The sequence below is a fragment of the Glycine soja genome, chromosome 10 (genome assembly GCF_004193775.1).
Source record: "Glycine soja cultivar W05 chromosome 10, ASM419377v2, whole genome shotgun sequence".
Lineage (NCBI taxonomy): Eukaryota > Viridiplantae > Streptophyta > Magnoliopsida > Fabales > Fabaceae > Glycine > Glycine soja.
In genome coordinates this window covers 26,348,755-26,420,843 of record NC_041011.1, presented here as the reverse complement: position 1 = coordinate 26,420,843, position 72,089 = coordinate 26,348,755, and the positions used below count along the sequence as shown (strand labels likewise).

At 35.0% G+C, this 72,089-nt stretch overlaps 2 protein-coding genes, 2 long non-coding RNA genes and 1 other non-coding gene across 7 annotated transcripts; 3 read left to right on the top strand and 2 right to left on the bottom strand.

The window, feature by feature from the left end:
• Window positions 1-14,392: 14,392 nt before the first annotated feature.
• Window positions 14,393-19,701, top strand: LOC114369740 (cysteine-rich receptor-like protein kinase 25). Of its 3 annotated transcripts, none has more exons than XM_028326987.1 (7): window positions 14,394-15,317; window positions 18,002-18,145; window positions 18,234-18,355; window positions 18,427-18,487; window positions 18,771-19,005; window positions 19,084-19,237; window positions 19,359-19,701. In XM_028326987.1, the coding sequence occupies exons 1-7, from the start codon at window positions 14,537-14,539 to the stop codon at window positions 19,656-19,658; spliced, it is 1,797 nt and encodes a 598-aa protein (XP_028182788.1). In that variant the 5' UTR covers window positions 14,394-14,536; the 3' UTR covers window positions 19,659-19,701. The 3 variants fall into 3 exon arrangements, with proteins under 3 accessions (XP_028182787.1, XP_028182788.1, XP_028182786.1); XM_028326985.1 differs by having other exon boundaries at window positions 14,396-15,317; window positions 18,427-18,637; XM_028326986.1 differs by lacking the exon at window positions 18,002-18,145 and having other exon boundaries at window positions 14,393-15,317; window positions 18,427-18,637.
• Window positions 19,702-20,587: 886 nt separating this feature from the next.
• Window positions 20,588-40,394, top strand: LOC114369585. Its single transcript, XR_003657665.1, has 5 exons — window positions 20,588-20,952; window positions 24,234-24,344; window positions 39,281-39,344; window positions 39,975-40,036; window positions 40,137-40,394. It is a non-coding gene; the product is annotated as an uncharacterized LOC114369585 (long non-coding RNA).
• LOC114369584 lies at window positions 22,323-22,630 on the bottom strand. The gene is made up of 2 exons (XR_003657664.1): window positions 22,508-22,630; window positions 22,323-22,390 (listed from the first exon to the last, which is right to left on the bottom strand). It is a non-coding gene; the product is annotated as an uncharacterized LOC114369584 (long non-coding RNA).
• Window positions 36,521-36,627, top strand: LOC114372747. Its single transcript, XR_003658314.1, has one exon. It is a non-coding gene; the product is annotated as a small nucleolar RNA R71 (small nucleolar RNA).
• A 17,895-nt stretch (window positions 40,395-58,289) lies between the features above and the next one.
• LOC114371570 (DNA damage checkpoint protein rad25-like) lies at window positions 58,290-59,533 on the bottom strand. The gene is made up of 3 exons (XM_028328970.1): window positions 59,230-59,533; window positions 58,699-58,860; window positions 58,290-58,456 (listed from the first exon to the last, which is right to left on the bottom strand). Exons 1-3 carry the CDS (start codon window positions 59,531-59,533, stop codon window positions 58,290-58,292), a joined length of 633 nt encoding a protein of 210 aa, XP_028184771.1.
• Between the last annotated feature and the right edge of the window lie 12,556 nt (window positions 59,534-72,089).

Here is a 72,089-nt window from a genome sequence, read left to right as displayed (position 1 = left end):
AAGATCTCTTGTTTGAAGCAATCAATTCCATCCCTGATCCCCAGGAAAAGAAGGTTTTTCTGGAAAAACTTAAGAAAACATTAGAGGTAAAACCTAGACAAAAGGACTTCATCACAAACAATAAATTTGATGTAAGTAACATACTCAAAAGATTAGAAAACTCTTCAACCAAACCAACGACAATCCGGGATCTCCAAACAGAGATAAACAATCTAAAAAGAGAGGTAAAAGAACTTCGTCAACAACAAGAAATTCATCAGATCATTCTTTCTCAGCTTGAGGAAGAAAGTGATTCTGAAAGCGCCAACAACAATGAAAACAACCAACCAGAAAATTTAGAAGATGAAATGTTTATAGGATTAATCAAAAAGATTAAAATCCAAAAGTTTTACATAAACATAAAAATAATTATTAATGATTTCGTTTTAGAAACAATGGCCTTATTTGACACAGGGGCTGATTCAAACTGCATTTTTGAAGGATTAATTCCTACAAAATTCTTTGAAAAAACCTCAGAAAAATTAAGCACAGCAAACGACTCAAAATTAAAAATTAATTTTAAGCTATCAAATGCAATCATTGAAAACCAAAGTCTTAGGATTAACACAAACTTTCTTCTGGTAAAAAACCTTAAGAACGAAGTAATCCTAGGAACCCCCTCATTAGAGCCTTGTTTCCCATCCAAATATCTAATGAAGGAATAACCACAAATTATTTAGGAAGAAAAATTATATTTAATTTTTCTACTAAACCAATCTCCAAAAACATAAATCTTATAGAAAATAAGATTAATCAAATTAACTTCTTAAAAGAAGAAGTATCTTTTAATAATATTCAGGTACAACTGGAAAAACCCCAAGTAAAAGAAAAAAATCCAATCTTTATTAAGTCATATCGAGTCAACTGTTTGTTCTGATTTGCCACATGCATTTTGGGACAGAAAGAAACATATCGTTGATCTCCCTTACGAGAAAGACTTTAGGGAAAAAAAATTCCCACAAAAGCCAGACCAATCCAAATGAACGAAGAACTCCTTCAATATTGCCAAAAGGAAATCAAGGATTTGCTTGATAAAGGTCTAATCCAGAAAAGCAAAAGCCCATGGTCTTGTGCGGCTTTTCATGTCAACAAACAATCCGAGATTGAGCGGGGAACACCCCGTTTAGTCATAAATTACAAACCACTAAACCAAGCATTACAATGGATTAGGTATCCTATTCCAAACAAAAAAGACTTACTTAACAGATTAAATTCTGTAAAAGTATTTTCAAAATTTGATATGAAATCTGGATTCTGGCAAATCCAAATCCAAGAATCAGATAGGTACAAAACAATGTTTACTGTACCTTTCGGGCAATATGAATGGAACATAATGCCATTCGGATTGAAGAATGCCCCTTCAGAATTTCAAAAGATTATGAATGATATTTTTAATCCCTATTCAAAATTCATCATTGTCTACATTGATGATGTTTTAATCTTTTCCCAAAACATTGATCAACACTTCAAACATCTCCAGACTTTCATCCATATCATTAAACAAAATGGTTTGGCAGTCTCCAAAACAAAAATCAATCTTTTCCAAACTCGTATCCGATTCCTTGGTCACAATATATATCAAAGTACAATCATTCCAATAGAAAGGTTAATAGAGTTTGCCAGCAAATTTCCTAACCAAATCTTAGACAAAACCCAGTTACAACGATTTCTAGGTTGTCTAAATTATGTAGGGGAATTTGTCCCCTATTTAAACAATATTGTCAAGCCATTACATGATAGACTGAAAAAGAATCTGCCTCCTTAGTCTGACCTCCATACTCAAACAGTTAAAGAAATCAAAGTCAAAGTCCAATCCATAAAGTGTTTGTATCTTCCTATTCCACAGGCATTCAAAATTGTCGACACTGATGCATAAGACATAGGTTATGGTGGCATACTCAAACAAAGAATATATGGTCAAGAGCATGTCATTGCATATACTTCAAAACATTGGAATCCTGCATAATTAAAGTATTCAACGGTTAAAAAAGAAGTTTTAGCAATTGTTTTGTGCATTTCCAAATTTCAATCAGATTTGTTAAATAATTTTTTTTTAATCAGAGTTGACTGTAAATCAGCCAGACATTTTACAAAAAGATGTTAAAAACCTTGCCTCAAAACAAATTTTTGCAAGATGGCAAACAATTTTAAGTGTCTTTGATTTTGACATAGAATATATAAAGGGCACCTCAAATTCTCTACTTGACTACCTCACCCATGAATTTTTATAGAAAATTCTCGATGCCTCCTAAGGTGTCCGGCTCCTCCGGGAGAGGAGGAAGAACCAGTAGTAACAGGAAAGATGTTTTATTGGCTCTACCAGAGCCAGTAACTAAGAAAACAACCGCATCATCTTCTGGGTCACCTACCCAGACTGGGTCATCAACCCAGAAAGGAAAATTTGAAGGTTCATTGACCCAAATAGTTACTATCAAACTTGAGTCATCCACTTAGGAATCCCCCAAACCAACAACAAAAAAGCAGACCGTGGCTGACTATGCCTGGTCAATCCAAACTCTCCTGGCCCTAGAAGACATAGGCCTCACCAAGTTACCAAAATTAGCCAAGAAAACCTGGACAGAAATGGCCTCAGAATCAGACGATGATTCTGAAATAGATCTTCAAAAACAAATTCAAAAAACCAAACAGACCAAAACAATCTGTAACCAGAAACAAAGCCAACCGTTGACTTAACAAGACTCAACATCACAACCCGCCAACAGTTATATCTCAAAAAACAAATTCTTTAATGTTTTACAGATGGAGCCAGAATACTGGGATAAGAATCCTTTTAAAGCAACCGCCAAAGTATTCCCCCCAGGATTTCACTATAGGCCATCAGCCCTCAACAAAACCAGAAAATTTTACTAATTCATTCTAATAGATACAAACTCCGTATCTATCAAACATTTCAAGGACCCTAAGGACCCAAACCTAAACACCCACTCCACAATCCAAATCCTAAAGGTAATGCATCCACGACATTATGGCTCCAATTTAAACCAACCCAAGAAGTTTTCTGCACCTTTTGACCCTGCAGGATACAATTATTGGGATTACATTGACGCCTGGACCAATGTGTTCCGGCACCAAAATAGTAAATTCAAGCATTCGTGGTTGATTTACTTCTAAAATAACACTGTCTACAATTTTCCAAATTGGTTCCTCCAATGGTGGAATTACTTCGGATCAATACCACAAATATTTGCAGAAGAAGTCCAATAGGGATTTCAACAGTTCAAAAAACTATTCAACAACAAGGAATCAAGAATTCTAGCCGATTTGAAGTTCTTTTCCAGCTTCGCTTTGTCATGGATCTCTTTATGGCAATACAGGTATGGAAAAACCGAAAACAACAAGCAGTATCCGCCGTTACAAAGACATGCCTTTGTAAAATGGTGGTCACAATTTGATACCTCAAAGGCTACTCCAGATCAAGTCAAGAACTGGTTTCAGAGAAACCCTGAGTTCCTCAAACCTGCTGATCCAGAGACATCCTTGTTTCTGAATCAGAAGTCTCAACTCGCAGCATTCTTGGCAAGCTCAAAGTTCAAAGAAAGTCTTGCCCAGAATCTCAAGGAAGTTCTCCATCTACTTCAACAAGAAGAAGATGAAGAACCCCCAAAAAAGGAGGCCGAATCATCAGAAAATAATGATGATCCATTCTACCAGAATGAGGACGATTGTTTTGGTATATCACTAGATGACGATTAATTAGTTGTAGTAATCAAGCATTATTGTAACTAATGTACCTGGTCAAGAAAATAAATTGTAATTGTTCCGGTAAACATTACCGATACTGTAGAAACAGTAACAAACTTTGGTGTATTTAAAGGAGTCCTCGTTCTCTTTGTGAGGCACCCTTTCAGATAGCCCTATTATCAGTTTTTAGAGTGAGAAGCTCTGCATAGGGAAAAAATCTGTAAGATTTTCTTTCAATTTGAATAAACTCAAAGTTTCATTTACATATCTCTCTTCTCCCTTTACCGATCCTGTGCGGCTCTGCCGCCGCTTCGGTTTCTTTGTTTATGAAAACCTGGGATTTGTAAGTCAGACTCCGGTGTGCCCTTGATACTTGTTTCAAACTTATTTCATTAGATTGTTCATATTCATACTGCATTTTACTTCCTATCTGTCCGTTTGATCATTTTCCGTTGATCTCTGGTGTATATATATATATATATATATATATATATATATATATATATATATATATATATATATATATATATATAAAGAATCACATTTCTTTAAAAAAAAATAATTTCGTTGATTGAAGGAAAAAAGTATTCATTCCATTTCATATAATAAAACAATAATAGCAAACACCAAAGAGACCCCAAAAACCATCAAATTAAAAGAAAGAAAAAAATGTACGTTAATTTGCAGGGAGCCAAAGATGGAAACTTTTTAGTCTTGAAACATCAAGGTAAAAATACAAATGCAAACAATAGCCAAATTCCATCAACAGACTATACAAAATCAATTGTTTTCTTCTTGGTTTCTTAATAAAAAAATTAAGACAACACCAAAAGGAAATGAAAGGAAGGAAGGAAAGAAAAACTTTGCAGATCTGGTTCGTCGAAGGGATTGCGTGTTGTTGTTCGAATCAGAGTTCAACGTCTACGGGGTTGACAGTGCCGATGGGTGCCCCAACAGTGATTTGGTTGGTGACAATTGTGTTTGATGGTGGTGCGTCGAGGTCATGGTGGTTTGGGTCATGGGTAGTTGGTGGTGTTTCTGGGTGGCGCGCTGGTGGCGGGGTGGTGGTTTTGGGTGGCTTGAGCGATGTGGGGTTGATTCAGGCGATGTTGGGTGGCTTGAGCAATGGTTATGGATGTGGGAGGGAGAAAGGCTGCGACGAGAGAAAGAGAAAGAGTGTGATGTGCTTCTCGAGGTTTGCAAGAGTTTTTTTTTTTTTGCAAGCCTTGTTTGCCCCTTTTGTTGAGTTAAGGTTTTTTATTTATTTATTTTTTAAAATTTATGAAAGGAAAATTGAATAAAAAAAAGTCACTTAGGCAATTGTCAAGTAATTTATTTTTATTTGTAGGAATCGAAAATAATATTAAATTATTTATAATAATTCATACACTTTATTTAACCAATTGAGTTAGGTTCACTTTGATAATGGTCAAGTAGTGTATCTGTGGAGTTGTCCAAAAATTGGGACTCTTAAAAATGTGTGTTACCCAAGTTTCAACATTAATATTTCTAAAATCTTAGAACATAAATTAGTCAAAAACATGAGATTTACTCCTATTGATCAAGAACAAATCTAGTCTACACACCCACTCAACACGTCAACTTTACACGCACTCTTGACAACTCATTAAAATTAAAAAAAAAATGAAAGGCATTGTGCAAGGAAACTCACTCGCTCAATCCTTATGAGACTAACTCTCTCCCTTAGCCCTTAGAGTAACTTTAGTGCAGGATCTTGGAGTGGGTTCTTGCACTCAAGATCTATTTTTGTCAAGATCCAGCAGGAGAGAGAGAGAGAGAGAGAGAGAGAGAGAGAGAGAGAGAGAGAGAGAGAGAGAGAGAGAGAGAGAGAGAGAGAGAGAGAGAGAGAGAGAGAGAGAGAGAGAGAGAGAGTTAGGATCTCCATGATATAAGATCTTGCACAAGATCTTGAAAGATGTGACTGGCTTAACGAGTTTGGGAGGGAAGTAACAACAAGAAGATGCAAAGGAAGAATAAAGCACCCGAATGAATCAAAATAAAACAAGACAATAGATTTAATCCACTCAAAAAATAAGATTAGTTCATCCAACAAGATTGAATCAAAATAATAAATCAAACAACAAGAAAAAAATGCTTGAAATGGGTTGCATGCCATAATCTAAGGAAGTACTGGAACAAGAGACCTTCTTCAGTATATGGCTTCATCGTGGTGGTGAAGGTGTGGCGATTTGGCAGCACTGTCACATTGTGCTTCACAGGGAGAGCGGAAAAGGAAAGGGAGGGAAGAGAAAAAAAAAGGAAAAAGAAGAAGGGGAGAGGGAAAAAGGAACATGTAGAGAGGAAGAGAAAAAAGAGGAAGGGGAGAGAGGAAGAGGAACAGTTACCAAGACAGGGGAAGAAAAAGATGAGGAAGAGAATTTTTTTTTTAAAAAAATTAAAATATTTCAAAGTAGGATATGTGTGTTCTATCAAAAAGTTATTTAAGATCCTAAAATGAGATCTACTACTAAATGTTACATTTGACATCCTCCTCCCTCAAAAGAGACATTTATTGTGATTGAAAATATTATTATTTTTGTTCAATTTTTTTAATTTGTGAAATCTTGACATAAATAACAAATCTATGTCCAAACCATATGAATTCAGAACATGATGGCATCCTCATCCCTCAACCCTGCCAACGAAATATTTATTGTGATTAAAAATGTTATTATTTTTGTTCAATTTTTTTTAATTTGTGAAATCTTAACATAAATAACAAATCTATGTCCAACTCAAATCAATTCAGAACATGATGCTAATTTAAATGGATTCCACTTAATATAAATACTATAACTATTAAACCAACATGACAATTTTCTCATAACAACATTAATTCCATGACCATGTTGAGTGGAAACATAGCAATGGGAAGTCAAGGTTTTTTATCTAATATTTCTTCCATTAAAGAACTGAGATGGAGTTTTTTTTTCCCCAAGGATGGTGCCTATGATTCAAGATAAAGTCATGAATGCAAGGTTTTTATCCTCTCTTCCAAAAGGGAATGATTACTTTGGACTCGAAAACAGACCTTTAACTCCAACAACGGTGTTGACGAAACGGTTCCAAAAAGGATTGGGGATTTGAGGGCAAAAGTACCAGTTTAGGCTTCTTTTGCAAACTATTTACCAATAAGGGTCTATTTTCAAACATTTACTGGGAGGTCTATTTTTATTTGCATTGCACCAAAGGCATGGGCACAATACAACGGGAAGCTAACATGTGGCATTGAGCTGTTGTGCCAATAGATATGCGCAATGGGTTGCTATAGTCGCAGTGGCGCAACCACGTTTGGATAGGCTTTTGGCAGCGTGTGTAGTGTTAACTAGCTAAAAAGGTATTGTGCCATGTCAGTTGGAGCAACCCTTTGCTCAAATGCCCTAGGTACAATGTATTGCGCCATTACTACCGGCACAATACATGCCTATATAAACCCCCCCCCTTCCCCCTTCCATTCACACACACTTTCTGGAGCATTATTTCCGCATCTCTCCAAATTTCTTTCTCTCTATATTACAACTTTGTTGATATTTCTTTTGTGGGGTGAAAATCAGTAATATATTTATTAATTTGTATTATTTTTTGATGTTATTATTATTATTAATGAAAATTGTTGATGACATTATTGATTTATTTTGTAGGTTTTATTATAAAAATGAGTTCTTCGATTATTGTTCTGGTTTATTTGAATGGAATAATATTTGAAAGTGACGATGACATCACATTTGAAGGCCCTAAAAAGGCTATTCAAATTAAACATGGTGTAACTTTTGATGGGTTAAAAAACAGAATTTGTGATAAGGTAAAATTAGATAAAAATGAAAGTATATCTATTATGACTTGCCGATTTTTAGTTGCAGGTAAATATATTGCATTGCAAATTTGTGACGATGAAGATGTTGAAACAATGATTGAAAGTTTTCAACAACAAGAAATGGGTTTCATTGAATTGTGCGTTGAAGTAGATGTTGTCGGTGCTTCTGCGTTGAATGTGAAAAATTCACTATTATCATGTGGGAATAATATAGCTGCCAATGAATCAACAGTTCAAAGATTTGTAACAAATTTAGATGAAGATTCTGGCGATGATGATTATATGATATCTAATTCATATGTTGAGGACTCGTTGGATGAGGAGGAAGATATCGATGATATATTTGACACAGATGAAGAAGTTGCCAACATGATCCAACCCCTTACAATCATGCAACCAAGAGAAGGTATATTTAATTAAATAATATTGTAATCTTATAATATTTTAATCTTATAATATTTTTTCATAAATAGTATACAGAAGAGGCCTGTATTGGTATATAGTTTTAAACCATTAATGGACATTAAATAGCACTAAAAGAGACGTTTTCGTAAATACTTTTGAGAAAAAACCGTATATTAAGATTTTTTTGCAGGTGGAAGTGAGACTACATTTTGGGAATCCGCTTCTAATTATAGTAACATTAATTGGAGTCATCCCGATGAAGAAGACATCCGTGGTTTTGATATGGCATCAACCTTCAATATTGGTCAAGAATTATTTTTTGGCATGGAATTTGAAAGCAAAAAAGCAGTGAAAAATGCACTGCAATAGTATGTTATGAAGGTGCACCAAACTTTTAAAGTTCTTGAATCAAAATCACAAAAATATGTCGTTTGCTACCCAAATCGAAGTGATGGCATTCCATGCCCTTTTTATATGAGGGCAATTGTATCTAAAAAACTGATACATGGAAAGTTACGCAGTTAGGGGGGGGGGACCACACACGTGTTTGAATATGAATATAACACAAGACCATGACAAACTTGATTCTGATTTGATTGCTACGTGTGTAGTAGGTATGATTTTAACTATTTTAATTATTCATGTTTGTTTATCATTGATTTGGTTTATGTTGATAATTATTTTTTGTTATAATTATTTCATAGGGATGATTAAAGAAGATCCGTCATTGAAAATTTCTTTGATTCAAGAAAGGATCAGTGATATGTTTAACTATAAAATTTCATACAGAAAGGCCTGGAAGGCTAAACAAAAGGCCATTATGATAGAATATGGTGATTGGGATGAATCTTATGGCCAACTTTTGTCATGGCTGAAGCACATGCAAAATCATTGTCTAAGATCGTATTATCAAATATGTGACGATGATTTTGTAGTTGGCAATACGGTGAGTCGTGAATACCATCAGTTCCATCGAGTATTTTGGACTTTCGGTCAATGTAAAGAGGCTTTCAATTATTGCAAGTCAATCATACAAGTCAACGGTACATTCTTGTATGGAAAATATCGTGGGACATTGTTAATGGCCATGTTCTTCTGCTCGCATTTGCTGTGGTTGAGGGAGAAACATTAACAGCATGGTCACGGTTTTTGGCACACTTGCGTGAACATGTCACAGATAAAGATGGTATATGTCTCATTTTTTATCGTCATGCGAGTATAAAGTCAGTCGTTGCTAATGAAGCACTTGGGTGGCAACCTCCCCAAGCTTATCATGTTTACTGCGTGCGACATATCGCAAGCAAGTTCAACTAGAAGTTTAAGAATGAGAAACAAAAAGAAATGTTGAAAAAATTAGGTAAGATTTGACTTATAATATATCTTATTTTTTTATGATAATTTTACTGAAATTGGTAATTGGTAATGTGTAGGATACACTCCTTGCAAGCATATATTCGATAGGAATTTTGATAAATTTTGTGATTTGAGTCCTGCCATAAAAACATGAATCAACAAGATTTCAAAATAAAAATGGACCATGGCATATGACAGAGGAGGGCGTAGGTATGGTCATATGACAACTAATCTATCTGAATGTGAAATAAAGTTTTCAAAGGTTGTCGCAACATACAAATAACTGCCCTTGTGAAGTCAACATACAATAGATGTCAACAGTATTTTGTAGACCGCGGTCGTAAAGCTCAAAGAGAATTATAAAGCAGTCAGATTTATTGCTCAAAGGTTATGAAAGAGATTCAGAAAAATCAAGAAAAGGCTTGTTCTCACATTGTTCGCATTTATGATATTCAGAGAATAATGTTTGAAGTTGAGGAGGCTTTTGATCCTATCTATCAACGAGGTGGACAAAAGTGATCGGTTAACTTAAACGACCGTTACTTACTATGCGGTCAATTTAGTACTTACCATTATCCATGTTCCTATATTATCACTGTGTGTGGTATTGTTAGCATCAACTTCTATCAATACATAGATGTTGTATACAAAAATGGTCACATCTTACGTGCTTACTCTCTACCGTGGTGGCCCCTGGGGAACGAGGATTCGATTCCTCCATCTGATGAGTCGTGGACACTTGTGCCTGATCCAAGTTTTATACGTATGAAAGGAAGGCCAAGATCAACACGGTTAAGGAATGAGATGGATTGGAGGGAACCTTCTCAAACTCGTCAAAAATGTGGTAGATGTGGTGTACAAGGACACAACCGACGCAATTGTCCACTACAGTCTAATCAGGGCAGTTGTTAACGTCATGGTCTACATGTGATTAGTTATCATTGTCCGATTCAATTCATGATTTTTATTGATGTTGTTTGCTCAATTTTGTTACGCACATCTTCAATTAATTCAAATAATTTAAAATAAAACTAATCAATCATCATCATCATCATCATCATCATGTGTGTGATGGCGGAAGGACGTCCCACATGGTCGCTCCTATCTCCGAGCTTGCTGATCTGGATTCCTTCTCCTATCGCCCCTCCTTTCATCAGCCTTAGCAGAAAATTCATTACCTAAATCTACCCCTAATAAATCAGTAATGTTAGGAATGTTTTCCGACACACTCCATGGAGGGCCCATTGGGGCGTTAGGTGTTGATATCTGACAACCATGTGCAAATGAAGGGGTTCCCGCAGGAGAAGGAGACCCAAATAAGTCAGTCGTAACATATCCTGGTTGTAGCGGAGGTTGCATTCCCATGAAATATGCATCTACATATCACGATATATAAGATAATAAATAAACAATAAATTAAATAAAATACAATATTAATGGACATTATAAATTAAATTAACACAAAAATTGTACCTGATGAAGTTTCGCTTTGATATGGGTACGGATACAGGGGGGACATTTGAGACGACTCTTGGGTGAACTGATCAGGTGTGTAATACATTCCATGTTGCTGCTCTGGCATCGCAGGAATGACATGTGCTTCTGCATCCACACTTTCCCTACGTCGCCCTAAACCTTGGGTCTCCACACTCCTACCCAACATGTCAAATGTTCAAATTGTGGAACCGAAGGAGGAGCTTTTTCACGTGCCTCAATAATTCTATCATCTTCCTCAGCTAAAAGAGTCATCTTATCAAGGCACGACGCCAGATCGTCTAAAGTTGACACCCTTCTCCCATATGGGGACAACATGAATTGCATTGTTTCTATAATTTCACCCTGCATATAAATTATTGTTAAATAATACATATATTTAGAAAATGTATGTAAATAATAACCAATTTTTAGAATATTAAAATAAATAAGTAAGAGCTACAATAATTAATAAATACCATCAGTCCTCTTCTTGCATGTTGTCGGCTGATATACAATTTGGTTTTATGCCTAAACCACTTCATATACTCAAAATTCACACTGAGGGGCCCAACTTGTGATGACATTTCTTGAAACCGTCTTTCATAACGACTATTCCTTTCATTAAGCACTGGCTGCAGTAGTCGCCTCCAATTATGTCCACTTTATCCATTTAGTGTTAAGCCATGTATATTGCTAGGTTGCAATGGAGGACCAGGTATAAGTTGTTGCAGTCCAAATTGCCTCATGACTCTATCTAGCTGATGTCATTCAACAACATTGAAACAAATCATCGGCACTACACATCTCCACATTACAAGGCAATTTAAAAATTTGTTAAATAATTACAAATAATAACATTGTTCATTTGAAAAATGTATACTTAGTTACCTCGCCCCTTTTCATGGTTTCTAATTTAAAACGATAGTGTTCCACACTATCACTGGCCATATGAGGATTTCTATTTTGTAACCATTTGTATAACAATTATGCAACAATAAATAATAATGTGTTACATACAATAATAATTAAAATTATAAATGAAGACCATAATTTAAAAATTATGTACCTATAGCCAAGTGGACTGTTTCGTTGTTGTGGAGGCACAATCAATAGGACTAATTTAGGGCATTGTTCCCATGCCCACAATTGAATTAAGAGAACGGTAACCGCCAATAGATTGCATATTATAATATGTTGCATTACACATCTCTTTGTATAAATAACTCAATGCAGCAGCTCCCCACGCATAACTATTGCACTCTTCAAAATCTACCAGAAATTGCAAATATCTCATGAGGACTCTTTTACTACTTTTATCCACCAACAAGACACCTCCAATAAATCTCAAAATCCAAGCATGTGCAAACATTTTGAGGTTCTCTTCGTCGTCCACATAGTCCTGGATATTTGTAAACTCTGAAGCCAATCAGCTTAATTTCAATGTGTTTCCGTCAGACAATGCATTAGCATTTGGCCTGACTCCAAGGTATTGTTCACACATATCAATCCCATCAATATTTGTGCTGCCAATTAAAGGATTGCCATCCACAGGAAGACCTAGCAACACAGACACATCTTGTAGTGTGATGGTGGCCTCCCCATACATCAAATGAAAGGTGTGTGTCTCTGGCCTCCACCTTTCAAAAAATGCATTTACAATTCCTCCATTGATTTTGATTCTACACAATTTTATTGTTGTGTATAATCCAGACTGCTGTAACAGAGGAATAATTTCTGCCAGTGGTTGTTCTATACCCTGATAAGTTGGAATCACTCGCCTCATTCTTAATTTTCTATCCACATCCGCGTTCCAAATATGTTGGGACACATGTTGATTTTGCATCCACAACACTTCATATTTAAATATTTTAAATATAAACACAATATCACATATTTTAAAACATGTAAGTGTCATTTAATGTCATTAGCAACAATAAAGAACATGAAATAAAAATATTATGAGAGAGAGAGAAAACTAGAAGAGAGAGAGAGAGCAAGTTGGGAGGGAAGGGAGCAACAAAATGCTTATTGGAAAGAAGGAAGCTGCTGGAAGAGGGGGGTGTTTGTTGCAAGTGAGGGAGCATGCATGTGTTTTTTCAATTTATAAGCGAAGAAGGATTGTGGGAGGGGGGTATTGCGCCAACCCCCTTGGTGCAACATGTTCACGTGCCTACGTACCTGTACCTACCTACCTACGCCTATACCGACAAAAAGTGATTGCGCCACTGTAACGGTAGCAATCGATTGTGCATATTTGTTGGCACAACAGCTCAATGCCACATGTCAGCTCCCCATTGTATTGCGCCCCTGCCTTCACGTGCCTACGTACCTATGCCTACCTGCGCCTATACTGACAAAAGTGGTTGCGCCACTGCAATTGTAGCAACCCATTGCGCATATCTATTGGCACAACACAACTCAATGCCACATGTTAGCTCCCGGTTGTATTGCGCTCCTGCCTTTGGCGTAATATAAATAAAAACAAACCGGCTGGTAAAATATTTGAAAATAGACCCTATTGATAAATAGTTTACAAAAGGAGCCTAACCTGATACTTTTACCGGGATTTGAGACTATCGAGGGGTATTGATTCTCTGGCTTAAGCGGGAATGTTACCGTGACGTTCCTATTATTTGGACAATTAGATTAACACTTTATATAAGATTTTGACATGTGTATTGGAAGTTTCATTTTAATTTTAAAATAAAAAATTAAATTCATTTTTAGAGTAAGATGCATTGATTACTTAAAAATAAAAAATATAAATTTAATTTCAAATACATAAAAATAATGTAATAAATTAATAAAAAATTAGTCTTTAAACATTAGAGCTTAATATCAAATTAATTTTTAAAAATATAATTCATTATTAAATTAATTTTTAAATATTATAATTTAATAAAAAATAATCTTACAAATTTAATAATAAAATTTATTTACAATACTTTTTTTTTTATCTTTTTAAGATTAATTTGTTAGTATATGTATATGAATTTACTTTTAACTTTTGTTTCCTCCTTTAACCCAGCACACTAAAATGAACTTCTTTGTTAAAAAAATCCAAACACTGACGACCTCAAAACGATCCGGCGTCGCGCGCCGCCTCCGCAAGAACCTCGTCCCCGACATGGCGGAGCTGCTGCTAGATCCGAAAGTCGGATCCGAACACGGCATCAACCTGCTGGTGCATCCAAAAAGCCTCTGCCGCTGCAAACCCTGACACTATGTCGCTGCTGCCGGATTTGAAGGCCTGACCCGACATGGCGGTGGCCTGCTGCTGGTGGATGCGAAAACCCAACCCCACAATTTATTCCCACTGTTAATTCCCAAAGTTAGAAAGTTAAATGGTTAAACTAAAATTTTCCAATACACGTGTCAAAATCCAACACAAAACATTCATCAAATGGTCCAACTCGCTGGAACGGCACTCTAAGTGCTGATGAAATTTCCAATTTGAATGAGTTGTCAATGTTTTAGTGGATATATGTAAAGCTAACGCGTTAGGTGGGTGTGTATACAAGATTTGTTCGTTGATCAACTAGTCAAACTATTGGCTCTCTGTTCAAGGTGCAAACTAAAGAACCTGCCCTATCTTTTAAATTCCTTGTGGGACAGGTAAACCATTAACGTAGGCAAGTCTTGTTCATTCATTGACAATTCAATGGCCTGAGGTGAACCTTATCTTCTTGTGTATTCACCAAATGAGTGAATGAACGGGTCGTCGACATGTTGTTACTCTTACTCAACTACCTTTTCTTTCTGTTCAATTTTTCTATAACAAAAACCGAAGCCATTGATAACCTTCAGTATCTGAATCACAGCTGTTCAAGCAACAAAACCTTCACTCCAAACAGCACCTACCAATCCAACCTCCAAACCCTCCTCACCTCCCTATCTTCCCATGCCACCACTGCACAATTCTTCAACACCACAACGGGTGGCGGAGACGCCGCCGGCGAAAACATTTACGGCTCCTTCATGTGCCGTGGCGATGTCAGCAACCACACGTGCCAAGAATGTATTAAAACTGCAACCCAACAAATAACCGTACGGTGTCTCAACTCCAAAGAGGCCTTAATTTGGTACCACGAATGTATGGTTCGTTATTCCAACCGTTGTTTTTTCTCCGCCGTGGAAGAATGGCCTAGGTTCAACTTCGTGGATTTCAACGTGAATACGAATTCAACAGAAGGAATCTATGGGTATTGGTTGCTATCCAAAACGTTGAGTGATGCAGTGGGTGAGGCTGTGAAAGCTGGCACCAAGAAGTTTGCAACGAAAAACGCTACCGTTTTTGGGTCTCAAAGAGTGCATACTCTTGTTCAGTGCACGCCAGATCTATCAAGCGAAGATTGCAGTAAGTGTTTGGGTGATATTATGAGAGATATTCCTTTGTGTTGTCTCGGAAGGAGAGGTGGAATGGTTCTATTTCCAAGCTGCACTTTGATGTTTGGGATAGGACAGTTCTACAGAGACTTTCCTCATGGTACACCAGAATCAAAATCAGGTAAGAGTTTAATCTCTATCTAAAATAATAATTTTATAATATCAATTCAATCATAATTAAATTATTTTAAAAATGAATAAATTTATCATTTATAATTGAATTATATAAATATGTGTATAATTTTTTTTCTCATAAGCTAATACTTCACATGTTTAGTTGTCTCAGCATAATTAGGACTGAAGATAAGAAAAACACTCAATCTCGGCCATTAACTAATTTAAGTGCTAGTTAGGTGAATATTTAAAATATTTTTTAAATGTTTTATGGTTAAATTAGTAGTTTAAAGATTTAAATTAAGTATTATTATATTTTTACAAATAATTAAAATAGATTACAATAAATATTGCAAATAAATCCTTGAGTGATTGATTTAGTAACAAATTATATAAAGAAAAAAAACAGATTGATAAAAAAAATAAGGTACTAATTTGCTGCTTAAAAGTTTTAAGAACTAAGGTAATTTATGGAGGACTGGATTTTCATTAACTGAGAAAAAGAGATGAAATAAATATTTTCACTTGTTTGGTAAAAAGAGTGAGAGATTTACGTAAAATTCTTCTTGCTCCTCAATGGATAGAAATATGAGAGACAAAATAATTTTGAATGAAATTATATATCCATTCATTTATTTGCTATCAATTCCTGAAACCATAGAAAATGAGAGTAGTACGTACTACATTTAGTATTTTCTTTTATTTTTTAGTTTAAATATTAAATTGATGAGAAATATAAATGTCAACTTTTCTCATTTATTTTTTCCAATCATCTGTTAACACTATTCTTATGATCCAGTGTGGGATCTTGTTCACTAGGTGATTATCTAACACGCGCGCGTCAATATTTTTGGTTAGGCATCGCCATCAATCGAGAATACTGTTAATTTTGATCATTTTTTTTATTTTACTTCTTTTTGCATAACAATTTTGATCGTCTTTAAAAAATTAAGATAATTAGATCTAGACTGTATAAATATAAATAAAAGATTGAGTTTTAATGTTAAAAAATTAGATGATTCTCTGAAAAATTTACTTTTTAAGTAGTTATATAAAAATTTTGACAGTTGATGTTTAATTATCCAGTTTATAATTTGACTTTGGAAGATCAACATTTTCCTCTTGAGTTTGCCCTAGTAATATAACATGTTGCGTGTGAGACTAAGGTAGATATATACATTTAATTCATTTCTCTTATTCTAACTAACGTATTAAAGTAAGTGCACATTTTCATATACAGAATTAAAAAACCCATCAATTAACGATTTAGTATGAATTTACCTTCGTTAATTAATTAGTATAATTTTTTCTAATGAAAATTAAATTTAGTATAGACATTGCAAGATTATATTAACAAATAATTTCGTTAGTATAAAATATGAGAGAATACCATAGGCTAAATATGTTTTTTCCAAAAGTATAACAGATTTGAATTTAATTTACCCTTTGAACAAAAATTGTTTTGCATTTTTTTATAAATAAATGTTAATGGTTAATTCTTGTTAGAATGTAACTCAAAGATATTCAAACTCACGACTTATCTCCCTTCCCTTCTTCCTTCAATTATTTAGTTAATTTTATAGTTCTCATTTTTTTTTTTGCATTTGATCCCGAGAATTTAAGAAATTTCATTTTAGTTTTTTCTTAACTTTGTTTGTTTTTACAGTTAAATGTGACCATAGTCATCCCAGTCGGTGATTTAAAAATAATTTGACATGTCATTAACTAATTAAATAAATAAAAAATTAGCTGATTAAAAATTAAAAAACAAGTAAAAAGTAATAAAAATAGAAGGTTAGAGAAGCCAATATTCCTCTGATAGATCTATTCTGTTTGGAGCTTATACAATTGATTTAACTCATCATCCCTATCTAATTCCCCTATCTAATTCGCTCACCAAATTATCTCCAACATCTTAATAGCGTTAAGTAAAGAACTAAAATATAAGGGTGTGTTTGGTTTATATTTTTTATTTTCTTGTTTCTATTTCTTATTTTTATTTTCTTAAAAATGTTTTTATTTTTAAAAGATTAGAATTCTGAAAATATGTTTGGTTTGACTTTTTGTTTTCTGTTTTTGAAAAATAAAAATAATAAAAATGCTTTTTCGACAGGAAATATATTCTTAGATTTGCTTAAAATTACATTCTTTATCACTACTTTTCATTTTACCAAAAATGAGGTTCCTGGTTTCAATTGAAAACACTCAAAATGAGATTTTATTGTTTTCAGTTTTTGGTTCGTTTGGAAAAATATTTTCACTAAAAATGAAAACAGAAATCCAACCAAATAAATTTTTATCACCATTTTCTATTTTCAGTAAAAATGAAAACAGAAAATAATTAAACCAAACACTCCCTAATATTTCTAGAATTCTGGAATGAAAAGGAAAGAAAAAAATTCAAAGAACTAAAATCAAATTCAATGTATTTTAGAGGACAAAAAAATATTTTTAATCCAATACCATATATCAATGTACCAAATGTTAATAGTATACATCGTATCATACGTACCATATTGATACATATCTTTAAAAGCTATAGTGCTATACAAATGATAATTTATTTTTTTAGACAATAACTTAAAAGCAGTGTTCCATACTTTTGTAAGTTAGTAAATAACATTTTTTTAATAATTGTCAATATTTAACAATTGTCAACGGTTTCTGAAAAGTATGTTAATTCTTATGTAGAAAATGAAAAGGGTTCACTACGAACAATTGTTATAATTGTCCTCCTTGTTGTTGTTGTTCCGGTGATGCTAAGCTTCTTTAGCTATCATTTGATACGAAGAAAAGCAAGAAAGAGAAATTACAAGATTCTTCTAAGAGAAAATTGTACGTATTCTTATTGTAATAAAAAATTCTTTAATCCATGTAAGTTTAAATTTGCAAACTTATTTTAACAATTCAAACATTTGTTTAGTTGGTCAGGAAAGTGTCACTATAGAGGGTTTGCAATTTGATTTGGATATAATTGCAGCTGCAACAAATAACTTTTCACATGAAAATAAGATTGGTAAAGGTGGATTTGGAGAAGTTTACAAGGTTAGAACATGTGATAATTTATTTATTTTATGGTTATGCTTTTCCATTTTAATAATCATTTATATTCTTAGGGAATTCTTCCTAATGGACGACGTATAGCTGTGAAAAGATTATCGACAAATTCATCACAAGGTTCGGTTGAATTCAAAAATGAGATTTTATCAATAGCAAAACTACAGCATAGAAATCTTGTGGAGTTAATAGGTTTTTGTCTAGAAGTGCAAGAGAAGATTCTTATTTATGAGTACATGTCCAACGGGAGCCTTGATAACTTTTTATTTGGTTTGATTCTTGACTTTAAACTCTTGAATAATATCAAATTGATGATTAATGTATTTTGCATTCTTTTCAATACATTATATCTTTACAAATATATGTTTCGTTCTATCTTAATTCATTTAACCTAATATTGCAGATCCTCAACAAAAGAAGTTGAGCTGGTCACAGCGTTATAAAATTATAGAAGGAACTGCACGAGGAATTCTTTATTTACATGAACATTCTCGCCTTAAAGTTATACATCGTGATCTTAAACCAAGTAATATTCTATTAGATGAAAATATGAATCCTAAGATATCAGATTTTGGTATGGCTAGAATTATTGAACTAAATCAGGATCTTGGGAAAACTCAAAGAATCGTTGGAACATTGTAAGTTTTAAAAAAAAATCTTTCTTATTAGTTCTTCACATTATATGTTTTAACTAATTAATATTTTTTTTCTTACAGTGGTTATATGTCTCCAGAATATGCAATATTTGGACAATTTTCTGAAAAATCTGATGTTTTTAGTTTCGGAGTTATGATTATAGAGATTATCACGGGGAGAAAGAATATAAATTCTCACCAATTGCCCGATATTGTAGATAGCCTCATGAGTTATGTAAGTATAATATTTCTTAAAAAAATTCGCTCTTACACAAAATGTAAACCAAATTAAATTGATTTAAATGCTGTGAAACATAAAATTAAAATATTTAATTTTGATCCTTATGTTGTTACAGGTTTGGCGACAATGGAAGGATCAAGCACCACTGAGCATATTGGACCCAAATTTGGAAGAAAATTATTCTCAATTTGAAGTCATTAAGTGCATTCATATTGGTTTACTATGCGTTCAAGAAAATAAAAATATTAGGCCTACTATGACAAAAGTTATTTTTTATCTCGATGGTCACACACTTGATGAGTTGCCATCTCCACAAGAACCACCATTTTTCTTTCGAGATATAAAGGATAAAAAAATACCTATGCAACATTTTTCTGTAAATAAGATGTCTACAAGTATATTTTATCCTCGATAATAAGTTAATTCTATTTTATAGCATTATTTACTTGTGTTTCTAATGATTGAACTCTCATTTATAGTTATGCTTATGGTTATCAAACTCTTGAGTTAATTTGCTAACTCTTAAAGTTTACAAGTCCATTTATTTTTTATGAGTTGACTATTGTGTAAACTATTTTTTTAGTAGACTTTGAGTAGATTCTATAAATTCTAAGTAAATTCGGTAGACTCTCAAGTTTACTACCGAGTCAACAAGTTAAAAAAGTTAGACCAAAATATAAGTTATTTTAGGTTGTTCTTTATCTGTTTAGTGTTCAACATACCTTTATTTAGTGTACTATTCTTGAATATAAAAAATCTCAACTTTGATAACATCAAACATTTGTTCTCTAAGTACATCAAACCCTCGATGTGAATGATCTACCACTATTATAACAACCACAAGTTATTATCTAGTAGTGATGCATTACTAAGTATTGTGTAATTTATGATTTATTATTTTGCTTTATTATATTGTTGAAATGTTTAATTGGTATGTTATTTATATATATTTTGTTATTATTTTTATATGAAGTGGATTCTTGTGAGTCTACGAGTTGAGTTCACGAGTCGAGTCTATGAAATTCTCACGAGTTTAGGTAAACTCTCGAGTTTGATGACCTTGATTATGCTCATCTTTAATTCAAAAAGAAAATTAAAAAAATGAAAAAAAATAATAAAATGACACTACTACAATTTTTAGATTTAACATCGCACGATTAACATCGGTTATTCATAAAACCAATGTTAACAAAAGCTCGGTGACATTTTTGTAAATAAGTAGAGTTAGTTAACATCGATTTTTCCAAAACCGATGTTAACTACTCGAGATTAACATCGGTTATTCAAAACCGATGTTAACGAGTTGATGTTGACATCGGTTTTCTTAAAACCGATGTTACCTAGTTGAGGTTTACATCGATTATACTTAAAAAATCGATGTTGTTTTGATTATAAATTAAAAACCTGAAATTGCACATCCCGCGTGCTTGAACCCTATCGTTCTTCTTCTTTCTCATTCTGCCTGAGTTCGTCTTTGCCGCAAATTGCCCTGCGCTTCCATCACTGCAACCACGTTGTGGAGTTCGTCTCTACCACTTATCGATTGAGGTACGTTCTTTCATTTTAACATTATGCGTTCCTCGTTTTAACATTTGGTCACTTTCACAGCTCGAAGAAAGCTAGGAAAGGAAAGAGTCCCGGAAAGGGTGGGAATCGATTTTGGAAGTCCATTGTGGTTGGCTTTAAGACTCCCAGGGAAGCCATCGAAGGTATGTCTCTGTTCTCTGTTAATGATGAAAATCCATTGTTCAGTGGTCTGTCTCTGTTGTCATGTTTCAAAAGCTTAGTTAGACTAACTAATATTATTGATATTTGACTAAGCTGAGACTAGGCAATATCATTATTTTTCCAAACAATAGGTTTTGTTACCCGTTCGTGTTACTGTCAATTTGGAGGTTTAAATTAGACTAAGACGATACTAAGTCGTTATAGTTAATTTTGTTTCAAAACCAGTTAGTTTTTCTTACCCATTCGTGTTATTATGATTCAACTAGCGTTTGAGACTTGTTAATACTAAAACAAACACACATAGCTGGATTTGTAGTCTGCATAACAAGTTGCAAAGTAGGAAAAACCCTCAGCCTAAAATATTTTCTATAGTAAAGTGAAATGCCTAGACTGTTAGGAGAAAAGAAAGGGATAAGATCTATCTCTTCCAAGACAAATAGCCATATAAAGTCTATCAATGTGCAACAAGTATGACAGATGTTTAGGGTTCATAAAGATTCGAGCACCGAGGGATCGTTAAGAAAGTTTAAGAATTGCAAATATTTTAATTTGTGGCAGAGTACATATATTTTCTCCACCTTGAAATTTATCAATCAACTTCCAGCATTGAAAAATCACTTTTCACGGGTGATTGAGATAGCCTAACGGGAATTAATTTTCAAACAGGAGCATCCATGCATCCTTTGGCAATGACCAGGTGATATCTCAATCACACACCACAATTGTCCTTAAAAGTAGAAGTGTGATAACATCCCAAATTTGTTTATATTTATGAACATATAAGTGATAAAGAATTTGGAGTTGCAAGGTTCAAACATGAAAATAGGATAGTTGGACCACTGTGATTTTGAAAATGATACATAATATTAAAGAAACCATACCTTGTTGTACCGGGTAGAAGTAGATCCACCTCCTCATCCCCAGCAGCCGAAGCTCGCAATCTGCTACCCCTAATGTGTGACCCTACAACAACACTATCATCATCAGTACCTCGAGGTACCAGAACAAGGTCTTGTGGATAGTTGGATCCTTCATCCTCTAGAGGGTCTGCAGTTGGTCATTAGTGAAATTTTGAAACTAATCAGCTCCATGATTATAATTCTAGTATAAAAAGCAATAATATAAATCATGCTGAAACTTGAAAGCATAATGATAGACAAACAGATAAGCCTTTTAGGCTTTCTAAAACGGTGTGGTGCCTAACCATTATCATAGTTGTGAGTAAAACTCTGATTAGATGTCAACCAAATTAAGCACCTAGATAAAACAAGAAAAAAACTCAGGAAAAAAGAAAGGAAAAGTAAGCCACTAGGTTTTTACAACACTGCCCCGAATAATGGCTACTAACATAGTCAGTTGAGATGTTTTGGTGAACCAAAACGGGCTTGTTTGCTTTGTATGCATGCAAATATGCCATACCTGATCAACAAAAAAATGGTTTAGTATATAAACCTCAAATAGAAAGCATAAGTAAGTACTTTTAATTACATTATAAGAAGGTAATTTAATAAGGATAGGATAGAACAAAATGGTAACCTTTAGCAATCCCTTTCACAATAGAAACTCTAGTTGACCATTCAAGGACTTCTCCATCTCCTTCCTTAACATCAAGGAAGCGTGAAAGGTTTCCATTAGGAACAATATCATAAATCAGAAAGCATTCTCCATCTCAACCTCACTACATTATCACTCCTCAGTGAGGTCAACATGTGCAATCCCTTCATAAACTCGCCTTCATCCGACTTGCAACCAGTTTTGCTGATGCTCTTCACACACACACACACACACACACACACACACACACACACACACACACACACACACACACACACAGTACCATAATCATTAATAAAATTGGTTTTATTTATGTTGGTTAGAACATTTTAAATTGTGTACCAGTAGGTCATTTTCAATTATAACATTATCTAAGTCTACTAAGAAAACATAAATCGTGTGGTAGCTAGAGTTTTTTCAATTAAATTGAGTAACATGGCTCGAATTCCCTCGTACATGCTAGAAAATTCTTAGCCTGCATCATAAACACAAGTCATTCTGTACTCTAGTCTATACATCCAGCTAACTAGGTAGACATAGATATTCTGATACTTTTTGGAAATAGAGATTAATTTCATACACAATTGGGACCTTATACAGTTATGCAAAGCCACATATATCCAGAAAGTAACCCCCCTAGACCACTTTGTTAATTTCATACTCAATTGGGACCTTATACAGTTGCTAGCATATCCCTAATTGCCCCTATCTCAAGACACTCACTCCAATCAGTGAGTCCTGTAGTGAGTGGTGATATCACCCCTTGACCTCTCCCAACTATGAAAAGGTCATGAATGTCATCCATTGTTCTTATTGCTGCCACTGTGTCCTCACCATTGCTGACCACCTTCTCAACATAATCAACTGCATCATCATCCCCACACCTCATCCTAAACTCATGTATAAGCTTCTCATGATGCTGCTTCTGAATATTCCTAACTATTTGCACTGTCAACACCCTTGGTTCATCCAAATCAATACCATCATGTTGGTGTCTCAATGGCTCTACTTGTACTTGATCACTTTGGACAAAACGCATTACGGTAAGGCTAATCTTGTGATGTTCCACCATTCTCCATCCATAGCACAATGCTTCTCTCTCATCTGGTCCTCCAAAGAACATCACTGCTACATTATGAGATACTTGATTTCCCGCCAGACGGTTAGAGCCACTTAAGCCTTTATCCACTAGAATTCCGACCAAGCAAGGTGCATTTGCTAGCACATTCTGGTTGATGGATCTATATGCCATGTTTGTTGCTTCCATTCTACATAAATAAAATAGTTAGATTGGTGGTAAAAGGTTAATTTTAGCAACATGGTGTTGATTTTTTTTTATAAATTTGGTCTATTTGCAAGACATGATACAATCAAATTGCTTGTAGCCTTGGCAGCCATTTGATTGCTTTCTGCTCTGCCCGCTAAGAAACTTTTATAGCCTTTGTATTTAAACTCTCATTGTAACACTTTAAATATGATGCATAACTGAAATACAACAAATCAGTTTTTGCTCCATCTTTGTATGTGCGTGGTTGCTTAGTTTTAGCTATCTAACAAAATGATAGGGTAGGTCTCGAGAGATAAAAAAGATTCTAAAAATTAAGTGGCTTAAAAGTTATATTGGTGGAATTCAGAATATTATTTATAATGTCATTTAGCATTTTTTTAATTTTCTAAACACTAAATTATGTTGCCATACTATTTTCAGATTCCATTAGGAGTAATTTTAGCCATTGTTGATCCTGTGGTCATTGCTGTTTCAAAAAGTGGTCCTACGGTCATTGCTGGAAAGTCAATTGTGCTGAAGCCTCGAACTCAGGTATTTATATCTTTGATTCGAAAACTACTTTGAAATTGTTTTTGTATGCATTACTTGTATAGTTGTTGAACTGTTTGATTTTTAAGCACCACTTGTTCCTGAGTACAGGATAGCTTGCAATGCCATGAAAGTAGTTTTTATTGAATAATTTGAAAAGTAAGTAAGAAATAATCAATTGCAAGCTCAATACCATTCTTTGTTACATAAATTCCTGTATTTGTTTGACTAACTTATCTAACATCTAATGAGTATCTGTCAATACTCCTCCCTTAAAGTTTCATTTCGTCGTAATGATGAATAGCTTGGGGCTACTGACATAAAGTTCCAATAGTGTTTCAAGTAATTGAAGCATGGTGACCAACCTTCCTTTTGTCTTCCAAACTAATAGGCTCTGTTCCTGTTAGGTTGAAAGTGTATCTCTCTGGGTCTACTGACCTGTTATCATTGAAATCCACCTTGTTCTCTTCACACACACACACAAACACACACACACACACACACACAACCACACACACACACACACACAGATATTCCATAAATAAAGAAAGAAGGCCCTTACAGTAAAGTCACATGTGAATCTCCACATGGATTCCATGAGCTGTCCAAGGTTCACTCTCTCTCCATAGATTCCATAAATGAAGAGAAACCCAAAAGGTGTACAAAGTGAGTCACTACTACTCACCCATATTTTGAGACAAGGGAAAACATTCTCTCTTGCATGATTTAAGGTTGTAAGAAGAAACCTTAGTAGTTGACAGTTTCTAATTAGGGTTTTAAAGTTAGACTTGTAGTTGTATTACAAATAGCAATGAAGAACAATTGTTGATGAACATTTAGTTATTTTAGTCTAATTAAGTTTATAGAAACCTTAAAAATTATAATATTGCATCTGCAATTGCGGTTGCGAACCAAATTTAAAACCATGTTTGCAATCTTATGCTTCAAGTCAATTTCCAAATTTATGTCCTCCCCTAAATTGAAATTGCGTACTTGGGATTAAGATACAATGAAGCATCATGAAGATTGCTATGTAATTGCAAATCCCAATGAGTATCAATTATCTTCCACACTTTCTTATATCGTGACTCTTGATTCTTGCAATTTGCAGCTATTTCTTCTTTACCTCTATACACAACTTCATAGATATATAGCATGACAGGTTTGGAGTGTCACACTTAAAGCAATAGTGGATAGATTTCCAAAATCTTGAATCACACAAAACAACACTGATCACTAGTTTGCCCTCAATTTTTACTAGCATCACTACTAGTTGCCTACTGCTGAAGCAAACCTAGATCGAAGAGCATTCTTTTGCTATGATATACATTGTAGAGTGAGAAAAACAGTTGCAAACCTTGTGATTACTGGTCTAGCTAACTCCCTTCGTTTGGAATGTTTTATATACAAGTTTAGCACCCATGGATATTGAATTTTTTTCATCCATAATAAACTTGTCCATAGTTTCCACCATGAAACATCGTGGGAACTTGTGCAAAAGCAGATCCCAAAAAAATTAGATCCCAAGATAGAATCTGCATCATTTTAGTAAAGGAATCTGGTTTTTGTACATCTAGGGATCTAACTTGTCTACCATTAAAAACGTGTTAACATTCAATCACATACTGCCATGTATCAACCCTCTTCTACATTACCCCATCAACTGCATCTCTTACAAGTTGTGATTAATATGTCTCCTCATCACACACAAAGACACACACACACACACACACACACACCCTCATGATACACACACACACACACACACACACACACACATACCCAACTACAATAATAAAGCATAAGCACCCTCCAAACCCAGAATTTGAAATTAGTTACATAAAGAACTGTTGATGTTGATATTTGTCTATAATTGAAATTTAGCTTTTGTATGTTCTTGTACGTCATCAATGCAATTTTCTATATAAACAACTGTTGTTCATGCTGAGTGAACCTTAGATTCCCGTTTGAGACTGGATGCAATGATTCTTGCAGCTAGTTTGCATTAGTCATTGTATTTAGTCTTGAGTTGTCCGTTTGGACAGTTTGGGGAGACTGGTATTTTTATGTTAGATTCATTCGTTAGGCTATTATTATTTTGATTAATTTGATGAAATTTTGGTACAATGCATTTCAAGTTGTTCTCTGAGTGCATACTTGATTATCAGGAAATTAATTTCATCGATGTCATGTCATGTACTTGAAGACCAATGCGAAATGCTATCGAAATTTAGTCAAATTGTTCAAAATAATGCTAACCCTGACGTTTGAAGCTAACATAAAAGACAGTCTTCCTAAATGGGATAGGGCCACACCTATAAATAAAAAAGTGAGATTTTCATGCATGGAATTGCTTAGATGGATCGAAGTTGGATGAGTCAAAGTTGCATGAGCCCAGAATATGAGGATGGCGTTGAGCAGTTCTTGCAATTTGCTTCAGAAAGAGGTCGACTGAATGAAGAAGGAAAATATTATTGTCCTTGCATCAATTGTTTGAACGGAAGACGAAAACTACTGGATGACATACAAGAGCATCTATTGTGTGATGGGATCAAGAAGAATTACACGACGTGGATATGGCATGGTGAAGTGACTGACATGCAGAGTGGGTCCCAATCTGAACCGTTTGACGTAGAAATGGGAGATCGCTTGGAGGACATGATTTGTGACCTTGGACAAGAGTCTTTTCAGCAAGCACACGCCCCTGTATATTAAGGATTGCAGAGTGATTCAAAGAAGCCTTTGTATACAGGGTGCAAGAATTCCTTAACCCTGTTGTCTGCGATGTTAAGTCTGGTTAATGTGAAGGCCAGGTATGGGTGGAGTGACAAAAGTTTCACCTCACTGCTTGAGGTAGTGCACAATCTGCTTCTAGAGGACAACATGCTGCCTAAAACTTACTATAAGGCGAAAAAGATACTGTGTCCGATGGGTATGAAGTATTAGAAGATTCATGCTTGCACCAATGATTGCATACTGTACATGCATGAATTCCAAGAAATCTCCAAATGCCCTATCTGTGGGACTTCACAGTACAAAGTGAAGGATGGAGAGGAAAGCAGTTTTGATGAAAACTCAAACAAGGGCCCGCCAGCGAAGGTTTTGTGGTATCTTCCAATCATTCCAAGGTTTAAGCGTCTTTTTGCTAACGAGGACGACGCAAAAGACCTTACATGGCATGCAAATGGAAGGATTTCTGATGGAATGGTCCGTCATCCGGTTGATTGCTCGTAGTGGAAGAAGATTGATGGTTTGTATCCGGATTTCGGGAAAGAGCCAAGAAATCTTAGACTTGGACTAGCCAGTGATGGAATGAATCCATATGGCACCTTAAGCACACAACACAGTTCATGGCCAGTTCTGCTAGTAATTTACAATTTGCCTCCTTGGTTGTGCATGAAGTGAAAATACATGATGTTGTCTATGATGATATGGGGCCCAAGACAACCAGGAAATGACATTGATGTTTATCTAAGTCTGTTGGTTGAAGACCTGAGAAAGTTGTGGGACGAGGGGGTTTTAGTGTTTGATGCATTTGGCAAGGAGACGTTTGAAATGCGTGCAATGCTTTTTTGTACCATTAATGACTTTCCAGCATATGGGAATCTCAGCGGTTACAGTGTTAAGGGTCATCATACATGCCCCATCTGTGAAGAAAAAACAAGCTACATACAACTAAAACATGGAAGAAAAACAGTCTACAGTAGGCATCACCATTTTCTACCACCCAATAATCCTTACAGACGACTGAAAAAAGCTTTTAATGGAAGTCAAGAGCACGATATTGCACCGATACCATTGACTGGTGAGCAGGTATACCAGCGGGTTCAACACTTGAATACTGTATTTGAAAAGACCCAAAAGAAGGATAAAAGTCATACTTGCATATGGAAGAAGAGGTCCATTTTCTTTGATCTTTCGTACTGATTTGATCTAGACGTTAGACATTGTATTGATGTTATGCATGTCGAGAAAAATGCATGTGACAGTGTGATTGGGACGCTCCTTAACATTCAGGGCAAGACGAAGGATGGCTTGAATACCCATCAGGATCTAGCTGAGATGGGGATACAATCACAGTTGCATCCAAGGTCTGATGGGAAGAAAATTTACTTGCCCCCAGCTTGTCATACTTTGTCCAAAAAGGAGAAGATAAGTTTTTGTCAGTGTCTTCGTCGGGTGAAGGTTCCACAAGGATACTCTTCAAATATTAAGAGCCTTGTGCAGTTGAAAGAGCTTAAGCTTGTAGGGTTAAAGTATTACGATTGTCACGTGTTGATGCAACAATTGTTAGCCGTGGCTATACGAGACATCTTGCCAAACAAAGTCAGGTTAGCCATAACTTGCCTGTGCTTTTTCTTCCATGCCATATGTAGCAAAGTCGTTGATCCTATCAAGTTTGATGAGCTGGAAAATCAGGCCGCAATTATACTGTGCCAGTTGGAGATGTATTTTCCCCCTGCCTTCTTTGACATCATGATTCACTTGATTGTGCATCTGGTCAGAGAAATCAAATGTTGTGGTCCTGTTTATTTGCGGTGGATGTACCCGGTTGAGCGATACATGAAGATCTTAAAAGGATACACAAAGAATCTATATCGTCCAGAAGCATCTATTGTTGAGAGGTACATTGCAGAAGAAGCCATTGAATTTTTCTCAGAATACATTGAGAAGGCTAAACCTATTGGCCTTCCTGAGTCTCAGCATGATGAAAGAGTGGGTGGTAAGGGTTCAAGAGGACTGCATGTCATCACTCCAAGTCTAGAAAATTTGTTACAAGCTCACTTGTATGTCTTGAACAACAATAATGAAGTTTTGCCATGCATACTTAAGCATGAAGCTTATGTCAAACAGAATAATCCAAAAATGTCAAAGAATTGGGTGTTGAAAAAGCATAACAAGACTTTCTGCGATTAGTTTAAAGATACAATCTTTGCAGATGAAAATGCTTCAGAAACTTTAAGAAAGCTAGTAGATGGGCCTAACAGCAATGTTATAACTTGGCAAGCATACGACATAAACATGTATTCATTTTACACAAAAGCACAAGATGACAAAAGTACAATGCAAAACAACGGGGTCACCCTAAGAGCTGAATCTCAATACTTTGCAAGTGTGCATGATTCCAATCCCTGTGTAGCTTCCATCCCTTACTTTGGGTTCATTGATGAAATTTGGGAGCTTAACTATGTGAAATTTACTGTTTGTGTTTTCAAATGTAAATGGGTTGATAGCAACACTGGTGTGCGCACCGATGATATAGGATTTATGTTGGTAGACCTACAGAAACTTGGTTACCACAATGACCCTTTCATCATGGCAGAACAAGCTAGACAAGTATTTTACATGCAAGACCCTTGTGATGAAAGGTGGTCTGTGGTTCTACAGGGAAAAACAATTGGTGTTAATGTAGAAGATGATGATTCATACATGGACACCTATGTTAGTCCTTTGTCCACACAAATCACTCCTAACATTGTCGGAGAAGAAGAAGTTGACGACGTTCATGCTAATCGTATGATCGAGGTTGTACCCAAATCAAATAAACATTAGAATGCAGTAACTAGGAAGTGATCCTAGGTCGTTTCCCAACGAGCAATGACTAACCAAATGTTCATAATATGCTTCGTATTAACAGTAACAATTGGGGGAGGGGGGGGGTTGTTTGTTTTGTGAATTAAAGAACAAGCAAACTGGAATACGAAATTAATAGTATTAAAAACGTGTTGTTTCCTCTTATTCAGAAGTCATTCTCTTGTCCTAGGTTATGAAGAATTCGTCCCTAACAGTTAACCACTTAATCCAACCCTATTTTAATTTGCTAAGCAAAAATCAATTTAGGGTTGTCAATATGTGATTAAGCAACACATACACCAATTAACCCTTCGTTCATTCAGCATGAACGTAAGTTAAGCTCAGAGGAAATTAATCGAACACGAAGCGTGCATAGATTAACATTAACGAATGTGAGTTAATTGGTGAAGGGAAAACTGCCAGGAGGCTACATTATAAACAGAACCTCGAAGAGAGTTTAGCTTTGTCCATAGAAGGAAACAACATCAGAAATTTAGCCTTCCATAATTTCAACAAAAGCAGAAAATGTAAATGAAACTAAAAGCATAAAACGTAAATGAAAGTAGAAGAAGGAACAAAAAAAATGAAATTGCAATTGAAAGCAGAAAAATGCAAAATGTCTTAACATGAACAGTAATCCAAAGCTAAAAACGTAAAACCCTAAAACCCTATGCTCTGAATAATGGAATTCCCCTTACACGAATTCCAAGGCTGCTATTTATAAGGGTCACTCAGAGTCACTAGGCCCTATTACATTATTCTGGCCCAAAACGAAATAAACACTGAACATCATAAAAATAAAATTGCAATCTCCTAATTAGAAATTAACTAAGGTAAACGTTGTTTTATTTGTCCTCTTTAAGTCCACAACCAAAATCCGGATTAAGCTCAATGCTTCATTAATTCCTGAAATTAGATTAAAAACATCAAATTAGCTGAATGAGCCCAAATAATAAAACTGCCTAATTAATTTGACAATTAAGACTAATCAGTAATTAAAATAGTGCATAAAGGTTTAAGAAATAGGAGAAAATAATGGCACATCAAAATCCCCCATACTTAGCCTTTTGCACTCCTGGGCAAAATGAAACAAAGAACAAAATCAAAGGATATCAAAGAGAGACAAACAAAAACATTTACATATTTCTCAATGAACATCAAGGAATGGGTAACATCTAACATCTAACATGAAGAGATCCAAAGAGTCAAAACATTCATGAAAATCATCCAAGCAACCCAATCATGGCAAAATAGTTAATCAGCTCAAGAATGAAAAGTGATAAAGCCTCACAAGATATACACTCTATCTCTCAAGTGTCTAGGCTACTATTTACCCTCAAAGCACCCATGAAAACCAACACCACATAAACTTGGCAAGATTCTAAAATTGACAATCAACCCATAAACACAAGCACATGAGGATCAAAAGGTCTTTTAAGGTTGTAATGGGGCCAAGGACAAGGTAGGGAAAAATATGGAATAAGTAGCTAAATCCCAAAGGAATAGAGGAGCAATGAGGAATAAGTGCATATTAAGAAAAAAATAAGAAAACCTAAAGATAAAATTTAAACATAAAGAGTAGAACCAAGAGTCTCATTATTCTTCTTTCTTTTTTTTTTCTTTTTTTTGTTTCTCTATAGCATTTGAGAAATAGCATATCATTCAGCATGTCCAACATTTAACCAGTATACAATGTACATCAAGTATGGCCCAAAATACATCATGAAGCATACCCAACAAAACATGTTATCCAATGAAACAAAACCCCCCACACTTATTCCCAAAACAATTCTAAAGCTCCAAAATTCCTTAAGGTTAAGGTGAGATCATGGTTTTTCACTTAAGGCTTGTAATGAGCTTCAAAACAAAGAAAGGGAACATAGGCTCAAAGGGCTATCAAAGGGATTAATTCAAGGTAAGTCCATTTGGCTAGAGGCTAATAAGAACAAAAATTGCCTAAATCATTTCCAAATATGCATGTGAATTAGGAAGCATCAACAAGAATCAAGCCAAGGCTATTGTGCAAGAAATTAATGGGGCAAAACACACAAAATGATTATGATGATGGATGGCTCAAATTCTCACAAAGGTAAACTTATCACTTTCAAATTAAGCTTTCAAAACTATCATGACATGTAGAGGAAAAACAAGGATTTCAAATCACAAAATGTCAAGAGACTTTTATTTTCGAAATAATTACCCATTACTTGAACATATCCTATAATTCAAAGAAAAATATGCAAAGTTGTACATGCAAACAGAATTGACCTAAAATATTAAACTAGAAACCCAACAAAACTAACAAAATTAACAAATTTAACATAACTTAACAAAATTAACAAAACCAACAAAAACTAGCAAAACCAAAGAACACTCCCCCCATACTTAAACAACACATTGACCTTGAAGCTCTTGTTTGTGGAGTCGCTTTTGATCTCAACTGTACCATAAGGAAAAACATTAGTAACAACAAAAGGACCAATCCACTTAGACCTCAACTTACCACTCATGAGTCCAAGCCTAGAATTATACAATAACACTTTTTGCCCAACCATGAAGTCCTTCTTAATTATCATGCTATCATGGAACTTCTTGGTCTTTTCTTTGTAGAACTTGGCATTCTTGTAGGCTTCTAGGAGGATCTAATCTAACTCACTCAGTTGCAACTTTCTTTCCTCACCAGCTTGATCCATAGAGAAGTTGCAAGTCTTCACTGCCCAGTATGCTTTGTGCTCAATCTCCACTGGAAGATGACATGTCTTTCCAAAGACAACCCGATAAGGAGACATTCCTATGGGTGCTTTGTAGGCAGTCTGATGTGCCCAAAAAGCATCATCAAGCCTGGTACTCCAATCTTTCCTGCTTGGCTGCACAATCTTCTCTAAAATTCTCTTGATCTCCCTGTTAGAAATTTCTGCCTGTCCATTGGTTTGGGGGTGGTATGGTGTGGATACCCTGTGTACAAACCCGTACTTTTTAACAAGGCATGCATTGATTTGTTGCAAAAATGGGTTCCTTGATCACTAACGATTGCTTTAGGTACTCTAAACCTGCAAAACAGATTAGATCTGACAAAATCTACAACAACCTTAACATCATTAGTTCTAGTGGGCTTGGCTTCCACCCATTTTGAAACATAATCAACTGCAAGGAGAATGTAAACATAACCAAAAGAGATAGGAAAAGGGCCCATGAAATCTATGCCCCAGACATCAAACACCTCACAGAATAGCATAGGTTGCTGAGACATTTGTTGTCACCATGTAAGTGCACTTCTTGCTCTCTGACACTGCTCACAAGTGCTACAGATCTTCCACGCATCTTTAAAGATGGTGGGCCAATAAAATCCATAGTCAAGCACTTTGTGAGTTGTCCTTTGAACACCCAGATGACCTCCTGGTGCGGAAGAATAATAGAACCGCAAGACTGAGTCAGTCTCATGATCTGGAATGCATCATCTAATGACCTGATCACTGCACAATTTTCACAAGTAGGGGTCATCCCAAATAAAATGCTTAGCATAACTTTTAATTTGATCTTTTTGAGCTTTAGATGCTAAGGGAGGAAAAACAGAAGCAACTAAATAATTGACAATGTTAGCAAACCAGGGAGTAGAAAGAGAATCAGAAATACTATACAGTATATACAAATGATCATCTGGGAAATCATCCCGAATGGGTGAATCCTCATCAGACACACGTTCGGTTTGACTCAAATGATCAGCAACTAAATTTTGTGCTCCGCTCCTATCATGGATCTCCAAGTCAAACTCTTGGAGCCAGAGCATCCATCGGATCAACATAGGCTTTGAATCAGCCTTCTTCAACAATACTTTAGAGCTGCATGGCCAGTATAAACAATAATGCGAGTACCAAGCAAATAAGAACGAAATTTTTCAAGAGCAAAAACTATGGCTAGTAGCTCTTTCTCAGTAGTAGTATAATTCGCTTGGGCAGCATCTAAAGTCCTAGAAGCATAATATATCACCCTGGGCAATTTATCAATTTTCTGAGCAAGGACATCCCCCAATGCATAATTTGATGCATCACACATAAGCTCTAAAGGGGCTGTCCAGTCGGGTGCCTGGATGATGGGGGTGGTAGTCAGTGTTCTTTTGAGGCAATCAAAAGCCTTTTTGCATTTATCATTAAAGTCAAACTCCACCTCCTTTTGTAACAAGTTAGATAGTGGAAGGGCTACTTTGCTAAAATCTCTTATAAAGCGCTTGTAGAATCCTGCATGACCAAGAAAAGATCGCACTTCTCGCACGCAAGAGGGGTAAGGTAATTGTGAAATAACAGAAATTTTTGCAGGATCTACTTCAATGCCCTTATTGGAAATAATGTGGCCTAAAACTATACCTTGCTCAACCATAAAATGACATTTTTAAAAATTTAGAACAAGATTAGTTTCAATGCATCTATTCAAAACCTTTTCCAGACTATCCAAACAAACATAAAAAAAGGATCCATATACGGTGAAATCATCCATAAACACCTCTATGCAATTTTCTAAAAAATCACTGAAAATACTGATCATGCACCGTTGGAAGGTACCAGGGGCATTGCACAGGCTGAAAGGCATCCTCCTATAGGCAAAAGTGCCGAAGGGGCAGGTGAATGTGATCTTTTCCTGATCCTTAGGAGCAATAGTGATTTTCATATAACTAGAAAAACCATCAAGGAAATAGTAGTGAGATTTACCTGCCAGGCGTTCAAGCATCTGGTCAATGAATGGCAGGGGAAAATGGTCCTTTTTGGTAACCTGGTTCAGTCTCCTATAGTCGATGCAGACTCTCCAACTGTTCTGCACTCGAGTAAGAATCAACTCCTCCTTCTCATTTTTTATCACAGTGAGGCCGATTTTCTTCAGGACTACCTGGACGGGACTCACCCATTGGCTGTCGGAGATAGGATAAATGATTACAGCTTGCAAAAGCTTGGTTACCTCCTTCTTCACTACATCAAGAATCACCGGGTTGAGTCTTCTCTGTGGCTGTCTTACTGGTTTAGCCCCATCCTCTAAATTTATCTGATGTATACATGTGGATGGGCTAATACCAGGAATGTCCGCCAGGGTCCAGCCTATAGCCTTCTTATGCTTCTTGAGAACTGATAACAACTTCTCTTCTTGCTCATCAGCAAGGGAGGCAGATATAATTACTGGAAAACTTTTGCTATAATCCAAGTAAGCATATTTTAAATTTGATGGTAGAGGCTTCAATTCTGGTGTGGGCGGCTAGATAATGGTAGAAAGAGATGGTTTCTCAGCCTGTACCTCATAAAGAAAGTCAGAGGTATGTGTACTTCCTGAAACATGGTTAGTTCTATCTGACTCTAGAAAATCAATTTCAAGAGGTAAAACATCACCAGACATGTAATCAATATCAAATTCAGATTCACTCTCAGCATCAAATTCAGACATATGATCAAATATAATTTCAGATTCAATGCATGAAGAGTGACAGGCATGCAGATTAGAATGAAGATCAGTCATGTATTCATCAACAATATGGTCAATTATTTCAGCACGGAATACAGAAAGATCGTTAGATGGGTGTTTCATAGTATCGAGTGGAAGATTCACCTGCATAGAAATTGTTAGGTAACTTACTCTTTAAATTTTTGTCATCATCTTTTTCTGGAGTAGAGTGAAGTTGGGCAGGTTCATTTGCGGATGAGGAAGATGTTGCTGGTTGAGGTCCTTGACACTGCTTTCCCGACCTCAATGTAATGACACTCATATTTTTGGGATTCTGGACATATTGAGAAGGTAACCTGTCAGAATTCTGGGACTGTTGTTGATTTAACTGTGTAGCCAATTGTCCCATCTGATTAGTTAAGCTCTGAATGGAGACTCTGGTCTCTTGTTGAAACTGCATGTTTTGCATAGTCATTTGCCTCACAAGTTCTTCAAGGGAAGGTTGCGGAGGAGCCTCAACTGTTTGCTGTTTCTGGGGCTGTTGGTTTTGTTGTTGTTGTTACTACTGGATTGGTGGAGGAACGTATGGTCTCCTTGGGCCAGCAGCATTCGGAAAATAAGGCTGTTGTTGTTGTTGCTGCTGTTGTGAAGGATTCGACCATCTAAGGTTGGGATGATTCCTCCACCTGGGATTGTACCTGTTGCTGGAGAGGTCATAATTGTTCTGTTATGGCTGATTTTGTTGCTGAGGTTGAGGAGGTCTATTGTAGATGTTTGCAGCATAAGCTTCAGGCTGTTCAATTGCTTCAGATTGCTGCACAGAAGGGCAAAGGTCTGTGTGGTGGTCGGCAGAGGAGCATAAACCACAAAGTCTGGCGACAGGTGCAGATTTTTGATTCATGGCCAGTTGGGTTACCAGGTTAACCAAGACATCTAGTTTACCTTCAAGCTTCTTAGTTTCAAATGATGCAGATGAGTTTGTGGCTACTTCATGCACTCCTCTAATGACTATGGCATCATTTCTGGCTCTAAACTGTTGGGAGTTGGAAACCATATTCTCAACTAAATTTCTGGCTTCAGCAGGGGTCATGTCTCCAAGGGCTCCACCACTGGCAGCATCTATCATACTTCTCTCCATGTTACTGAGTCCTTCATAAAAATATTCGAGAAGAAGCTGCTTAGAAATCTAGTGGTGAGGGCAACTGGCGCATAGTTTTTTAAATCTCTCCCAGTATTCATATAGGCTCTCTCCACTAAGTTGCCTAATGCCTAAAATATCCTTTCTAATGGTCGTGGTCCTGGAAGTAGGGAAAATTTTTTTCTAAGAATACTCTCTTGAGGTCATCCCAGCTCGTGATGGACCTTGGAGCAAGGTAATATAGCCAGTCCTTTGGCACTCCCTCTAAAGAATGAGGAAAAGCCTTTAGAAATATGTGATCCTCCTGGACATCTGGGGGTTTCAAGGTGGAGCAGACAATATGGAATTCTTTCAGATGTTTGTGTGGGTCTTCACTTGCAAGGCCATGAAACTTTGGAAGCAAATGGATCAGTCCAGTTTTAAGAACATATGGGACATCCTCATCAGGGTATTGGATGCACAAGCTTTCGTAGGTGAAATCAGGTGCAGCCATTTCCCTTAGAGTCCTCTCACGGGGTGGAGGTTGTGCCATGTTCTCAGAATGTTCAAAATCAGAATGTTCAAAATTATAATGCTCAAAATCAGGATATTCAAAATCACCAATAACAGAATGCATAGACTCACTAGTAACATAATGCTTAGGATGCTCAAAAGGTATAAAATGATGCCTAACTAATCTATGAAATGTCCTATCTAACTTAGGATCAAAGGGTTGTAAGTCAGATGGATTGCCTCTAGTCATACACTACATTCAGCATACACAAATAGTTGCCTTCTTATGCAAGAAACATTGTAGGTTTGAACTATAGCTACCATCAAATGATATCCAAATGACTTGAAATTTTGTGAGCAACACCCTAAAATCATGAAAAGATAGCACACAAATTTTCAAAAAAAAAAAAATTCAAAGTCTAACTATGGAAACTACCTAAGGAAAGTTTAGAAAAATAAAACAATAAAACTTGAAAAATAAAAAAAAACTAGTAAATAGGCGATTGTGGCTAGCTAGAGACCTCAGCCAGCCTATGGCGGGCTGCCATGGTTTGGGAAATTTTTTTTTACCCCAAATACATATATAATAATAGTCATTCTGATACCCGGAGCAAAAGTTATGGCCGTTTGAAGTTTTGATAAACAAAAGTTCTCAAATTTTTTTGAATCTCTCAAATCTGGCCACACCAAGTGTTCCTGGTATTTTTCACACAAAATATGAGTCAAAAGAACCTACCACACCAAAATTCAGCCAAAAATAACAACTCTAACTATCAAAACAAAAATCGCCAATTAAATTGTCAGCAGTAGTCACTAATTCAGTCGCTAAGGGATTTGCACTACTACTCTATTTTCCAGGTCAACAAAAGTGGTCGCTAAATCCATCGCAAAACACTATTCACAACAAAACACAAAAACTGAAACAGGGGAAGCGTTGAACAGAAAAACTAAAACAAAACACCACACTAAACAAAATAACACGACACTAAACAACACTAACATGAAAGAATTAAACGTAAAACAACTAAACATAAAACACGAATCACTAGCTATTATGAACCTTTGGACACTGCTCCTCAGCAACGGCGCCAAATTTGATCGAGGCCGTATCTGAATCAGATAAACATTAGAATGCAGTAACTAGGAAGTGATCCTAGGTCGTTTCCCAACGAGCAATGGCTAACCAAATGTTCATAATATGCTTCATAATAATAGTAACAATTGGGGGGGGGGGTTGTTTGTTTTGTAACTGGAATACAAAATTAATAGTATTAAAAAAGTGTTGTTTCCTCTGATTCAGAAACCATTCTCTTGTCCTAGGTTATGAAGAATTTGTCCCTAACAGTTAACCACTTAATCCAACCCTATTTTAATTTATTAAGCGAAAATCAATTTAGGGTTGTCAATATGTGATTAAGCAACACATACACCAATTAACCCTTCGTTCATTAAGCATGAATGTAAGTTAAGCTCAGAGGCAATTAATCGAACACGAAGCGTGCATAGATTAACATTAACGAATGTGAGTTAATTGGTGAAGGGAAAACTGCCAGTAAGCTACATTATAAACAGAACCTCGAAGAGAGTTTAGCTTCATCCTCAGAAGGAAACAACATTAGAAATTTAGCCTTCCATAATTTCAACAAAAGCAGAAAACATAAATGAAACTAAAAGCATAAAACGTAAATGAAAGCAGAAGAAGGAACAAAAAAAAAACGAAATTGCAATTGAAAGCCGAAAAATGCAAAATGCCTTAACGTGAACTATAATCCAAAGCTAAAAACATAAAACCCTAAAACCCTATGCTCTGAATAATGGAATCCCCCTTACACGAATCCCAAGGCTGCTATTTATAAGGGTCACTCAGAGTAACTGCCCTATTACATTATTTTGGCCCAAAACGAAATAAACACTGAACATCATAATAAGAAAATTGCAATCTCCTAATTAGAAATTAACTAAGGTAAACATTGCTTTATTTGCCCTCTTTAAGTTCACAACCAAAATCCGGATTAAGCTCAATGCTTCATTAATTCCTGAAATTAGATTAAAAACATCAAATTAGCTAAATGAGCCCAAATAATAAAACTGCCTAATTAAATTGACAATTAAGACTATTCAGTAATTAAAATTGTGCACAAAGGTTTAAGAAATAGGAGAAAATAATGGCACATCAATGATCATGATGAAGGAGAATTAATTAACATTGTCTAATGTAATTTTTTATTTATATATTTGATTTTTGATAGATTCATTTACATAAGTCATACAATTGTTTTTTGTAAGGTTTATTAATCTGTGTTGTTTGTTGCAGGAAGTAGTTGCAGAAGTGGTTCAAAATTCAATATCCACGCGAAGCATCAGCTTTGTTTATTGAGGTGAAATCTGAAGACCAATGTATTTATCCCATTTTATAGTGTTATACATAGCATGTGCAAACAAATCAATCAAATTTCAAATACACACTATACAGAATCAACATTTATATATATATATATATATATATATATATATATATATATATATATATATATATATATATATATATATATGCCTCACTGCATCATTTGAAGTTAGGAAGGAAGATCTTACCAAAATTACAACTTCTATTTCACCATCACACACCCCATCTTACAATTGACAATGCACTTACCTACAAATTGGTTTCTGTATGGTTTGTTCTTCAACATCACACACCCCTTCTTACAAATTGACAATGAACTTACCTACATCACACACACTATCTTCAACATCTTTGTTCTTGACATTATTCTCTGAACCATCCTCGGTTTTCATTTTTGAATTCTGTATGGTTTCTTCTTTTTCCTTATCTTCAAATTTACTGACTTCATTATAGTTGCTTTTCATGCTATTCTCTGCATTACCCTCATTTGTGGCACTAACTTCTTCATTTCATAATTTTTCCTTGTGTGTTTCAGTTCTCCCTTCGTTGCCCTTATCTGTGGCACTAACTTCTTCATTTGATAATTTTTCCTTCTATGTTTCAGTGCTCTCTCCTTACTGTTGATTTATAATTCACTAGCTGCATCATCTTTGATCTCATCATTTGGTAGGCCAACTTCAGTTTTATGTTTCTAAATTTGCCATATTTTAAGTTTGTGCAATCTCTTGACAGCCTTTATTTTCAACTGGAACAAATTCCCTATCAGATAAAGGATCATGGCTTCTCCACCAGCCTCGCCTCCTCCTCCTTCCGACACTTCAGCTTCGCAGTCTGGCATGAAGCAGACACAAAAAGCCTCACGTCTACGCTCCTTGTCTACTAGACCAGCTAGTGCTGAGAGACTAGTGGTCCACGTTGATCTTGTTACTGGCAAGACCGACGGTCCCCACAAGAAGAAATTAAGAACATATTTGGGGATTGTGGTGCGTGATAAGGTGGACGTGACGTTTGAGAACTGGAAGGAGGTCCCTACTGCTCAGAAGGACTTGATTTGGGAGGATATTCAGGATTTTTCTTTTCTTATTTGATGTTCTTTAATTAATAGCCAAAAAACACATTATTGTAACAAATAAACCTTATTTTTTATTATCAGGCGGATTTTGAAATCCTAGAGGCTTCTGACAGTAGGACGAAAAAAAAGTTACTTAAGACTGTTGGCGAGAGATGGAGGCAGTTTAAATCAGACCTCACGAGGAAATGGGCCATTGCAGCCGATCAGGACGGTGTAGATGACACTGTCTGTGAAAAATATGGCATAAGCAAGGAAAAATGGGTCCAATTCTGCCAGACTCGCAGAGACCCTTCTTGGGAGGTATGTACCTTGCCATTTAAGGTGTTTTTCAGAAAACATTAACTTATTATAATTCATTCTAGCAATTTGAAAGATTATTGTTTTATTTTTGCAGGATGTGCGGAAAAAGGCACAGGCCATCCAGAAACAGAACACCGCCCCCCACGTTTTGTCTCATGGGGGTTATGAATATTTAGAGCAGAAGCTCCTCGCTGAGAAGACGAAGAAAAAGCTGGAGGAAGCTGCACATTCAGGAAGCATTGATGACGTCATCGACCCTCCATCCCCCATTAGACGCCACGTGAAGTGGAAGATGGCCCGTACCAAGAAAACAGGGGAGATGACGACTGAGGCCGCAAAGGAAATCGCTGAGAAGATCGTAAGTCATTTTAAACCAACCATTAGAATTATATTTCAATATTTTCTAAATGCCATGTACAACCGTGTCTTTTCTATGCAGGATTCCTTTGAGGAGCAGGCAACACAGGGATCCTTCGTCCCCCATGGATGTTAGGATGTTCTCACCACTGCTATTGGACGTCTAGAGCACCCTGGACGTGTTCGTGCTGCTGGAGCCGGGGTCACCATCAAGCAATACTTCGGATCGGCTCCACGAACGTCTCACAGCTCATCCTCCTTGCCTCCTGAAGAATTGCAACAACTGACCCAGCAAATCAGGGACCAGTTAGAGGAGTCGATCACAGAAAAAGTGACTCGACAACTCATGGCATCGTTCAGTCAGATGCAGTCCCAGATTCAGTCTCATATGCAATCTCAGGGACTTGCACTACCTCCTAAGCCTCTGGTTGGTCCCTCAGGTCCTCATGTAAGCACAAAGGGGAGTTGTGTTGATCCCTTAGGAAACGATCCTGAGACAGGTGACTCAAATAGGTGCGGCTTGTACATCAAAGCAAATCCTAGCTGCCTGATTGCCTTGGGGAGAGTTTATGAGGGATCCACTATTGTTCATAACACTCCTTTGTTGCCTGGCCAAGTAAAGGTGGGTGTGGAGGAGGTTAAAGATGCAGATGCTCCAGTTCCTGTACCCACTGATGAGGTTTCCTTAGTGGGGTAGGCAATTCATACCTTCCTTGCTTGGCCGACACATCTGGTCAAGTCTTTATCACAACAGGTACTTTACTTTTACTATATGTTTCTTCTTTTTGAATTAATTCATTCAGCGTGCCTCAAATTAGGCCATTTAACTTTGTTTCATGAACAGGCAGTTGTGTCTCCGACAAAACCACCTCAAAAGCCGGATCCGGAGGTAGATGATCCACTTTATCTGATGACATTGACCATCCCATAGCTTTTCTTGAGGCCTTACCATGTTACATGGGATGCCACCGTGTTCGGGGTCTTTAATTCAGACTTCCCACTCTACATAAAGCACGAAGGCCTCTCCGAAATCACACACGGTGGTCAATGTCTCAACATATTAGTGTTACAGTTATGAATTCTATAAGTCATTTTAGATTACTTTTAATTACCTAAGTTATTGCTTTCAATTCATAAATATTTAACTTTGACTTAACATAAATAGGCATCTGATTGAAACAAGTATGCGAGCGGGGAATTCGGATATCTATGGATTCCTCGAGCCATAGTCCATTCAGAGGTCTGGGCAATCACAGTTTGAGACTGAAAGTTACATAAAGAGTTGGATGCAGAGTTCAAAATGCGATGTCTATCTTGGGGCCTACCTGAATGGGTAAGTCACACAAAATAACTGAATTTAATTAATGTTTACTAATATACTGGCCCATATTCATCCCTACTACAGCGAACACTGGCAGATGGTGGTCATTGTGCCCAAGGAACACCTAGTTGTCTGGTTTTGTTCATTGCATAATAGGCTAGACAACTACCTTAAGGGAATAATTAACAAGCCAGTGTTCTTTTCAATGCATTTGCATTCAAATACCTCAACAACACCACTTTTTAATTGTTACTCGTCTGGAATAGTGCTTTAAAAGGTCTTGATGATGCTCCACAGACTAAATCAAAGGCTCCTGCTAGGTGGATTGTCGTCAAGGTACGTCATTTACATATATAAAACTTCCACTTATATATACTTCTTATGTGTCTGTACACTAATTGTTTAATTAATATCCAAATTTCATTATGTATTTAGTTTAATAGACAAAAAGGAAGTATTGAGTGTGACTATTATGTCATGCACTGGATGTCCACCATCATTTTAGAAAGTTTCAGGAATAACTGGGAAGTGGTACGTTTATTTCAAACAAATTCGATTTTTTTTTATAATTTGTATTACATTATTAACTTATTATCATTTATTTTATCATGCAGTATTTTAACGATGCTTGACCATTGGAGCCAGAGAGATTAAAGGCGCTGCGGATCCGGTGGGCACAGTATTATCTCTGAGTTAGAGATCAGAGCTAGCATTTAGGGACATTAAGTTTAGCTTAGTTTACTTTGGTTTAACATTTTTGACATTTCCTATGTAATTTGAACATTGAATTCATTTGTTGATAGTTGTTTATGATAAATCAATAATTTAATGTTTATTGTGTGATTAAAACTGCTTGAAAGCAGAATAAAATGTTTATTTGCTGTGAATTGGGTCTGAAATTGCATTTTACAGGTACAATTTTGGGTTTATTGTAAAAACATAAAGCTTATATAAAAAAAAAACTTGAAAACAACATCGGTTATTAACAAAAACCAATGTTAATAAAGCAAATAACATTGGCTATTTACAAAAACCGATGTCAACATGCACCTTAACATCGATTATTTATAAATAACCGATGTTAATGTACATAGGTTAACATTGGTTATTTATAAATAACCGATGTTATATATAACTAACTACAACAAAATATGTGTATGCATGATGAACATTGACATCGGTTTTCTTTAAAAACCGATGTCAACGTTCATCATGCATACACTTATTTTGTTGTACTTCTTTGTATATAACATCGATTATTTAGAAAACCGATGTTATTGTTTTTTTGTTAACATTGGTTTTGAAAAGTTGATGTTAACAATAATACATTCAATATCGGTACTTTCAACATCGATTTTAAAATCGATGTAGAATGCCGTAAATAACCGATGTTGAAAGTGTATTTTCTAATAGTGTGAGTGAAATAAAATAAATGTGGTGTGTTTAATTAAAAAAAGATCTAATGTGATTAGGTGTATAGTTTAACTGTTATATTACCCAATAAGTTGTTCACTGCAAATTGCAGATGATCTATACACTGTGAAAGTGAAAGGGGAGGAGGGAAAGTCAAAAGAGATTGAAAGTGAGAATAAAATATGTATGATAGATATGAAAGTGGAGTGAGTGAAATTTTTTAAAAACAAGTGAGGCCACAAAATAATATTTCATCTTTAAAATGAGATAAAAGTGGTGGGAAAGCTATTAAAGGGTATGTGCCTTTGAATTTTCCCAACGCCGTCACTTTGCTACTGTTGGGAAGCAAAGGCTACTCTATTTTACTCATAACATTCTACCACTAAAAGAGTTAAAAAAGATAAATATAAAATTGATATTCTTCATTGATGGATCATAATAGATAAAAGGAAATACATTTATATAGTCCTAGATAATATTAATCCATAAATAATATTTATCTAAGTTTCAACATTATGCTATTCTAAAGATAAATAAAATAAAACTATAATTTATAAATATCTAACTTCATCCTATATATTCTTTGAGTCACTTAATCATCTTCTTTTGAGCCTCTTTGGACTCATCTTATCATTACCCATGGGTCCACATTTAACTTTGTTCTCAAGATTGGAAAATAATTGAAGATTCACACGGGATATGTTCATAATGGTGTGGATAATAAAATTTCTTTGTTGGATGGAAGTAGAAAATGAATAACGTGGAGGTGTAGTAGTTTTGGAAAATAAAATTGGTTTGTTAGCGAGTGGTTGCAGGACCTGTCGAACAAAAAGTGATGTCTAAAGTAAAAATTGAAAAATATATATTTCAAAGAATAAAGTGATATGTGAGACCTTTTAATTAATATTTGTGGTCTTTTATACTTTAAAAAACTAATAACAAATATTGATAGGCCTAAAGCTTAACCTTTAGTTATTTTATCCTTGGGTGTTGCTAGGTTCACCCAACACTATTGCTGGTGTACCCAACAATTAACTGAATGGGCAAAATTGCCCTTGTCTTAAATTTAAAATAAAAAATGTGCACCCACCCAGCCTTTTGTCTTCTTCTATCGTTTTCGATTTCTGGTCTCCTTCTTCTCCGCGCATCTTCTTCTTCAGTGGTGCCATTTTTGTGTCGTTTTCGAGCTCCATTGCTACCTTTCTGTCATCGAGGTTAGTACGACATATCTCCCCTCCCCTTTAATGGCCTTTGATGTTGTAGGTTAGACGAAGATGGTTGTAGGTAAGACGATTTAGCTCTTGCGTAGTAGGGAAAAATGGAATAGGAATGGTTTTTTGTGCATATGAAACAACTTCTTCCGTATGCGTTACTGAATGTGTAAAGTTCTTACGGAAGAAGTTCTTCCGTAAGAAAGAACTTCTTCTTACGGATGAAGTTCTTCTGTTAGAGTCATGTTATTTTTTTAAAATTGAGTTGTATTTGTTGGTTTTATATTAATGTTGTGTTTTTTAAACAAAAAAAATGTATGATTGCATGGTGCTATGAAATTTTTTTAAAGTTTAATAGTATATATTAGGTCACATTTTTGTTGTTGATGTTTTAATATATTTTCATCAAAATAGTTATTAGGTTTAGTGGCTAGGGTTTAGTTAAGGGCCAAGGGCTAACTGTATGTGGTTAAGGCATAGGGCTTAGGGGGTAGAGGTTACGGTTGATGCTAGTGCCTAGGGTTGAGCTTTGGATTTAGTTTAGTTTTTAGGATTTAATATTTACGATCATATGTAGTTAGGGTTGGTGGTTAGAGTTTAGTTTAGGGCTTAGGGGTGACATTAGGGTTTGGTGTGGGTTTAGGGTTTAATATATGTTGTGTTATGTTGTTGGTAGGTAGTTTTAGAAATTGTAGATATGTAAAGGGGTATGGTTAGTGGTTAGGGTTTATTCTAGTGCCCATGGGTTGAGGCTGGGGTTTGGTTTAGGGTTTAGGGTTTGTTTTAGTGGTTATGGTTAGGCTAATAGTTTAGTTTAGTCGTTAGGGTTTAATATATATGTTGGTATATTATTGAGAGTTTTAGAAATAGTAGATATGTATAGGTAGGGTTAGTGGTTAGGGTGTATTGTATTTGTTAGGATATAGGTTATGGTTTAGTTTACTTGTTAGGTTCTAATATATATATATATATATATATATATATATATATATATATATATATATATATATATATATATATATATATATATACGGTGGTATGCTATTGAGTTTTAAAAATGGTACATATGTATTGGTTAGGGTTGAGGCTTGGGGTCAGTTTAGTTGGGTTGGATTTTTTTAGTTGTCAGGGTTGAGCTTAGGGTTAGTTTACTGATTAGGGTTTAGGTTAGGGGATAGTTTAGATGTTAGGGTTTAATATATATGTGTGTTTGATATTGGTTGGTTTGGAAACTATAGATATGTAGTGCTTAGGGTTTAGTATCTTGTGTTTAGTTTATGTAGTGCGTAGGTGGTAGTGTTTAGGGTAATGGAATTAGGGTTTATAATGTAGGGCTGAAGTGTTTAGTGTCTAAGCTTCTTATGGAAGAAGTTCTTCCGTACGAACCTTACGGAAGAACTTCTTCCGTAAACTATTTACGAAAGAACTTCTTCCGTAAATGTAAATTATTAAATACGGAAGAAGTTCTTCCGTAAATGTAAATTACTAAATACGAAATAAGTTCTTCCGTAAAAAGCTTGCGGAAGAAGTTCTTCCGTAAAATTTTTATGGAAGAACTTCTTCCATAAATGTAAAATACCAAATACGAAAGAAGTTCTTTCGTAAGCAGCTTACAGAAGAACTTATTCCATATGTAACAATTTACGAATTTAACAGATCTACTAGAATACCATATACCCAGAAAAGCCATAAAATGTGTACCTCCGCCAAAATAAAAACACCACCGGTAAGAGTTTCACCTTCATCGAACCGCTACCTCTTGCAACACTTGCAAAAACCACCACTAACGATAGAAACCGGACCACAATGAAAGAAACAAAGCTTGAAACATAAAAGAAAACCCAAAGCGCTGCCAATTTAAAGAGAAAAAATGAAGGGGCAAAATTTGCATTTTCTAAAAGTGTCGGGTGCACCAGCAATGTTGCTGGGTGCACTTAGAAACACCCTTTATCCTTGGGTCATCCCTAAGTGGCTGGAATGGTTTTGCACTTGAAAAAGAAAAGGAATATTGATGGTTTGAAGTTTGGATGGTTGTGATTGGTTGGCAAAGAAAATCCTAGGTGTAGGTGAAAAGAAAGAAGGTTGTGTTGCAAAAGGCGTGGTGCTTGAAGAAGCATGTGGTTCGTGTATAATGAGTGCTTCGTGATGAAAACAATTGGACGGTTGAGATATTTTGGTAACAGAGGAAATGTAAGGAATGAAGGATGGGTTGGTGGGGCTAGTAGGAACATGTAACCTTGGATCCCATTCATTTGAAAAGAAAGAGGTGAAAAGAAAAAAAAGCATTAAATTAATATGGGACCCACACATTTACACTTTACTTTAATTCAAATTTTTTATTTCAATTCATTTTCTTTTCCTCTATAAATGGACCCTTGAGAAAAAAGTGTGATATTCTTTTTAAATGGAGGATGGAGATTGCTCTGAGGAAAGTGGTTAGATGGCAGCAGGTGACAAGACACTATTAGAGAGACAAAGGGTAGTATGGAGAAGTGGGAATGGATTAATCAAGATGGTACGAGGCTAACAGGGAATTGTTGGGCTCAGGTATCCATATTGTGTTGTAGGAAAATAGTGCTTTGGATTTGAATGGATGGTGGAGATCCAAGGGAAAATGATAAAGGAGGATCGAAGGGTGCATGGGTAGTTTGGAAATCATTGGATAAACGATATTGGAAATGGGAGGAGAACCATAAGGCTTGCAGAGGTGGCGATGGTATCGAGTGAAGTTGGTGGAGATCCACCGTGAGCGACAATTGCAGTTTCTGTTGTTGCTGCTGGCACTGAAGTGGGTAGGTTCCATTTTGTCTTGTTTTTATTTTATTTTGTTTGTAGAGCTCATATGGGTATGTGCTAAGTGTGAAAAATTAAGCACGAAAGTCAACAAAGAGACAAGATCACAAAAAGAGATAAGAAAATGGAAATTTTGAGCATTTTTTATTGAGCATGATCCATGCAAATCCAGCACGCCCAATATTGAACTTGCGACCATGTTGATCTAGCGTGGCCCCTATTGAATCAGTGCCCTATATCCTCGTAGAAGGTAATGCTCACCTAGCACGACTCATGCTGACCCAACATAGCTGATGTTGACCTTTATACTACAACATGTTTTAAACATTATAAATAGAAGTGTAAAAGGTCTTTTAGGTTATGCTTTATTTATTTAAGAACAATAAGAGCTTTTGAGAGGAGAACTGCACTAGAAACAATTGGGGTTTGAATCTATAAGGATTTTCGATATCTTTTATTTCTAATGCAATATTGTATTACTACTGCAAAAATAGGTTTTTAGCATCTCCCTGTTAACATCGATTTTAATGAAAACTGATGTTACAAAATGCACAGTGACATTTTTGTAAATAAAATGTCATCGTTAACATCAGTTTTAGAAAAACCGATTTTAATAGGGTGTATTTAACATCAATTTTTATAAAACAATGTTGTGAATACTCATTTAACATTGGTTTTTTAAAAATCGATGTTAAGATTCTCATTTCAACATCAGTTTTTTAAAAATCAATGTTGTGAGTGCTCAGTCAACATCACTTTTATTAGAAACTGATGTTGAGATTTTGATTTTTAAAACCCCCCTATCTCTGTCTCTTGAGCCCACTTGAAGTTCTGTTAACCTTCACTCTCTCAAAATCGTCTCTCGAATCCATGTGCCTGTGCCTCGATTCCCTGTGTCGTTGCGACTTCACTGCCCACTTTCCATTGCTTCATCGCTTGCTGTCCACCACCGTGTTGCCGGTGTTGTTTGCTTCGCGTGGCCCCTCTTTCACAATGGCCGTCTGAGGCTTCCATTGTTGTTGGAGCATATTTGAAGTGCTTAGTTAAAGGTAAACATATAATTAGTAAAAAAATGCACTATGTTAGGACTTAACATAAAGAGTATCGCATATAGAGTATCGGTATGAGGACATAGAAAAAAGAGTAATTCTAGGATTCTTTATTTTTAAATAAGTTGTTGAAAGTTATATAGTGATATACTTATCAAAAGCAAAAACTAACCATCATACGAGTTTGCATGATTTCATTTGAATATAACTAGTAGTAAAATACATCATTTGCTTGTCAAGCCTGGATTTCTATACCTCTACATTAATGGAGTATCAAGTATTAAGATTAATGCTCAAGTTGATCAATCAAGTTATACTCGATACTCAATATTAGTAAAATTGGATTATTTTTAAGTGCCCAAGAAGAAGTGGTGATGTCAATAATGTAGTTGTTAAGAGGGAACCATTGATTTGGGCTTATGATTATTAATATATCATTACTTTAAACTTTCCTTTTGTGACTATTTGATGTAAGCTCCATTGGAGCTTGTAGGCCTAGGATCTTCTTCATCAATGGATTCATTTGCTTCTTGGAAGATGAATGGCAGCAGAATGGAGAAGGAAGAGAGAGAGAAGACGCCACTTCAAGGAGAAGATGAGTCTAGAAGAAACTCACCACCATAGGAGGCCATGGATAAGAGCTTAGAGGAAGAAGGAGATGAATGAAGGGAGAGGAAGAGAAGAGCACGAAATTTTGTGCTCTAAAAGAGCTCTGAAATATGAAGTTTAATTTTCAAATGATCAAAGTTGAAAAAATGCACACACATAACCTCTATTTATAGCCTAAGTGTCACACAAAATTAGAGGAAAATTTGAATTTCTATTCAAATTTCACTTGAATTTGAAATTGAATTTGTGGAGCCAAATTTTGGAGCCAAAATTTCACTAATTATGATTAGTGAATTTTAGCTATGGTTCAGTCCACTAATCCAAGATCAAGTCCAAGATTCTCCACTAAGTGTGCTTAGGTGTCATGAGGCATGTAAAGCATGAAGGACATGCACAAAGTGTGACTATATGATATGGCAATGAGGTGTAGCAAGCAAATGCTCACCTTCCCCTCTAAAATTTAATTGGATTGGGCTTCTCCCAATTCAATTAAATTTATTTCTCAACACACACATCAAATATTCACTTAATCATATGAAATTACAAAACTATCCCTAATACAAAAACTAGTCTAGGTGCCCTAAAATACAAGGGCTGAAAAATCCTACATTTCTAGGGTACCCTACCTACATTATGGAGCCCTAAATACAAGGCCCAAAAATAATGAAATCCTAATCTAATATGTACAACGATAAGTAGGCTCATACTTAGCCCATGGGCCCAAAATCTACCCTAAGGCTTATGAGAACCTTAGGGCTTTCTCTTGCATCTCTAGCCCAATATTCTTGGAGTCTTCTATCCAATGCCCTTGGGGAGTAGGATTGCATCACTATTGATATGTTGGAATTTTATGATGTCTGATTAAGGTAGAGTTCATTTTAGACATAAAATCTAAATCTGTCTAAGACATATGCTAAATATGCTAGATAGAAAGGAAAAATGGATTACAATATATACATACTTGGATTCAATCTTTAGACACAAAAATGTTGTATATTAAATCCATACTAATTTAAGTTTTATTACCATTGAATTCTAGTTAATTGATTATTTCATATTGTTAAGTCTGGTTGCCTCTAAGTCATATTGGACTATACCAAATAATTAAATTCCTAAGGTTTTGATGTTAACAAAGTATAAATTTTATATGTTAACCTTTCATGCTTAAGCTACAAGTTTATCTATCTCTATGGGATACAATAAAAAAAACATGAGTAAAAAGGCTCTAAATGTAGCTAAACTGTCAGTTATTTTATGATACTACCTTAGTGTCCAGTCCTAAGAAGACAAGTGCTTCAGCACTTGGCTCACAATAAAAAGGTAATGGAGTAGTTACTCAATCCTCAAGTACTGAAAGTAATCATCAAAAAGTAATGTCCATAGGTCTAGTAAGCAATTCATGTATAGCAAACAAAAGGGAAGATTTGAATTGTCTTTTGCTGCAATTCTTAATTCCCTTTGTCTTATGTTGTTAACATTATATTTGATTTGTATGTTGAAAGTCAGCTCTGAGCACAACGCGATATTGACAAGTTGTACTTCTCTAAAGATATGTTGCAGAAAGTGTTTGTGACCCTCACACTATCTCTGCATAGTAATGATCTCGTGTAAAGCGCCCAATCTATTAGACAATGACAAGCTGGGATCTCTCAATGGATCAAAGCTCTGAAGTCAATATAAAGATTGAAGTTGTTCGTGTTAAAATTGTTGAATCACAAAAGAATAATCTAAGTTAAACGGACAAAGTGTTGTAATGCTGTCAGTTTTATTAGGTTAAATAAATTTAAGTGAACAGTCTTTGAGTGATTAGAATACATTTTCTATCAAACATCCATTGTTTGTTAAAGCCAAGAGTGGCTTAGTGACAAAGAATTCTTGGGTCTTAATCTCAGGGGGAGATTAAGGGTAGTGCCAAGAGTGGCCTAGAGAGTAGTCGTTGTAGCCAGAAATGGCATAGAGAATACTTGGTTGTAATCAAAGATTTGATTAGTGGATGATAACTGCTAATTATGAGTATATTTTAGGGGTTAAATTATAGAGGAATTTGTAATTTTTCTCTTATAATTTTTCCTTTTTGAGCAAATAATTGTTAAATTAACATCATTTAAGTTTTTGTATAGAGAATATTAAAAGTGATGTATTTATGAAGCTTAGTGAATAAAATAAAGCCCATAAAAGCAGGAATAATTAAGGAAATCAGAGCTAATTGAGGAAAGAAAGACTAATTGAGGAAAGCAGGGCTAATTAAGGAAATAAGACTAATTATTGAAAACATAATAATTAAGGAAAGCATGATTAATTGAGGAAAGTAAAGGCAGACTTAGTGTAAGAAACCAACTAACTACACCTATAAAAGAAGAAGGAAAAGACACACAAAAATTCCAATAGAATACAATTCCTTATAGAAGGAAAAAGCTAGAAGAAGGAGAAGTAAACAATGAAAGTCATTCATTCCCTCCATTCCCTTTCTTATCTTATCCCCTTTACTAAATATTTTCCTCTTGCAATTGTAAAGCCTCCATGAAAATGAGATGCTAAACCCCCTTTATTGGGAACTTGGCAACCAACTACTCTTGATGTAATTTCTCTTCCTATCTATTTATAATATTACATTTGCATTATCCTTTCTTGTGCTTAATATTATTACTTTTGGCTTGATCACCCATTTGCATGGTAAGTTTTAGGGGTAGCGTTGGGAAATATTATTTTCTAATAGAATTGAGAAATAGTATCTAAATAAAATTATCACTAGGGATAAGTTGATATTTGTTTAGCCTGTTATACATCTCTATTCTTAATGTAATTTACTATTTTAGCTCTGCAAAGGGATTTAGGAGAGAAATAGATAAATTAGACTCTTTCGTGTGGAGGACCAAAGTTAGAATATACTAGTAGAGGCAGGTGTAAATTGAAATAATTATAAATAGAGAAAACTAATTAACATTACATCAAAGAGTAGCTCTGGTAGGCTAAGTTTCCTACATTCTCATCTTCTGAATTTCCTTCTACAATATTATTGGATTTTCTCATATTTTTTTGTCTTTAATTAATTAATTAATTTAAATTCATGTTTAATTCTTTTTCTTATTTGATTTAATTTTCAGCAATTTAATTTACTGTTTGTTACAACCTTTTCAAGTCTTTTTATTAATCAAATATTCATCTACCTAAGTACAAACAACGTCCCTATGGATACGATACTCGAGCTTTCATTTTAACTTTACTACTTGGGATGCATTGGTACACTTGTCAATCCATTAACAGTGAAACCCTTCAAGTTTTCTTTACTGCTTCTATATAACTATTTTCTTTGTATAAGTTACGTCTACACTACTATGTCCAAGCTTTGTGAACTGGTTTTTAAACACAAAGTGATTTTGAACCCCTTGGACGAACCTCATCATCCATTGATATCTGTTTGAGAAAAACTTTCAAAATTTTCGAAAGACTAAGTTTTATCCATCACACTATTCAACCCCCCCCCCCCTTCTAGTGTGTTTCAGGTAATTCAATTGGTATCAAAGCTTAGCCTTTAGGTTGAGCTCTTGACAATGTAGAGGAAACAAAATTCCTGAAAATGATGGAAGAAGGATTTGTTGTGAACAAGTCTCCCATGTTCAAGGGAGCCAACTATGAATACGGGAAGGAAATAATGATTGCCTTCTTTGAATCTTCTCACATTGATATGTGGGATGTTGAAGAAAAGGGTAATCACATTCCTTTATGTTAGACAAGTGGCCTCAGATATCTTAAGAAGGGGGGTTGAATTAAGATATTGCAAATTATTTTCCCAATTAAAATTCTATTACAATTTCAATGCAAGTTACAAGTTCCCAAAAAAATGAACTCTTAAATAATGATTCAAATAGAACAATCTGAATATAAATGTAAAGCAATAATAAATAAACGAGTTTAAGGAAAGAGAAAGTGCAAACTCAGATTTATACTGGTTCGGCTACACCCTTGTGCCTACGTCCAGTCCCCAAGCAACCCGCTTGAGAGTTTCACTATCTTGTAAAATCACTTTACAAGTTCTGAACACACAAGGACAATCCTTTCTTTGTGTTCAGATTTCTTTACAACAAGAGACCCTCGGTCTCTCAATCCCCTTTGAGAATTTAGATAGAAGAGAAGAATAAATCTCTCTTGAAAGAGATAGATTGTACAATCTGAGCACTCAATTAATTCCTTATCGAATTGCAAGTGTATTGGCCAAGAAATTCTTAAGAGGATAAAATGTTTTTGCTCTTTGAGAGAATAAGACATTTTGTTATGAAAAACTCTGAGCAAATTCGTGTTCCAAGTCACATATAAATAGACCTTTTGTGGCCATGTAAAAACCATTTGAAAAGATGTGACTCTTAGAAATAATTTTCTGAAAATCTCCTCTGGTAATCGATTACAGGATTTGTGTAATCGATTACATGTTTTAAAATTTGAATTAAAACGTTTATTAACTGCTGGTAATCGATTACCAATATTGTGTAATCGATTACACAGTCTAAAATTTGAATTCAAATTTTAATAGCTGTTGTAAACCATTTTTGGCCACTGGTAATCGATTACCAGAGAGTAAATCTCTTGAAAAAAACTTTTTAACTTAAATTTCTTGGACAAACCTTTTGCTATTTCAATTAGGAATTCCCTTCCTAAAATACTAGAGATCTTCTTGATGTTGTATCTTGTATTCTTGAATCATTGTCTTGAATTAAACTTGAGAAGCGCATTTTCATCAAATCATCACGATCATCATCAAAACATCAAAGACAAAGGCTTTGCTTCTACACTTTAGATTCTCAAAAGAATGAGATCCCTAGGAAAAAATGGATGGATGATCATAACTCCAGATTTCTTATCAATTCACGTGCAAGGAATGCTTTATTATGCTCTCTATCACAAGATGAACATTCCTAAGTAAATAGCTTCAGAAGTGCTAAACAAATATGAGACATCTTAGCCATTACCTACGAAGCATCCTTTGAGGTAAAACGTAACAAGTTGAGCCTCCTAACATGTAAGTATGAACTCTTTAGTATGAAAGAGGGAGATTTATATTAGTAGCATAGTCAAACATGAACAAAGAGGAAGACATATGAGCAACGGAGTAGGAGAGAAACAGAAACACAAATTGAAGCCAAGAAAGTTGGGCTTGGATGTACCATGCAAGTTTAAGATTTATTATAATTTTTTTTCTTGTTTGTATAGGGACAAGGACAACATTTTGATACTAGAATTTTCATGTGCAACCTGATAATTTACATATCTCAAAGTTCTTGTCACCTAAACCATTTCACCGGCTATATACTTGGTGAGAAGGAAGTAATTGAATGAAATATACTGCCAAGTTTGTAGTTTAGTTGATCTTAATTTTAATGGTGTTGTATTGGTACCACTACTACAAAAAGGTGATTCTACATCGGTTCTTAGGCACTTTTCGTGACGGTTTTGAATCGTCTTTGTAGCCGATGTCTTAGAATTTTCTACGACGGTTTTTTAGAAACTGTCTTAGAAAAACTATATATTCTAAGACGGTTTTCAGGAAAAATAATCATTTTATAATATATAGCTTTTTTAAGACGGTTTCTCAAGAACCGTCTTAGAATATAATTTTTTTAAAAAATAAAATAAAAAAGAAATTATGATTCTAAGATGGTTTTTAAAGAACCGTCTTAGAATGTTAGATTGTAGACTGTATTTCTTTTTTTTTTAAAAAAATAAAATAAATTAAAATTATGATTCAAAGACGGTTTTTAGAAAATCGTCTTAGAATATAGACATTTTAAGACGGTTTTCCAAAGAATCTTAGAATGTATTTTTTTTAATATATATATATATATATATATATATATATATATTTAATAATATATTTTTTAAAAATTATGCTTATATTTTTTTCTAATAAAAGCAAGCAGCAAAATTTTCTTCAACCACAGAATAAGCATAAGTTTTTCAAGTAGAGTAAATTCAATTCTTATCAAGATGAACAAGCTTGGAAGAAAGACTAACATCTTTGCAACTGGACTCAATGAACATGGTATATAAACACACTTCTAATCACATTTAGAGATAAATTAATTTAATCTTTTAAATCATAATTAGTCACAAAATAAAGTTGCATGCAGTAAAACTTGGGCAAAAAATAACTGATACAATGAAAGGAAAATTAAGCCTAGGAGCTAGAATTCTTCATGTTGGAGGAGTGAAAAAAGTTTTCATGCAACTATTCCGTGTAAAAGATGGAGAGAAGTTACTAAAAGCGTCTTAGTGCTACCTATCAACCACACTTCGGGAAGCATACCTCATGCATGTGCCACAACGAAGCATGCCAAAGAGCTCCATGAGCCCATCTTGCCTAAAATTCAATAGCCACCTAAAAATTAGACATACCCAATTGAATTCAAGAGGTAGAATTAAATTGAAATATTTCATCGGATGAAAATTTTATATACTTTCAAAATTTAATTCCTAGAAATATGAAACCAATATAATCACTTATTGCTTATTAAAAATAATATATATAATGATTTGAAATTAAAAATTGAGGTGTACTTTGATATTATTATTTATGTTTTTTTTATACGTTTAGTGACAACAACGAAATTTTAATTTAAGATAATTTTGGTACAAATAATTTAAACTTCCATGGCCAATTAAGTCGACCTTAGTATATTATATTCATGTTTTAGTTGATTATGTTATGATTGGAACCAAGATTCCATCTCACAAATAATATGTTAACTAACTAAAATTTAAGCATGTTTGAAGAAAGATAGCTATATAACTTGCCTTAATATAATTATCTCGGTGTCATCATCATTAGAATGAAGTTCTGGAAGTGGCGGGTAATCATTTGGATTGTAAGGCAGCATATTATCATAAAGAAGAGAAGCAGTGTAATGTTTTTAATTATACAACCACTCTATATAACAGAACTCTACTGAAATGAATTTAATTGTATACTAGTATTATCGCTAACCGTGAAAATAAAAAAAAGGCAAAAAATTATTTCACCCAATATTAAATATAGCCCTTCATGGTTAGATTGAAACAGCCACCCCTAGCACCTAATATTAAATATAGTGAAAGATGAAAATTAAAAAAATATATATACATAACTTTAAAACTTATTATGTGATTCTTAATTAAATTTTAATCTTTATCATTCATATGTTGTTTGAGAAAAAAGATTAAAAAAAAAGTACAAACAACAAGAAAAGGATAGAAACTAAATACTTACTGCAAGTATGAGTTGGGATTGTACAAACTCATGCATGTCATGAAGGCAAGTAACTGCAAAAAAGGAAACACGCTTTCTTGACTACAAACAAAATAGTAAGAGTTTTTCTATCAGATTTATCATGATCAATTTCGTGAAGTATATATATAATGTGAAAATAATAAATCAAATAATAAATGAATAGCTGGTAATTGAAAACTTTATAAGAAATATACTTCTAATTCACAACATATATCTTAAATATTTCTTTTTAAATTTAATTTAAAATTAAAATATGTTTTTTTGTTTTTATTCTAAGAACAAAAATAAATGAAAAAAATATGAAAATGCATAATGTTTGGGGCCGAACATCCGATTTCATAATATCCACTTATAATAATACTTATAATCAAAACAAAACTTTGTAATAATACTAATAATCAAAACACCTTTGGGGCCCAACATCCGATTTCATAATATCCACTTGTCCTCAAAGTATGAAAATGCATAATGTTTTTTCTACTTCCACTCTTTTATTGCATATTTGCATGTATTTTTTACTATGGTATATAAACTAAGTCAGTATTTTTTTACTTTATAGTATAGGTTCTAGGAATTATATATAATTAAAACGTAAGAGAATAATTTAATACTAAAATTTCACAATTATATGAAGCTTTTAAGTACAAAAAAAGTAAAATTGGCAGAAACAATGATAACATTTATGCAGATAGAAAAAGAAAATTTGCAGGATGTGAAGTGATCCTTTTCTGAATATATTCCAAAAACCCCTCCTTCCGCAAAAGAAGAATAAAAATTTACTTTAAATTATATAATTCAAGCTAGTTGTGCCAACTAGAAAAGAAAGGAAAAAGAGAAGAAACTTAGCCCATAATAATAGCAGGGTAAAAGCACATAATACACAATACAAAGCATTTCCAGCCTGAATACTAGGTGGATGCACACTAAGCACTATAGACAAATCTAGCTAAGTTTTCATTCCCATCCTTCCAGGTCCTTAACACATAAACCCACCAATCAAAAAAGATGAACAAGTAGGACAAGATAACCATGTATAAACTAAGAGAGGTGTTATTTAGTAAGAAATGTAGCGGTGCAAATTTTATCAAATTTAATATTAACAAATCAAAGTGATGGATAACAATTCAAGCGAGAGAGAGAGAGAGAGAGTATTAGCTGAATTCAATAAACTTACCTTATTTAAAATTCATATGGATTCGTACATACATCTTCCGTACTAATTATCATTTTCCATAAACTAAATGGATGAAAATTAACAGTGTGCTACTATGCAAGCAACCGGATACTTAAATGACATCATAAACTAGTGGATATGACATAATTTGCACACTTTCCCTTAAGAGCCAAAACCTAGACCTTGCTTTGAAGGTCAGGTTGCTTAGAAAAAAATTAAAATATGATCATATTGGTAAAATGAGAACTCCATTTGTATGATGTTTTCATAAATTTAACAAAGATCCATCTCATTCCAGAACCAAAATGGATTAAATTTTTTGTACAATTATTATGTATTGATTTTGATCTTTTTCGTAGGCATTATGCACATTTTGATCTTACCCCAATAAGCTTTCCTGCATTCTCAGGCCTCTTTCCAACCTTCAAAGCAGCCGCAGTAGCAGCTTCTGAAGAAATTCCCGCCTGTTTTCCAATTGAAGTTAGCAGAGCAGATAAGAGGCAGAGTATATAGTTTGGTGAGGGAGCTTCTGAAAGATTTTCCCCAATGTTTAAGCTAATAACAATATAACAACTAATTACAGCTCAATCGGATCACCTAAGCTGTAAATAATATAAAAAAATTGAGAATTCAACAAAAAAAGAATATACAAATATAACTTAATAAGCCAACAAGTTTATTGCAATGCCGTTTTAGTGTACTTTCAATGAGAACAAGAGTTGCATGAAGATTGTAAATGGCGTTCTACAAAGTAAGATTAATAAGCCATACCACAATTCTCAAAAGCTGTGTCCGAAAATCCAATCCCTAACGGAACAATAGATTCTTCATCATCCACATTACTCGCGCATTCCACGTTTTCGGACTTTGGAGAATCGCCAACATCTTCCAAGAACAAATCCTTTCTTACCACTAACAGCCTTCTCACAAAAGCTGAAGCAAAAGAAATGTGCAATTTCAGTAGAAACAGTAAAAGAGAATGTGTGCAACGAAGAAACAGAAATGAAAGGGGAAAATGAAGATATGAACCAAGTTTCACAAAACGATAAATGAAAAAGAAAAGAAAAAAAACAAATGCTTTGTAGAAATGTGTGAGAAAGAGAAGAAGACTAATGCGAAGGAGGGTAACTAGCGGCATTTTGAAACCAGAGTTCATGAAAACCATTTGGTAACTTTCAACATTTTCCTAAGTGAATATCTCCCAAGTTCAATAATGGCCTGCACCTTCAAGGCTACTTCTCATCCTAAACAAATAATGCACTTCGAAAATAAAAAATAAAATCGAAAAAACCGAAAGGAAACAAAAGCAAACCTGAGCGGCTTTGTAGGCGGAGCTCTCAGCGACTTCCTTGTGGTCGGCACCGGTCTTGAACTCGGCTAGGTACCTGTGGTAGTCTCCCTTCATCTTGAGGTAGAAGACCTTGGAGTCATTGGAGGTGGCAGAGGGGATGAGGCGAGTGTCGAGGAGCTTGAGGATTCCGTTGTAGATGTTGGAGAGCTCGGCCTCGATTTTTGAGCGGTAGTCACGGATGACGGTGACTTGGTCCTTGTTGCCGCTACTTCGGCATCGTCCAGGGGATCCAATGGGCCGCGCTCTTGCAAGCATTCACAAGGGAGAGTATGGAGGACAAGGTCCAGAAGTAGCGTGGCTGCGCGATGATCTCTTCTTACTCCAACACTTTCAAACCCTAATTTTATTATATTTATTTATTTATAAAAGAAAAATACACTTATTTTAAGACGGTTTTTCAAAACCTTTTTAGAATGGTAGTTTCTAAGGCGGTTTTTATAAAACCGTCTTAGAATGATTGTATTTATTTACAAAAATGTCACCGCATTTCTTTCTAAGACGGTTATCTATCAATTTAAAATCAACGTCGTAAAATCAACTTTTTCTAGTAGTGTACCATAGTTGCATTTATCCACCATTTGTTCGGTTCTAATTATCTTTGATAAACACGGATCCTAATCTAGCACAAAGTATCAGTGCTGCAACTGCTCTTGAAGTTAAAGCTGCAGGGATTCCTTATGTATTTGGAGGTTTCGTGGCAGCCTTAAAATCCGATCCTGTGTGGGTGATGAATGTAGTTCTTGCACAAAAGCCACCCACTCTTGATGTTATCTTTGACAGAGGCCTTATTGGAGTCTATCATGATTGGTATGAAATGAAGTTATTGATACAAATCTGCATAGCTAAGAAATTATTCTTTATCCAGTGTTTTTCAAGCTTCTCTATTGTTCCAATAAAAAATATATATAAATGATAGTGAAAGAATTGTTCATTTATCTAAATTCAGATTATTCAGATACATACATACTAAGTGCATTCAAGAATCCCTGTGCTCACATGCACAGTTTGAGCAGTTTTCACAGTTCTTGATCAAATTGACATTTTCACACTTGACAAGCATATAATTCCCATATTACATTTGAATTGTGTTTATTAAAGACTCAATAGCATAAACAATTGCAGGGAAATGATATAGAAACAAAACCTGTAATTTCACATTTACTTGAACTAACATGTCATCCTTTGTTTTCTTAAATTAAAATCTCTGGACGGACTTTCACTTTAATAAACAAATAAACTTTTTATTTTTTGACTTTGAATTAACAATTGTTTGAATTCTGAAATAGCATGTAGGCTTTAAAGACGTTTATTTTTTCCTTTTGTATTTAATCTATATACATTTTTACAGGAATGATAAAAGGTGACATAGAAGAGCAGATAATGAGAAACATATATAATCATGAACAGGATGACTTATCTAAGAAATCCCGAGGCAAAGAAAAGATAAGTGATTCAAAATCTTCATGGTCCTTAATAATATAAAGTTTTGAAGGAGGCACTAGTATCGATATAAGTGTTCATTTTAAAATTATTTCTAGCTTAAGAGTTAAAAGATTTCAATTTGATATGGGTCTGTGATCGAAAGGAAGATTTCGGTGTAAGAGAAATCAAGACCAAGTAATCAACAATGGAGAATCAAGATCATAAAGCATTTATCAACAAAGGTGATCTTAGAAGTTTATTATTATTATTGGCAAATAAGATTTCACATATATGTAAAGCATGGATGTATGCAAGTAAATGCATGTGATACTAAAATGCAATAAAACTATTCTATGCTTACTGATTGATAGTTTTGCAGTTGTCCAAGGCTTTCTACCTTTCTTTAATATTGAATATATGCATAATCTATGATATAATATTGTTTCACAAATTTATATATATAATTATTTTTACGATTAAAAATAAGGTAAAATCATTTTGAGTTATGCTGGATCAAAATAATTGAGTGTTTGATGAAGGAGAAATAAGATAAAATAATTTTAACAATAATGAGATCTATTATAGTATTTCTCATATATTTTTACTCATTTCTCCATCTCTCTCCTTATATTTTTTATTTTATTTCTCTTTAAATTACGAAGGTGCTTACATATTCAGAAATCTTTTATTTGGAGTTACCAATAAATTTGTGTTTTGTTACTTCCTTTTAATGCATCTCCTTATACGTGAGATAGTGATATAATTGTGCCTTTGTATTCACAATTGGCTTCCCTCGTTATTAGTGTTTAATCTATTAGTGTTTATGAATTCAGTTGTTAATTTATTAGTGTTTAATTTTTGTAATGTAAGCAGGGTTGATATGTGTTGTCATAATTTAATTGCAGAGTTCAGAAGATGTTACTGGCATAGAATTTTGAATGTTTATGGATTTAATTACAATCATTTTATAAGTAAAAGAAATCTATTTTGTATTAGTAAAATGGTCTTCTAATTTTTTATAATTTTTTTTAAAAAAAGATATTTTAAGGCGATTATTTAGAGAATCGTCTTAGTTTATTTTTTAAGACGATTATCCAAAAATCATTTTAGAATCCTCTATATTTTTTTATTTTTTATTTTAAAAAAAATTCTAAGACAGTTATTCTGAGAATTGTCTTAAAAAGTCTATTACAATTTTTCAGAAAAATCATTTTAGAAACTTCATTTTTTATTTTTAAAAAAGAAAACATTCTAACCCAATTTTTAAAATTTTTTAAAATACATTCTAAGACATTTCTAAGACTTTTTTCAAGTCAAAATCATCTTAGAATGATAGTTTTTCTAAGACAATTTTTAGGAACCATCGTGAAAAGTCTTGACTTTCCACGACGTTAGCTTCAAAGACGGTTCAAAATTTTCGTTGAATGTGTCAAAAAATCGTCGTTGAATATGCTTTTTCCAGTAGTGATTGTATTCCCCAGTTGTTCCCTTTGAGCTAAATTGATATTTTCTTTGTTACCCAATTGTGTTAAAAGTTTAGTGCTTGCTACTTGATGACTTGAAAAATAGGGGGACATCACCGAATATTGGTTTGGGTGGACCAAAGATTTCTCCTATGATGCTTCTCCTTTAGTAATAATAATAAAAAATCCATAAAGGAAAAATAAGGCAATCAAAAAGGCCTTCAAACAAATGTATTGAAAAGTTTTGTTTCATAAGCATAAGAAGAAGCTTGGTCCCTACAATTTTGGATGTGTAAGTGCAAAAAATAACAATTGTCCCCCTTGGGTAGTTTGTCACTGAGTACAGGTTGTTTCTTAAGTCTTTCTTTATCATTTTCTTTTCACTAACCACCTTTCACTGTAGCTATAATTTTTCTTAGGTTGAGTTGATTGATAAATAAACTGAATGCATACTTCTTGGGTTGTGATATGAGTACTTTATCTCTTTTCCTAAAACACTAGGAGTGGTAAGATGAGTGATTAGTTGGTCTTTATGGAATTGAACATGTTGGTTGACATTGAAAGCCTAATGGAATTCTATGAGATTTATCTTGTGAATGTGGTTGTTTCTTCCTATCAACTCTACATCTTTCTGTCTATAATAATTTAAGGGATTCTCTATGTAGAAGTATATAACACAAGAAGGGGGTTGAATTTTGTCTTTTGGGTTTTTAGAAATTTAAAAAAATCTCTAAGAATAAAAACAAATTTATTGTCTGATGCGGGTAAACCTAAAAACACTTAGAGAAGTTTGGTTAAGACTTTATCAGATGATGAGAAATAAAATTTTCTTTGTAAAAAAAACAAGATATCAGATCTAAAAACAAATTCAAACTCTTTGTCAATTAAAGTAATAGAAAAAAGAACACAAAGAATTATATTGGTTCATCTCAAACCCAAGCCTACGTCTAGTCATTGGCAACCCACCAAGTTTCCACTAACTTATCAAAGTTACGAGTATTTTTCATTATCACTTCTTGCTCTCACACATGCAAGCTCTTCCCCAAGCTTGTTTTAAACCCAGTATTCTTTGTCCTAACAAGCCACTACTAGCTTTAAATAAATCAACAAGATTTGTTAGAGGTTTTGCGCACTGACTAAATTTGTGATCATTTTATAGACAAATAAATCACTCAACACTTTTAGTCTTTTCTCCCAAGGTATATAAAGTGTTTTAAGAGCTTAGTATCTATACAAAGATTTACAAAAATCTTTACACAAAAGAATGAAAGAATATGTTTACGAAGATTATTCATGTCTTGTTCCTTCAAAGCTTCTTTTATATATAGCCTTCATTATCAAGTACCTGTTGTCTCACAATGGTTGGATTCTTTACTCTGCTCTTCGTTTGAAGTCTTGAGTCTGTTGGAGCATTTAATTCTTTCATTAAATGCACATCCTTTCTTCATGCAAAGTTCATGCTTATAGGATAATATGTCTTGTACTTTAGCAGGGAAGTCACTTCTTTCACCATAGTAGGTCTGCAACAACAAAATGTGCCATTTAATGAGGATTAACATCTTCCAGACTGTAGATTCCATTTATTCTTTGTAGGGCTATGACAGATCCTAGGAAAATATTTTATGCATAAAAGAATCCCAGACATATAGTATTAAATGAAAGTCTTAAATTCACTACTTGAAATGCTATGACAGATCGTCTTATGGATGCATTATTTGAAAATACAAATGCATAGATACAGATCACCATTTGATAGCATATCAAACACATAAATTTCTCTTGAATTAACACTCTATAAACGGTTTCATGATTTCATAAAAGTTGTGTTAGTTTCTAATTTAGAATAATTTCTTAAGGCTAAAAAATGCTCAAGTGTGGGGTAGTTGATTGATCGAACCTGACAAGTGCACCGGATCGTGCAAGTAGTATAAAACGGTAAGAACCGAGTATCGAACTCTTGGGGAACTTGTGTTACTTGGTAAAGCTATATTCCGTGAATAGGTGTCTTGTATGAAAATATATGTGTGGACTATGAACAGGTATGTAAACTAATTATTAAAAAGGAAAATCACGTGATGTTATAAGGAGACAACATGTTGTTCTTCCTATTAGGTGCCTGATGTTATAAGGATATTCTTTACTTAACGATGCTTATGTGTTCTATGGTGTATCCTGAAATGCTAAACCCTGATCCTTCATGATAGTCTAGCCTAATCCTGATCAAGCATCGTCCTCAGATCCCTCTTGTTGGACTAAACTTGACCAGAACCGCATTAAGACAAACATACAAACAACTAGGTTACCATACCCTGATCCCTCGTGATAATACGATAAACTAGCCCTGTCCTATCAAGTTCTAAGAATCAGACCAATTCTCACTATTGAATGATCCTAACAAAGCATGCATCTATGTGATCAAGGCAAAAGCATAATAAAATGACGTACTGATACCACAGAGAACACATAAAACATCATTAAATAGATATAAAGGTATTTACATCAAGTACCTACAAGGAAGAACCAACAGAGGATTTAGCTCTCCATATCTGGGAAGCTTCCTTTACAACAAAGAGAAGAGAAAAATGAAGAATTGAAGAAATACAAGTAGTGGGGATGTCTCCTCCACATCTAGAACCTCACAATCACTCACAAACTCATCTCATGCTCTCAGGATGGCTTCCTCTTCAAGCTCAGTTCTCTGCCAGTCTTCGCACAACAAAAGCTCTCAAAACTCTCTGGAACTTGGACCTTTCTCTCTCTAGAAATCTCTAAACATGCAAAAGCTTCGAGAAATGCCCAAACTCTCCCTCCATTTCTGATTTCAGGCTTAAATAGGTGGTCTCATTGGTGCTCTCGCACTTAGCACGACTCTGGCTCGCTGAGCGCACATAAGTGAATTTTGGCTTAGCGCACGTCTTCTCGCTTAGCGGATGGATGCAAGTGGTGCGATTAGCGGGATGAGCTCTCGCTTAGCGCGCATGTACAACTCATCCTTCTTCTAGATTCTTCCTCGCGCTCAACCGCAAGAGTGGTGATGCAAGCTCCATTGAAGCTTGTAGGCCTAGGATCTTCTTCATCAATGGATTCCTTTGCTTCTTGGAAGATGAATGGAAGCGGAATGGAGAAAGGAAGAAAGAGAGGAGACGCCACTTCAAGGAGAAGATGAGTCTAGAAAAAGCTCACCACCATAGGAGGCCATGGATAAGAGCTTGGAGGAAGAAGGAGATGAATGAGGGGAGAGGGAGAGAAGAGCACGAAATTTTGTGCTCTAAATGAGCTTTGAAATCTGAAGTTTAATATTCAAAGGATCAAAGTTGAAAAAAATGCACACGCATGACCTCTATTTATAGCCCAAGTGTCACACAAAATTGGAGGGAAATTCAAATTTCACTTGAATTTGTAATTGAATTTGTGGAGCCAAACATTGGAGCCAAAACTTCACTAATTATGATTAGTGAATTTTAGTTATGGTTCAGCCTACTAATCCAAGATCAATTCCAAGATTCTCCACTAAGTGTGCTTAGGTGTCATGAGGCATGAAAAGTATGAAGGACATGCACAAAGTGTGACTATATGATGTGGCAATAGGGTGTAGTAAGCAAATGCTTACCTCCCCCTCTGAAATTTAATTGGATTGGGCTTCTACCAATTCAATTAAATTTATTTCCAACCACACACATCAAATATCCACTTAGTGCATGTGAAATTACAAAACTACCCCTAATACAAAAAACTAATCTAGGTGCCCTAAAATACAAGGGCTGAAAAATCCTATATTTCTAGGGTACCCTACCTACATTATGGAGCCCTAAATACAAGGCCCAAAATTAATGAAACCTTAATCTAATATGTACCAAGATAAGTGGGCTCATACTTAGCCCATGGGCCCGAAATCTACCCTAAGGCTCATGAGAACCCTAAGGCCTTCTCTTGCATTTTTGGCCCAATCTTCTTGGAGTCTTCTATACAATGCCCTTGGGGGGTAGGATTGCATCATTCCCTCCCCCTTGAAAAGTATTTGACCTCAAATCCAGAGGTTCTTGAAACTCATGGATTCTTTCCTCATCACCTGTAAAAAGAATGAAAACATATGTATCAGTGATGTTGGGTATGTTAGAGTATGGTAAAGACTAAAAACCCCTTTCCTGGTCATCTTCCCATGAGAGAATATAGTTCCTCACCAACTCAATGAGTGGTGCTACAAGTATAGAAAAATATGGGACAAACTTTTTGTAAAAGTTTGTTAAGATATTGAAGCCCCAAATTTCCCTTATACTTGGTGGAGTAGGCCACTCAGGAATGACCTTTATTCTCTTAGGGTCCATGGGAAGCCCTTGATCACTATTTAAAAAGTTAAGGAAAGTAATGGAATAATACATACCTTTTTCTTTATTTTCATGTTGATTATTTCTAAAAAAAATTACGACAAACCTAAGGTGTCCCATATGAGCACCTAGGTTTGCATTGAAACAAAAAATAAGAACAAACCTACCTAATGAGTCCCTATGTACACAAATCATGAAGATGTTGGGTGCATGAGTGATTTTACAAAAGAGTGTTGCACCACTCAACACATTCATTATACCACCTATCATAGGGATTTGGTGCCTAATAATACCTATTTTAGGCACCAACAAAGCACGAGGATTTAAGCTCTTGCGAACCAAACCCTCATCCAACAACTCCTTTACTTGAGGAATGACCTCAAGCTCAAGAGGTATGGCGGTGCTAAGGAATGTTTCCCTTGATTGGAGAAGGTAGAAAGATTGTTTAAGAAGGAGTGCTATTTTAATATCACATTTTGTTGCAAAATGATTTTCCTTGTTAACAATCTTCTTGGAGGAATCCTTTTCCTCTTTTTCCTTCCCCTTGGCCTTTGAACACAAGGCCTTACTATCCTTCTTTTTCTTTTGTTTTTCTAGTTTTTCTTCCTCATCCCTCTTATCTTTCATAGTTAGTTGATCTTTGGCCACCTGTGAAGGTGTTTGAGGATGCAACACAAATTTAGTGCCAAGATGGGTGAGGGTAATTTCATTAGTTAGGCCATTGTAAATTATCTTCCTATCAAATTGCCATGGCCTTCCTAAAAGAATATGTCCTGCCTCCATGGGAACTATATCACAATTAACTTCATCCTTATATGTCCTAATGGAGAAAGGTACCTTCACTTGTTGGTTAACTATCATTTCCCCTTGCTCATTGAGCCATTGAAGTTTATAAGGTTTTGGGTGGGGAATGATAGTGAGGTTCAACTTGGAAACTAATCTTGTGCTACAACAATTGCAACAAGATCCACTATCCACAATGAGAGAACAAGTTTGATCTAAAATTTTGCATCTTGTATGAAAGATGTTCTCTCTTTGGGATTGAGATAGATCACAAGATTGACCTCCAAGGAGCCTTCTAACCATTAAGAGGTCACCTTCTTTATGGGGGTAGACTTCCTCACTAGACTCTTCACCCCTTACTTCATCTTCACTTCCACTAGAGGAAGGGCAAGAAGTAGTCTCCTCTTGACTACTATAAATGTCTTGACCCCTCATGATCATGGTTTTCTTTGTGGGGCATTGAGAGGCAATGTGACCTCTCCCAAGACATTTGAAGCATTTAATCTTGCTAGTCCTTTCTTGGGAACTAGTCTTAGGGGTGTATTTCTCTATGGTCTTACCCTTATCTTCCTTGGGTTTTGAAGGTGCAGCCCCTAAAATTCCATGGGCTTGGTCCTTCCTTGGATAAGAGTGAGAGCCATAAGATTTTGAAGAAGGCTTTCTTTTAAGTTGTTGCTCCACTCTTATACAAAGTTGGACTAGCTCATCTAGGTCCCTATATGGAAGGAGTTCAACCTTGTCCCTCACTTCCATATTAAGCCCACTAAGGAACCTAGCTATGCTTGTTCTTTCCTCCTCCCTAAGTCCAGCTCTTAAAAGGAGTAATTCCATTTGTTGTCTATATTCTTCAACACTCATACACCCTTGTCTAAGCCTTTGGAGCTTGTACATAAGCTCCCTCTCATAGTAGGAGGGAATGTGTCTCTTCCTAAAGGCACTCTTAAGATCATTCCAACACTCTACTGGAGGATCCCCATGAATCCTTCGTTCCCTAACAAGGGAAGTCCACCAATAGAGGGCATACCCTTGAAAGCTAAGGGTAGCCAATGGAACTTTTCTCTCTTCACTAATATGATGGCAAGCAAAGAGTTGTTCAACCTTCATTTCCCAATCTAAGTAGGCTTCAACATTATCTTTTCCATGGAAATATGGGAGGCTAATGTTAACCTCTTGATGCCTTCTATCCTTTTCTCTTCTTTGGGAGTGATGTTTAGTATGTGAGCTATGACGCCCTCTGTAATAGTCGCTAAGTTCTTCACTTAAACTCTTGCAAGAGTTATGACTACTAAAGGAGGCATGTTTTTCTCTTTTCATTTCTTTCATTATTTTTCTTCTTTCTTTCTCTCTTATTTTCTCTTTTTCATCTTGACTTATTTCTTCCACTCTTTTTTTACCTTTTTCTTTTCTCTCTTGTTTTTCTTTCCACAACTTAAGGGATCTCAACTCATCTAATATCTTATACAAGGGGTCCTTAGGAGTAGAACCCTCACCATTAACACTAGATGAAGAATGAAGACTCATGTTGGTTCCTAAGTTATGGTTCTTTCTTGTTGGGGGTTTGAAAACAAAGGTAAAAGAAACTATGGTTGAAACTAGCCAAAATAAACACTAAAAGAGGTGTGAAAGATAAGGTAAAAACTAATTGGTAAAAGGAAATCTATCTAGACGGTTTGACAATGGAGGGTAAAGGAAATAAGCTATGAAAGTAAGCAAGAAATGAAAACTAGGCGGATCCTAAGAGTGTTTGGATGACCTCATTTAAGGTTCCCAACAAAACACTCACTATCCTAAGGGAAAATTGCCTAAAATTATTACACACAAATGGAAGTAGGGTGACCTAGTGGAGGCTCCCAACTTACTTCCAATGAAAGGCCTTTTTGTTACAAAATTTGAAAGCAAAGAAAATTGCCAATTACAAAATTACAAAGAAAAAAGTCCTCAATTGTGGTGGCTATTCTCTCTTTAGTGTTTCACTCAATTTGGAGTGCTTCTTAGTCCAATAGCTCTTAAGGTGGTTGGCCCCTTGCTTCTTGACTCAAATTCTTCAAGATATGGCACCAATCCTCGTTTCCAATTCCCTATATTGCAACTCACAAGCAATAACCAAAGACCAAAAAAATTGAAATGAAAGCTAAACCAAAATAGAGTTTTAACAAGACAAATTTCCAAGGATTATTCAACAATTAAAGCAATGAAAAGCACAAAAAATCAAGCTAGGACTCAAAGAGAAACCTAGAATGGCTCTAGAGTAGAGTAGAAAAACTATAAAAAAAAAAAGACTGAAGAAACCTCTAGTTTTGGAACTTGTTTTCACAATAATTTTCAATTGAAATTTCACAACTAGGATTGGTATAAAATAGGCACCAATTATAGAACAAATTTTGAGCCAAAACAACAAGCACACTTTCCTTTCACTTTTTTTTTCCTGGACACTGATTTTTCTGCCAACTTGTGCGATTTTTCTTATTTTTTCCTTTAATCCAAATCGCTTGGTTCTTTTTTTATAATTTTGGTCCTGATGTCTAGAAAATTCAGTAAAAATTTCAGCTCAAAACTCGTAGTGACCAATTCCCAGTAATTTATACAATTTTGTATGTTCAAGCTGCCAGCACCAGCGATTTCAACCTAGAAATCAAGAGTAGTGTTTATGTTGCTTAAGGCTTGGATAGTTACAATTTGTGTTTGCTTATGCTCAATTATCTTGAATAACACAATTCAAGAGAGCTTAAGACTTATTTGATTCACAAATCCAGCCACAACTCAGCACCACAACTCAACTTCATCATAGGCATCATGTAGGAATCTTAGAAAACAAAAAAGAGTTCAACAACAAGACTACTTCTAGGAATTGATTTAGAACATGTTATGAACTAAATAACATGCATGAATTATACTCAAAATTCAAAAGATAGGCTAAGAATGACAAGAATACATGAACAAATGTATCTAGAATTCAATAAACAAAATAAAAATTCAACACAAACTTAGAGCATAATGTGACAATTACTATGACTAAACATGACTCTAAGACAACATGGATTAAGTGATTTACACTTAGATTTTTGTGTTTTTTTAATCAATATTTTGGAAGAACATTTAGATCTAAGGTTCAGCAGAAGAATATTATGAATGAAAAATGATAGAACCTAAAATCAACACAAAACGAAGATTCAAGAGTAGATCTACAAAATTTGAACCATAGAAATGCAAGAACAAGTGTAGATCTAAGATTTAATCGGTTTATTTTTTTTGAATCTACTCTAAACAGCACCAAACCACAAGACAATGGAGGATATACATGGAGAATAAGATGAAGAACAAGGAATTAAAGAGAATTCACCGAACAAAAAGATAGAGGAAGCAAAAGAACATCACCTAGATGAAGATGCTCTTGATACCACATGATGCAAGCTTCATTGGAGCTTGTAGGCCTAGGATCTTCTTCATCAATGGATTCCTTTGTTTCTTGGAAGATGAATGACAGCGGAATGGAGAAAGGAAGAGAGAGAGGAGACGCCACTTCAAGGAGAAGATGAGTCTAGAAGAAGCTCACCACTATAGGAGGCCATGGATAAGAGCTTGGAGGAAGAAGGAGATGAATGAGGGGAGAGGGAGAGAAGAGCACGAAATTTTGTGCTCTAAATGAGCTTTGAAATCTGAAGTTTAATATTCAAAGGATCAAAGTTGAAAAAAATGCACACGCATGACCTCTATTTATAGCCTAAGTGTCACACAAAATTCGAGGGAAATTCAAATTTCACTTGAATTTGAAATTGAATTTGTGGAGCCAAACTTTGGAGCCAAAATTTCACTAATTATGATTAGTGAATTTTAGTTATGGTTCAGCCCACTAATCCAAGATCAATTCCAAGATTCTCCACTAAGTGTGCTTAGGTGTCATGAGGCATGAAAAGTATGAAGGACATGCACAAAGTGTGACTATATGATGTGGCAATGGGGTGTAGTAAGCAAATGCTCACCTCCCCCTCTGAAATTTAATTGGATCGGGCTTCTACCAATTCAATTAAATTTATTTCCAACCAAACACATCAAATATCCACTTAGTGCATGTGAAATTACAAAACTACCCCTAATACAAAAAACTAATCTAGGTGCCCTAAAATACAAGGGCTGAAAAATCCTATATTTCTAGGGTACCCTACCTACATTATGGAGCCCTAAATACAAGGCCCAAAATTAATGAAACCTTAATCTAATATGTACCAAGATAAGTGGGCTCATACTTAGCCCATGGGCCCGAAATCTACCCTAAGGCTCATGAGAACCCTAAGGCCTTCTCTTGCATTTTTGGCCCAGTCTTCTTGGAGTCTTCTATCCAATGCCCTTGGGGGGGTAGGATTGCATCATTTGTACAAAGATAATTGGACCCAACCTTGGCCCATGGGCTCAGAAATCTACCCTAAGGCTCATGAGAACCCTAAGGCATTCTCTTGCATTTTTGGCCCAATCTTCTTGGAGTCTTCTATCCAATGCCCTTGGGGGGTAGGATTGCATCAAGTGGTGTACTCAGCTGATGGCTCGCTAAGCGGGCAGATTGGCTTAGCGAGCAAATCAAAATCAACACTTCATAAACTTGCCTAATTAACCTGAAATTGAAAGGTAATGATTATTAAATACACAAAATGGGAGTACTAAGTACTTATTACCTATATTTAACAAAAAGTAATTACAATACTACAAAATAACCATAAATGGGAGGAGTTAGATACAATTTTCATAGATTTCTTACACAAAAGTTAGTCGTATTCATCTACTAACAACTTCCCCAAATTTACAGTTTTGCTTGTCCTCAAGCAA

Coding starts and splice junctions, on each gene's coding strand:
- LOC114369740 (XM_028326985.1), top strand. CDS start 14,537: ATGTTGTTACTCTTACTCAACTACCTTTTCTTTCTGTTCAATTTTTCT. Junction 15,318..18,001: donor TACACCAGAATCAAAATCAG/GTAAGAGTTTAA, acceptor ATTCTTATGTAG/AAAATGAAAAGGGTTCACTA. Junction 19,006..19,083: donor CAAAGAATCGTTGGAACATT/GTAAGTTTTAAA, acceptor TTTTTCTTACAG/TGGTTATATGTCTCCAGAAT.
- LOC114371570 (XM_028328970.1), bottom strand. CDS start 59,533: ATGCTTGCAAGAGCGCGGCCCATTGGATCCCCTGGACGATGCCGAAGT. Junction 58,861..59,229: donor AGCCGCTCAGGTTTGCTTTT/GTTTCCTTTCGG, acceptor CTTTTGCTTCAG/CTTTTGTGAGAAGGCTGTTA. Junction 58,457..58,698: donor CACAGCTTTTGAGAATTGTG/GTATGGCTTATT, acceptor AAAATCTTTCAG/AAGCTCCCTCACCAAACTAT.